This window comes from Patella vulgata, chromosome 3 (genome assembly GCF_932274485.2).
Source record: "Patella vulgata chromosome 3, xgPatVulg1.2, whole genome shotgun sequence".
In the NCBI taxonomy this organism is placed as follows: Eukaryota; Metazoa; Mollusca; class Gastropoda; family Patellidae; genus Patella; species Patella vulgata.
In genome coordinates this window covers 65,070,404-65,142,492 of record NC_065881.2, presented here as the reverse complement: position 1 = coordinate 65,142,492, position 72,089 = coordinate 65,070,404, and the positions used below count along the sequence as shown (strand labels likewise).

Below are 72,089 nucleotides of genomic sequence, written 5' to 3'. Positions count from 1 at the left end.
CATTCAATAGTGATTTTCAACCAATTTTAGGCATAAAAATGTAATCATTCCTAGTCACATAAGATATATATGCAATCTAATCATTTAAACATATATTATGCAAAAGCTAAATCTGTCTATTGAAGGTCTTTCTTTAGGCCTGAAATGTTATCTAAATTATTAATTAGACATTAATTAACTTATCCAGACCATAATCAACTCTCGATGGCATCCCTAGCCTGCGATCTTTAGTAGATTATGAGCAAATTAACTGCATAACTTTCCTTCACGATTTAACGATTAAGTGGATAATCGAGACTATGCTGTTTATCGTACTGACTTTAGTAGTGATGATCGAGACTAGGCGGAAATTTCAATCGCTTATTTTTCGGTTCATAGTGGATCAATTTCAATGAAATTTTCAGCAAATTGCCTTTACATTATCTAGTTTTTAACTATTATAGCGAGAACTGCCAACTCGTTATCTAATCTCCCATAACGTATCTTTAATGATTGAAATAAAAACGAAGCATTTGATTTTATATTTTCATGGTCCCTGCATCTAATTTCATCTATAGGTTATCTATCAACTAACTCGTCATCATTATTATAGCCAATCAAAAGTAAGACGTTAAACCCCATTTCATTGCATTTCATTTCATTGCTATATACATGTACTAATCATTTTGCATGAGGAACAAGATCCCGTCCGCCCCCCCCCCAAACCCCCCCCCCCCAACAATATTTATATGTGTATGCGAGGGAGGGGGTGGGTGGCAGTCCCTCCCAGTGCCATATAGGGTAATAATATTGGGCTATATGTTTGACACTGAGTAAGCATTATGATTATGATTATAATTTTAAAAACGGCATTGAAACCGCTTGAGTTTTTGCCATTTGCGAGGGGCGCAAAAACTCAAAGCGATGCAAAAACTCAAAACCATAACGCAAATCTCGTCATTGCGTCCCTCTCACTAAGCCCCTAATACCAAGCTACAAATCATCTTCAAGTACTATAATGAAATAATTTCTTCACTTTTTAATCGGCACTGCTTCGTTAAATTTACATCTTGCAGATGTCTTTAATTATCTTCGTGTTTTTGTAATGGTTCATTTTCGTCGGTAATTTTTTTTAAGTAGACTGTATTTTTGTTATCGATCGCCCACATGTTGACCTTTCTATGAACCTTTGCGTTGTGACATATTTTTATGCCGTCAGTTAAGCCCACCCCCACGGAGTTCTTTTATTAAATTATTATTCTAAGTACAGGGTAGCTAATCTACGGCCAATAACACCCTAAATCCGAATTTCATACACGTGTACAAAATATTGGATGGATAAAAACAATTTGCTTTGTGAAAATTCAGGAAAGCATAAACGATATATGTTGTGGACAAATTATTTATATATGGCTTATTACTTACGGTTTATTAGTTATGTATGTGACCACCGACTTGTCACGTTAATTTTTTCTCCCCCCCAAAAAACTACACAATCCTTTCAAATGACATATTAACATTATAATCCTTAAGTGACATTTAGCGATTGAGTACAGAAAAAATCACAACACAATTTATATGGAAAACAATGGCTCGTTTCGTTTTTTGTTTTTTGTTGTTTTTTTTATATAACGATAAGAGAATACTTGTCGAAACGCCTTGCATGTGTATAAACCAGTGATTGTTTCTATATAAATTGTGTTGTGTTTTTCATATTTATATTGCTTGTATTTTAGCGTTGTTTCTCCGTCTGATATGAGAGAGAAAGAGAAATGGGGTTTAACGTCCACTCGACACAAACTAGGTAATTTCGGGACTAACACGTGGTTCAATTTTATTTCAATAATCCGCTTGCACGTAGAGTCTTTAGCAGTGGGGGGAAACCGGAGGACGCGGAGAAAACCCACGAAGTTGGACAGGCGACCCTACTCCTTGTCACGTACAACCGGGGAATCGAAACCACTCCAGTTGACTCAATGGCAGACCTTATGATACAGCGCGCACGTGCTAACCATTCGCCCCCCCCCCCCCACACACACCGCACCGTCTGATATTCCAACAATAAAAAATCTTTGTGTTGGTAGCAGATAGGCTGATGCAGGCAAGATAAACTCACTTTGTCACATAAGGAGGAATTTTGCATTTTATATTCAGCAGCACTGGGTCATTCGAAATTGTAATTGATTTTTTAAAAGCTTCGAAGGTAGAGGTTGGCATGAAACTGAATAGAACATTCAAATAGTAACAATATTATTTTCCGGCATGGTTTCCCCTTGTCAGTGGTGCAGGACGGGGGGGGGGGCAAAATTTCCCTCATGGCACAATGTATATATATATATATATATATGTCGTATGCCCGTCTTTATTAGCCCAGTTGGAGCAGAACAGTAGGACGTTAAATCCCAATTCATTTTATTTCATTTCCTTGTCAGTTTGCGCGACATCATAGTTTTATACTGCCTTTGGACACGTTTGTAGACATAATGTATTATCTCACACTATAATTAATGGGGTTACACACTCTACCTCGACTCAGGTGTCAATACTGCGTTTTAGTGTTCAATAAATGATCCATAACCAATTAACATGGAAATATATTTTCGAGCATAGAAGCGTTTACATTAGGTTGAATATGTTACACAATTTAAGACAACAATTAAAGCAAGGTTCAATATTATTGCTGAAAATAACATCGATTGTTTCTATTTCATTTGTCAAAATATTCAACTAGATTTCAGAAGTGGAAATTTGACCCGAAGGCTGAAATGTAGAAAATATAATATATCAATATCATCACGTAATATCAAAAAAACAACCAAAATATTTGTACATTCCGATTGAACTTCAAATCAAACTAAATAGAAAAAAACCCTACATTATACCGATCTTTGACGAGTTTACAGCATCACACAGATTAATCAAATAGAAACCTAGAAGGCGAACCAATAGTAATAAAAGTACTATCAAATCAACTTGAAAGTTACAGAACGCGTGTTTACTCCCACGCATAAAATCGTTTCCCTGCTGGGAAAAGGTTATTCTCAAATGGCTTTTAAAATGTTTAATTTCTTTCTCTGTCACTTCAGTAGTTTGTCACTGGGGTGAAAACATGCCACGATGCCGAGTTCAAGTCGTTAAAGAATTTGAGCAGGCGACACGACAGGTAATAATTTACACAGCTGTTTCGGTTTAACACACGCAGTTTTATACCTCGCTGCTCTTGATAGCTTAGCAACTTTGTGGAACACCCCCCTGGTTAAGTAAATGCCATGAAAATTGTCAACGTTTACGACTGAAGTTGTCGGTAATAACAAACACGTTAGATGTGGTAAATTATTTAATGCACCATTATATACAACTCTTCAAGCTTGACATCATCTCGACATGTCTTTATCTTGTTGCCTGGTGAAATCCCCAATTAAATTACATTTGAGAAAATCGTCTTTATTATGATTTCATTAATAACAGATTTATCAATAATGGATGGCTGATCTTATGATCATGTCAAATGATGGTCAATAACATCAATGATATGATAACAAATTCTTAAAAAAAAAACCTGGGACGACAAAAGTTTTTAACATCCTTGGGCATCAATGGATCTGTAAACGGATACATCTTTTTGATTTGGGTCCCAAATGAATGTCAGTTTCACTGGATTGTCAATCTATAGACAAAGCTGGTGAAATGAAACTAAATTCGTAAATAAGCAGGCTTCCATGTTATTCCTATCCTATGACTAATCTAATATCCAGATCAATCCAATTGAATACTTTACATTTTCACGGAGGTTTACCTCTTGTAAAGTCTACAGAAGACATTATAGTATAATGTAATAATGCACTGATAAAAATCAAACACCGCATCCCGTCCTTCGGCGCGTGTACATTTTGTAAAACATGTCAATACATTTAGTAAACAAAGACATTCAATATGAACATCAACAAACAAAAACATTAAGTGTGTTTGTTTATGCAGCTAAACACCCATCGTGATAAAGAGTAAACACATAATACATAATTAAAATAATAACAAGATGTTGCAAATGAAAATTATGACTGTCAGCTGATTTATTCCGGTGGCTGAACCAGCAGCATGATGAAGATCGTCAACAATACATACTTTTATTCATGCCAGTTTGACCATTACATGGTAGACGCCCCAACTTTAAAAATCTTTTAAATGAGTAATATTGTTTATAAAGACTGTAATTGTGATCTTTCAGTGACTTATATTTCATTACATTGGTTCGCGGTTGGATTCGGGTTAAATCGGTTCCTTGTAGATGGGGCTATTGGCTTTTCTGTTTTCGTATGAAACCGATTTTATAACAGATTAGAATCTATTTATCAGGTTGTGTCATTCCAATTTTTGTGTTTGTCGTCTACAGGCCTCATTCTTAACGGATCATCTTGAAACTTTGCATATTTATTCCTTATAATGTTTGTGGTGCATGCCCAACCCCCAGGGCAGAGCCACGTCCATTTTCTCTTTGTGTGTCTATGTGTCGCCTACAGACCGCAGTTCTTACAGGATCGCCTTAAAAACTGTTCATACGTATTCCTTATACCCTAAGGACGACCTCTATTATTTCTTGGTGCACGCCCAACACCCTGGGGCAGAGCCACGTTCAATTTTTCTGTCTGTGGGTTGCCTACAGGCCACAATTCTTAATGGATCGTCTTGGAACTTGGCATATGCATTCCTTATAGCCTAAGGGTGGCAGCTATTGATTTAGGTGCATGAACCTAGGTACAATGTATACTTATTCCCTATACCCTACTGATTCTGATGCATGATCCACCCCGCTTGGGCGGTGCCACACGCACTTTTTGTTAATATTTCGTCTGTAAATAATCTACAGGTTGCAATTATTAACAGATTTGCATCCAATTCAGCATGATCCATCAGAGGGTTTTACCTATTTATATTGTTCCATATCCAACCCCCCGGGGCCGAGCCACGCCCAGTTCTTGTGTTTATCGTCTACGGGCTGCAAGTCTGAATGGATCATCTTGGAACTATGCATATTTATTCCTTATACCGTAAAGACAGCAATTATCTATCTTGGTGCACGTCCCGAACCCCCCCCCCCCCGCTTTCCGGAATGTGGGTGTATAATGCAGCGGTACCGATGCTCTTGTTAGGTTAAGTCGCTAGAATTTTGCTCCATGGATTTCTTGGGCATTAATTTTATCTTATGTTAATCAAATTGACCTTTTTATCATTCTCTTGATATCAAACACAATTCCGAGTCTGAAATAAAGGGATGGGGTTAAACTTTATATCAAACAATTATAAGAATCACTCAATAATATATATTTCTATAAACTTTCATCTGTAAAAAAGCACATAATGTTTGTCCAGTCAATTTGTTTATGAAGATTCAACATTATATAAATTGTGAGAACGTCAGAAACCTTAATAAAATGGGAACACTTCTGTCAGGTCGAGAATTTGTATGTATATAATATCCTAACTTTTAAAAAAAAAAACCTTGTCTGAAATAAGAAGGAATATAAGTTAGGCTGATTGATAAGGTGGGGTTTAACGCCCGCTTCCACACAGGTTGGTATCGAAATCAATTACTTGTGGTTGTCAATATTTAATATTTAAAACAAGAGCTTAGAATATCATGGGATGTTTCTAACGGTAACCAATCTGATGACTTGGTGGTTTATGGCAGAAATCCAAGATATTTTTCATTTTCATGTTTTATTTCAGAATAAAAACATTCGATGTATTTAGTTAATGTAATTCCAAGTAGAATTAGTAAACCAAGGCGTGTACAGAACGACCAATATAAACAGTTCTACTAATAATAAACAACAGTTGTATGGAGTAAAAACTCCCATAAACTTATTTTATAGTCAACTAATGGACGGAGGTTAAATTCTTAGATCATGGAATACATCTATTCAAGCATTCCTGTGGCCATTTAACGGTAATTTACCAAAGGTTTAGTCGGCCGGTTACCAAGTTAATAGTTATTGTTAATGTCCAATGGTATTGTCTGAATCCTATAAAAGTCCGTGTTTTTGTGAGTACGAGTGTTCTATCGACTCATATTGTATTACCCCGATGAAATAATCGACCTCCAATTAAATACACTAAAGCGATTAACAGTAGCAAATCCCTTATTGACCATAATCTTGAGACGGGAATATACCCAGTCAGAGAATTGATATTTTCACAGAGTATTAAGGTAATACCTATTGTGTTGGTGTTACACACAAACAATCTTACATCGCAATATATCATAATACTACAGTTTACGTTCAGCGGTCATATGGGGGTTATTAGTCAGACGGATTGTAGGTTATTCAAATTAGTCCGGTGGCTGAAGGGAGGGTGGGGGGGGGGGGGGGGGAGAGTCGCCACTCGAGCTGTGGAGTTATAAGACCAAGTTTTTCTAGACCAGCTGTTTGCATAAATTCCGAATTTGGGTGGTGATCAGGCGTTTGAGGTGGCGTTTTCGAGATATTAGGGGGGGGGGGGGCCAATGTCTACAATTGGGGGAAAATGTAATATAAATGATAATGATGTTATATATTAATAAAACATAAATTTCTAGGACTGTCCATATCTAAATAAGTTTTTATGATGCCCTTGGATAATTGTTTTGATTTATGGAGAGGTGGGTGGGGTGGGTGGGTGTGGGTGTGCGCGTGTGGAATTGGGGGGGGGGGGTCGGGGGTGCATGTATTTTTCTGGACAGATATCATTTTGAATGACGAAATTGGTACTGAACGAAAAAGCTGACGAGAAGCCACTTTTCAGAACAATTTTGAACCAAGTGGTTTCTGTCCACAAAAATACATTTTGCCCCCCCCCCCCCCAAAAAAAAATCCTCCATACCATGGGAATATTATATACACATATTTAGAGTTGTGGAGCGGCATTAGAAAGTATATTTTTTTTACCAGGCTCCTAGAAAATCATCATTTATATATATTAACGTAAACTCATTTCCCGCCAATTTTACCCCACCCCCACCCCTTACACTCTTCCACAGACGCACACCCACAGCTCCCCACCCACCTCCCCACAAATCAAAACAGTTGTCCAAGGGCATCATATACACTTATTTAGAGATGAACAGTTGTCCAAGGGCATCATATACACTTATTTAGAGATGAACAGTCCTAGAAATTATGTTTTATAAATTTGATCATCATTTATGTCAACATTATCACATTTCCCCCAATTGTAGACGCATGATCACCACACAGATTCGGAATCTACCCCCAAAACTAGTCTAGAAAATCTTGGTTTCATAAATTCACAGCTCGAGTGGCGATTCCGCCACTTCAGCCACCGGACTAAATACGGGTACTAATAATTTACAAACCACCACTCTTAGATACAATATCACACCGTGAATGATTACGGCATAAAACTGTTTTTAGTATTTTATAAAATTTAAGATTTTTACAATAAACAGATTACCCGAGGTCGTGTTTTTTTCTCAAGAATAGACCTACGCATTCTAGTTTTGATCATTTATATTCTTAGGTCAATGACTCCATTAGATGGATTCTTCAAGACAAGCATTGATTACTGTGATTGCATGTTTGAGATGATTATTATTGATACACTTCGTTCTGGATTTATTATTCTCACAAAAGTCACAGTGAGAGCGATTTATAATTCGAAACCTATTGATATATGTTTAAGAGAATCTCATAGCTTTGATACAGAAATAAACGGAATTGATTTCTTTTTCGATGTGGGCGTATCTTTAAATATGGATTTAGCGTAAACACATATACGCCGGTCGTTGACCTCACGTTAATTAGCAGCAGGTTATATCAATCAATAATGCTACACATGGAGAAATTTATGGTCGAGTTGTTAGAATCGGCACATCAAAGCAGGATCTTTGTAACAACGGTAAAAATTTGCCACCCTTGAAATAGTTGATGTGTCCCACTGCCTGTTAATGAGGCGAGCCGTAGACTAATTAGTGGAAACTGATTATAGATGGACTCGGTCCAACGCTAATTATTATGACCAGACCTCAGATATTGCGGTGATTAAATTGTCGTTCTAATGTCTGGCAGCCATTTCCACACTTTTCTATAATAAGTCTATCTTTATGCATGTTTAATTTGAAAAGTAAGTAATAATTAAGAGATTAGTATAAATGTGTCTTATCATAAAAAGAGTGCTTTGAACTGCAATATTGGAGCCCAACTCCATTTTCGGAGCCACGGTGGCTCAGTGGGTAAGGCATTGGATTCAATAACCAGAAGATCTCGGGTTAGACCCGGTGTTGACCGAGAATGTTTATCGGAATTTTCTAGCCTGGGTTCTCATTTCATACTCGTAAAGGAAGCCATGGCGGTTAATATAAATCGAAGGGTACCGTAAACACCACTGTCGGGGCAAAATTCCCCTTCCTTATAACGTATCCCCGTCCTCATTATACCCGTTGGTGCAGAAACGTAGAGTATTACTTTAAGCCCCATTTCATCTGAACTCCTATCACAAACTTTTCGTCCAGTTGTCGATTGGGGAATAAGCATTGCTATTTTTTTTAAAAATGATTTATCTTGTGTTCCCCAAATATTCAATTAAAGACTACAGAAAATGTTAGATCTATGCATGTTCACAAGTAGACTTTATATCTGGTTGATGGCCGTTAGATGTTACGACATGTTTGGTAACATCTGATGGGGGCGTATGGTTATAGATCATGACATCCAGACGTTTGGTTTAGTTACAGAACTGGTTATAGATGATCGCCGGTAGAAAAGTCGAACATAAATCTACATTCGGGAATTATAGGGGAGTTACAAACGAGTTATAAATATAAAGATTAAATTTCTACCCTGGGTCGAAATTGCCCTTATTATAATAGATTTCTATGGTCGCATTTGGTTAAGCAGGTTCATATTTTCTGTTTATATACAACTTAAATAAGTAGTGTTAGGTGTTGTATTAGATTAGACTAATCCCATTTTAATATTATCACGAAATTTGATACATAATAATCACGCGGAGTGCATAATCAGTTGAAATTTAAAAACAATATCGAATATCATATTTCAAAAATAATGGCTTAATTATAAAGATTGTTTCATATTATGATTTATAAGAGGACATTGTGTTAGTTATGTTGATTACCATCAGCTTGGCTTGTGTTAGATATTGATGTTTTATCATCGTCGGGAGTTTATAATCTGTGATATATAGTGACACGATAATCCCATGTTAATGTGTCTATACGTACAGTAGTGATATTATGTCAATGATTTCGTTTAATTACTTATAATAGATTAGCCCAGGACTGTTAATTGAAATACCTGTCAGATGCCTTAATACAATATGAAGTGTTTTGATTTGTAACATTTATTTTACCGAATAGATGTGAACAAGGTGATTGTTTTCCTCTGTACATATCTGCATTCATGAACGACAGCCGTTCATTCAGAATGACACGTCTGTATTTACACAGTTTCGTCAAATTTCAAAAACAATTCTTTCTACAGATTGCCTTGATTTTGGACAATATAGTCGGATAAATTCAAAGTGTTACCCCAGGGGCAAGTTCGCCACCTCGTCGAGATAATGAACTGCCTTGACTACGTAAATAACATTATATAATAGAGATACTACGTCAAAGCAATCAAACCCCACGTGTTGTAGTCTTAAGGTTCATTTGTTTTTTTAAAAACTAAGCCTGTTATTCAACACTCTACTAAACCGGTATATATACAAATTGTATACAAACAACTTAAACATAATTGACACAGTTTTAATATATACAGGTTATAAGTTCAGGTTAAAACTGACTACTACCTCGCTCAACTCTACTCTTTGTCTCCTTCTTACCAAAAACTCATCGCCAGCCAGCTTGGACAAAAAAGTGGAGATATTTTGTAATTGTCCACTCAGCATCAAAACCCGACCCACATTTAGTATTTCTTTTTATACGCCCACATTGAAATGAGGTCGTATATTGTCGTCGTCCCGTCTGTCTGTCCGGCGTACACAATTGCTTGTTGACGCTCTAGAGGCTAAAGTTAACATCCGAGGGACTTTAATTTCTACAGTGTGTGTAAGGTCATGAGACGAAGAATCCTATTGATTTTCACCGATTTCCGGTAATTGCTGCCAGAGTTATGACCCTTGATAATTTAAAAATTCTTGTGGACGCTCTAGAGGCTAAAGTTAATCTCCGATTGACTTTAAATTTATACACTGTGTTTAAGGTCATGAGACGAAGACGTCTATTGATTTTCAACGATTTCCAATAATTACTGACAGCGTTATGGCCATTGATCACTTTGAAATATTTTGTGCACGCTCTAGACGCTAAAGTTAATATTCGATCGGCTTTAAATTTATACACAGTGTTTAGGGTCATGAGACAAAGAAGCTTATTGTTTTTCAACGATTTTCGATAATTACTGCCAGAGTTATGGCCCTTGATCACTTTGAAATATCTTGTGAACGCTCTAGATGCTAAAGGTAATATCCGTTTGACTTAAAATTTATAACACAGTGTTTAAGGTCGTGAGATGAAGAGGCCTGTCAATTTTCAACGATTTCCAATGATTATGGTAATTGATATTAAATGTTTTGTATGCTAAATGTTAGAATAGGGCAGAACTAGAAGCCAAATGGGTTGTTACTCGTAATCAGATTTTAGTGTGTTGTAAATGTTTTCATTTCTGACAAATATATATATATATATATATATATATATATATATATATATATATATATGTGTGTGTGCGACAACCCTTGCGTACTCCCTGTACGACTTAGCTGCTGTATGTTTCGTTGCCTGGCCAATCCATCTTTTATTTTATTAATATGGTACCAATATCTAAGCTGAGCGCTGTTTTGTCGTTGAGACAAATCCCTGATCGTACATGTATCTGATTTAGAATCATCCAAAATGTCTTCAAGATCAAGAAGACTTCTATAATCATTTCCGATCAATGTCCAGGATATTCTTGATGATTCTAATTTTAGCTGCAATCTAGCATGATGAATCCATAGAGGCTTTTGATTTGACAAACTGAACATCCACCATATCGGCAATAACAGGCGTATTACGTGGAAGATTGAATGTGGCCGTCTGGAAAATGCAACCATCGAGATAAAACGCGCCAAATTGATCATTTTCGCGTGTGCTTCTTTCGGAGCCTTCTGCGGGCTTGTTTTCGGCGTAATAGAAATGGCGATAAGAGAGCACTAATAATACTGAAGTTAAATATGATAAACGTATTGTTGACTGAACAAAGACTTCAACGAGTTCATTTTGAACCATTATCTCGACGTGTTGCCTACCACCTGCCCCGACATATGTCCAATAGAGTGTTAAAATCCCCCATTCTTTCCTCCAGTCCTTTATTTGATCGTTTGTCATGTCGTTATGCCGTGAACGATTACCGAATGAATGAAATAAATACATTCCAGCATTGATAAATCAGCAGATAAAGCTACTTCTATTTTCTAATATCAAGCCAGCTGAAAATTTTGCGAGTTGGGGGCTAATCGCAAATGCCTTCAGATTTCCCAAGTTGCTTTTTTATACAATTTAGACCCCTACCCCCTTTAAACAGCTGTCTAGCCCATAGCGATTGTAATACTTAGAAAAAAAATGAATTAAAGCATCTGTCTGAAATTTTTTTTATTTATTTGATATTATACAGCCGTATCATTCACATATCTCGAAATCCTATTTTCTGAATTAACGCCTACTGGTATACCTTTAAAGTCAAATTATATCGATATTGGAATGAAATGAATGAAGGGGTAATGGAGACGGACATTATTACGTCATGGTATGGGGGACATTTTAAAGGACATCAATGGAATTCCGTCAAGGTTCTTTTACGTGCACGCCATACGGGACCTCGGTTTATCGCCCCACCGAACCTATTGAAATGGAAGAACGGATAGACAACGGAAGAAATATCTTTCGAGTTGCAGTTACGTTTCAAAATACATGTACTATGTGCTTTTTATGAACACTGCACAAAACGTATATGACAATACAGAAACAAGCGGCAAGAGGTTTTTCTTCTATCTGGGACAATACGAAGCCAAAGTTGCCCAGATTTTATGAAAGAACGATGTTCTCCCGAAATTTGGAGAGAGAGAGAAATAGGGTTTAGCGTCTACTCGACACAATCTAGGTCATTTTGGGACTAACACATGGTTCAATTTTATTTCAATAATTCGCTTGCGCGTAGGGGTCTTTAACAGTGGGAGGAAACCGGAGGACCCGGAGAAAACCCACGATGTTGGACAGGCGACCCTACTCCTTGGGGACAGTGGCGCTACTACCCACTCCTATTTCGAATTCCAGAGAGAGGGAGTGAAATGGGTTTTAACGCCCACTCGACACAATCTAGGTCATTTCGGAACAAACACATGGTTCATTTTTATTTCAATAATTCGCTTGCGCGTAGGGTTCTTTAGCAGTGGGAGGAAACCGGAGGACCCGGAGAAAACCCACGATGTTGGACAGGCGACCCTACTCCTTGTCACGTACAACCGGGGATTCGAAATCCCGCCAGTTGACTCAATGACAGACCGTATGATACAGCGCGCGCGTGCGAACCATTCGGCCATCCAACACCCCCCCCCCCCCAAATTTGGAATATTAACAAGTATAGTATATAAAATAAATGTAGTTAGGAGGCACAAGGTAATTAACATCTGGAAAGTTTTCAATAGATTTAATAAACCACAACAAAAAAACGAATATAATATACAATATTTCACGCTAAAGAAAATAACATGTGGTGTTTTTATGCGAACTTCATGTAATGACCGATGGCATGTGTTTAGTTAATACAAAATAAATTGTGTAAATAGTTGCTAATGTAAAGCTATGGTTCATGTTCTAAAATTCAGAAATTATATTACTGTCGACATCACGGGGTGTCATGGCCGCCACCTCGAGAACCGATGGAAAACAAATAGAGTATTTAAATAAGTTAATTTGGGCAATTTAGGTGCTTAGGTCAAGTTCCATAGAGGTTAATCTTATTACTCAATATGTAAATTTAGACTACTGGCCATTAGTTAATCGTAACCCCATTAACTCCAAAACAACTCGACTAATTTATCATTGCTGTGCATCGTAACGTGGTTGACCCCTATGACATTTAACGGTGTTTAGGATCAGTTTACAAATAATATATAGATACATAGACGTTAAGCCCCCCACTCCCCTTAATCTTCTTTTAAATGAAAAATAAACATTATGATATTAATAATTCAATTCCAAAATCACGTTGTCATATGTTTATACATGTACAGTAAGATATGAATGTCGAAATAAACCCAGGCTATAAAAAAATAGATATAAATTGTCCGTCAATATTACAGGACCCCTGAGAACACTCCCCCCCCCCCCCTTGTTGCTTAGAGCTAGTTACGGCCCTGAATAAACCTAACAGAACGACGCAAATATGAAAATTTTGCCTTTTGCGTACCAGATGCAAGAAATAATCTTTGAATGGCATTTAGAGATTGAAAATAATATAACACAACACAGTTCTATGGATAACAATCACTATATTATAATTATATACAGACGATGCAAGAAAGTACACCGGGGATTGAATTGTTAACTTGTTCAAGGATCAACTTTACAGTATCTTATGTAGGGTCCAGTGGCATTCGCCCATGATAATAGGGTGTTTTCCCTCTCCCAGAAACGGACAACACATGACCATCAATGAAAATAATGTTTGGTGGAATTATTGTGAAGGGAAGCACGTTAAGGTGTCATTTAAAGACCTAACTGCATTTCAGAATCAATGAAAGAAATATTTCGATTGGGCTCCTCCTTGTGGTGAGTTAGCTAAACGCCTTCTTGACAGTATCCACCCTTTATTTATAAATTCGTTTCTCTCCAAAAGATTAAATCGAAATAAATCATCACCGCATGACTTAAAAGCGTCCACAGCATTGTGGTTGTTGCATAATCATCTACCAAGATTCTAAGAATATAATTTTAATATGTAATCTTTACGGGTCTGAGCAGTGGTTAACTTTATTGTATGGTGATATATTAACCTTTTACAGTAACTATATAGCTCATGGCCACCAATGACTTTAATAACGACCTTGCCATGGGCTGACCAAATTACAATGAAGCCCTGTGTTCTCTATTTACCACTAAGCTTAAGGTAGCTCTCTGTTATCGCTTCTAACATGTTGGAGATTTATTAGTTAAATCTCTCTGTGTTCAAATATTAAATAAACATGTCTTAAAGATATCCCAAGAGTTGATTGCAAGGTTAACTTGTTGTTTCATACTAACATCTGTCCGTCTCCCATCTTTGACAGGAGAAAGTGTCTACTTCATCAGGTGATAATGATAAAATGGTCGACTAGAATCAAATTCTCCACCTGGCTTTGAACTTTAACAAAGACTCACTGGTTATATAAATCCCCCAAAATGTGTTCCTTTTGACTTACTCCACATAAAGCCTACATATTTTACCCACAACCAGGCTTTGGCTTCTAAACAGTATGATGTCCCCAAATGAACAAATTGTTCTGACACTCTGGAAAGATTTAAAAGTTCATTGCCTTATATGGTAAAATGGCCAATTTAGCAAAATAGGAGCCACAGTGGCTCAGTAAGAAGAAACTGGCTGACTAACCAGGAGGTTTGTGATTTGCCAATAAAGTTCCGCAGGATTTCCCTTTGTCAGTAATGCAGGACGGAGAGCTTGGCAAGGAAAAGGGCTAGTCATTTGGATGGGATTAAAAATTAATTTGGTACAGTATGCACGTAAAAGAACCCTTGACAATTGGAACTCAATTGCTGTCCAGGTAAAATTTTTCCTCATAGCGCACGGTTTTGCAAATTCTCATCTTAATTAGCCCAGTTGGCCCAGAAAAGTATTTCGACCATTCAGTCTTAAAAATAATCTCAAACAAATGGTGATCCACTTTTATAGCCAGTCAAAACCAGTAAATAAAATCTCAAATTTAGACAATAAAATGTAAGAAAGGTTGCCACTCTAAAAAAAAAAACATTCATACACAACAAACACTCCCTTTAATAATTATATCATTTTATTCCTCAAAATGAGAAGTTTGAACAAATAAAATTAATTTGTCATATGTACACAAACATGTCTAGGTTTCTACAATTCGACCAGACACTTTCATCTGATCATAAGATACAACAACAAAATAGTCTATAGGTTGTTCATAGACAGATGCTGATAGAACAACCTATATTGAATAATGGTCAAATTTATAACCATCTTAATACATGTCTATCAATCTATAGGGTCAGTGTTTTAACACAGTCTACAACAAAAACTTACATCGCTTGTACATGGAATTCCCACAAAATAATAATAATATGTTAAATAATATAATAGATAATAAATGAAAACAACTTTAATGGCTTTTTATAATCTTTCACGTTTTAACAGAAGCCATTTATCTCTCTTTTTATTTAATAATTTAGCACTTGAAGCGTTACACGGAAAGCAACCAAACCCTAAACAAAGTTTGACATCACAGAGAACAAGACTTTTGAAATCAGTGATTAATAAAAACACCTTTCTTGATGAACACACTCCATTATTTGTAATAAACATGTATGTAATAAATAATTCATAACAATATTTCCAACAATTTTTTTTTTCATACATGGTACAATGTGTATTTCTAAATGAATTCCAATTGTGTGGAGTTTAGTTGTAATGCTTGTCCATGTAACAACTTGTGACATTGCCTGTCTATCACAGACACATCATGTTTGATCTTGTAACATTAGCACCTTGTTTATAAAATCATCTAAGTTTTAATAATTCAGTGAATGTTGCTTTCAGTTTCTACATCTACAAATATATATACATATGAAATAATTTCCATATTTCTGATACATGCTTCTAAATTTTGCCCTATTTTTAAGTGTAAATATAGTAATAACAGTAGTTATTATCATTAATATTTCTTTTAGAAAAAGAAAGTTAACTTGGAAGGATGGTTAAAATTTCACACCAGAACTTCTTAGTTTATATATCATTATTCATAGAAATTAGATTAAGAATAATCTAGACTTTTGATACATGTATATCAAAACAAATTTACATTGTATACCCTGTATAATTAACAGTATGATGTTGATTGGAGACAACCCATTTAAACAGCAGATTCTAAAACTTCTAATAATAGTATGCAATAAAAATTTAGTTAATTAAAAGCAATAAAAATCTTTAACAATAATGTGTCAATTAAATAAAATTGAATGTTTCCTTATTAAAAGATTAATTTTCAATTTAAAAATAAGAGCTACAACACTCATTGTGCATTCTTGAAAAGTTAACAATATGTTTACTTGATATCCATAATAAGTAATTAAGTAATCTTCATTAAAAGATACTTCATGGGAAAGTATGAATCTAAAACTATGCGTTAACATAATAATGTTAATAAACTGACAGTAATCATGCCATTATTAAATATATAATTTAAGTACATCAAATGTTTTAATGTTTAGAAGTTACAATATCTAAACCATGGTCTAGGTTAACAAATAAAATCACCAACAGATAAATAGATTAAATAATGGAGGAAATATATTAATTAATTTTAATAATAACTAACGACAGGGAAGTGTCTTCTCTTCTGTCTAACACTGGATTGGAAGAAGGAAATAAAGAGGCTAACTGTAGTAGTAAGCCTATAGATGTGTACATGAAGTTTATCATTCTTTGTGGTTTTGCAGTGTCATTGAGGTTCAAGTTGCATACATGTACATAAAAAATACAATTATTTTAATATACTGTATTATTTGAACTTTTTTTTTTACTGATGAGAGAGTACAATTGTCTTCTGTCGAACATACATGTATTCAGGTTTTATCCATTACATGGTTTTACTGATAAAATTACATTAGTTACTGTATATGTATGTGGTTCACTGGTTGTGTACTAATTATTATACTTATATAGAAATAACTAGATGTAATCAACATCTGGCAGTGATTGACATATTCTCCACACTGCCTATAATCAGCATAATAACATGTACTCACCACTAATCCATGAAAAATACTTTACTCCATGTACACACACATTGATATTACCACCACAGACTAGCTATTTTCATAGGATTCATGCCGAGTTTTATCAAATAAAAAAGATTTCATAATCTACATGTAAGCCTATATGACCAAGCAAACATCATAAATTCAAATAAAGTGCTAAGTCTGCAGGAAAAGTAATACACCTGCTATAAATCTGAGCAGAAAACCCAACCCTTCTGTGATGGCATTTCAACTGGTTTAGAAATCAGCTCATTATTAAGAAACTTTTGATAGAATTATGGAATAACTTGTTTCTTGCATACCCCTTTCAAATTACAAGTTTCATACAATACTGGACAGCTTTACTACTGCTTTATTTTAAAACTTTTTTTCTGAATTAATAGTAGTACTGTACTCACATATTTACATAAAATAGATAGTACTATAACTATTGTTCAGATCCTGAAATATTTTCATCAGTTTAACTGATAATTGGCACATTTGTTTTGTTTTCTTTTTACAAATTTGATCATAGTCCAATATATATCACATTTTAATTAATTGTTTTAGAATAATTCATTCATTGCACATATCATTCAAGGATTGATAAACCCTTTTGTATGCAGGCTTATGTTTTCTCAGAACTTAAGTTACATACCACAATAATGAAATTATAAGATTTCATTTAATAGCAATGTGCTTGAATTACAAATTCAACTTCGCGTATTTACAATTCAAAATCCAAAATATCTTTTAGAATTTTTCTCTTAATAAAATATATGTTTGATAGCTACCATAGAATTTTTGTATGGGTGAGTTATGTTTAAATTAATAATTTAGGGAACATTATCAGCACACTCAAACACATTCATAACGCACAACTCTTTTACTGGTGATCTTGGACCAACACCACACTTTTCATAATTCCTATACAAATAAATACCGGTAGATAAATATATGGAAATAAATAAATTCCCAATTTGTGAGATTACAATCTGTGACAATGTTCCCCAAAAAATCCTGGTAATAGGATAGATTACAAGATTTTAAAGATTAGCTCATGTTTTGGTTAGTGACAGGTAATTGAAGGATACATGTAGGTTAGAATAGAATACAGTTTGAATCTTTTTTTTTCTTTTTTTTTTCCATGTACACGCTACCTTACACATGCAATATGTTATTTACTGCTGTAATCATATTTATATATTCCTAGACATCTTGTCACATGACTGCCAATTCCTTGGCAAATAAAACACAACATAAAAAATAAAAATTCTAGTTTACCAATGGCTGCCAACTGATTTTCGTATTGGATCTCATATTCTTTCATTATCAGATAATAAAACTCACGATGTACATGTATTAACCGTAACTGGTGAGCTGTTATAACTATACATACATAACCAAAATATCACATGGCAATAATACGGCAATTCCATACAGAAAGATATTAACCAGTCGACTGTTGGACTAATGTAATAGAATTATATATATCCATGTATGTATTACTCAGCATATCCTCTTCAACAGATCTGACTTTTTTTTTTACGCATTTAATATAGTATTTTTTTGTTTTTTTTGAAAATTTTCTTTCTATATTTTCATCACCATATATAAGTAACGCCCACCATTATGCTACACAACGGCACTAGAATGAATGGACGTATTCAACTGGTATCAGAGAGTATCAGAACAATTTGAATCATCCATATTGTAACTAAAATTGTTGTTATCTAATCCACAGCCATCACTGCCGCCACTGAGAATGCTGCTATGATCATCGGTATCACTAGGGGAGCTATTATAGCCCAAAATATCGACTTCATCTGCAAAAATAAAAAAGAGAATAATAACTAAAAAATCAGAAGACAGTAAGCATCAATTGAAAATAGAATTAAGTGGCATTAGAGATAATGTCTTTTCAAATGTAACCTCAAGTTTATTTACAATCTATGAAATAAATATTGGTTACAGGCATCCACTATTTTAGTGAGAGTGAGATAATTGAAGGGAGATAACTCACCAGATTCTGAAGTTGAGGTAGTTGAATTTGTAGACGTACTACATTCACTAATACTACGTTCCTGTCTTACCCTGTACTGACCCGCAGTAAGGGATTCCAGTTTGCGCTGTAAATGGCGCCTCTCTCGACGCAAATTTTCTTTTTGGCTTGTTTGCTTTTTTTCTTTATCTTCTAATATCTGGAAAATATCAGATGTTTAACATGTATTAATTATTATAGCATTGAGATTTTGAAACAAAATCTGAAAAGTTTGACCCCAAAATAATGAAGAATTAAAATATAGTAATCCATGTCTTTCTCAAATATCACAAATACTGAAATAGTCCAGCAATCTCATCCAAATCATTTGTGCAGCTCCAAAAGAGTTCATATGATGATTTAGTTTGGTGGGCCTCTATACTGATAGTTTAGGCAAACTACAACTTGCATTGTAGTGTTTATTATGTCGCAAAAGATGTCACTAACGAAACCTTGCCTTACCTAAAATTATGTTATGAAGAAAAAAATGATATTAAATTCCAAGTTTACATGGCAATTACCTTAATAAAGCCTTTGGCTTTTGTTAAGAGACCTAATGTGGTATGCCTGGAGGTATCCTGGCCTAATGGCACTATACTCTTTAATTGTTCTAAGCAATGTCTTAACTGTGCTCTCCTGAAATATGCAATAAAATTCACATGTAAAATACATTAGGTTTCAAGTCTAAAAAGGATTACTTAAAACACTTTATGTCAATAAACTGTATTATTGTCGAAGTAAAAATTTCAGAACAGGTGGAAATTTAGTGTGTTTAGTGAATGAAATAAATTCCCAGAACAACCAGATATTTATTACATTAATTCTTTTAAACTTTCCACAATAGTAATATTATCTACCCTCACAAGCCACCATCATGGTGTGTTCATTCTGTATGAAATCAAACACGATACATGTATGTTCTAAATTCTATTCAATGCATGTTTCATTTAAATCTTTTTTCTAAAGAGCTAGTTTGCGGAGTTTCCAAGTAGAACACATAATGAGCATAGAGAAAGGATTATTAGGGCAGACATTAAGTACTTCAATCATTAAGTGGATAGCCATCTGTATCATTAATACAATTATAATACTGCAGATTCATCTCATAGATTTATACTTCTATTTTTTAAGCTAAAAAAAAGCCCATCCACATCCATTTTGTATAGATATTGAGGGGAGTAAATGACCTAGATTGTTACAAGATAAAGGTGAATGAATTCAAGGCCTGCTGCAGCCCTATGATTAGATAAAAGCTCTGTGAATACTCCACAGTCTAATAGAAAAATCAATAGACTAGAATATCAATCATGTGAACACTTTCCTCCAATAATGAATAGCTTGTCACAAGTATAACTAATGAAATCGACCGACAAAGGACCGAGCTCTATCTTTTGCTTTATTCTTAAACAAAGGTAATTTAAAATGGAAAGTTTTCAGAACATTTATCTAAAATTCATTGCAGCATTTAAACCAGCTTCGGGGACACTGTTAGATAAAAATAAATGCATCTTGGCAATTGAAACCACCAAGGTCAATGTAAATGTTTCCCAAACAACTAACTAACTAAAGCATGATATGTACATGCAGTACATGATTCAACATCGGGATAATATGATGAAATAGTGGCCCTACAGCCGGTACACGTGAGATACACATGGCACGGCTCTGTGGGCTCACAATCACAACATAACACACTTTGACTAGTGACTACACACAATCAATGAGTTTACACATTGATCTAAATTTCTAAGCTTAAGCACTTGCTCACGGTAGTTTGAATCGAAATTTGCTTTATTATTATTGGAAAATATTAGTAGTTTTCTCGACAGGTTAATCTGTTTCAGTTTGACCTAGAAAAATCTATTAATATCTACCCTACAATCCCAGCATACATTGCTCAATGGCCTCAGTGCAGATAAAGCTTCCATACTAATAATAATCTTTCAAGTTTTTGCTGTTCGGTGTAATATGTCTTTTTTTTTTATCCATTCCAGATTACTGCTAAAGAACATAGCAAATTGTCAACATTTGCTAGCTTCCATTGGGCTCTTAACCAAATAAATCTTTCATCAAATTCTGTGCCCTTCTGTCACTTTACCCAAATCAAATGTTTGTAAACACAGAAAAGGCTGACCTACATTCTTAGATATTTAACACTTGATCACAATGCCTGGTAGAAACTCAGATTTTTGAAATATAAACAGATGGGTTGCATTTTCTTCAGTTCACAACAAGGTTACTTATTACAGCTCAAATGTCTGCACTAATTATTTCCATGATCAGAAAAAAATAATTTCCCACAAAAATGAGTAATTCTTAGTTCACTGCAAAATGAATCTGTCAAATCCTGTGGTATGCCAGTTTTCTTTAAATAACCTTATTATTTGTTTGGATTCTGCTAAAATTTCCTTTTTTCCAAACAACACAAATTAAAGAAACATTCAAAATTAAAAAAACACATGTAGTTAGAACTAGTATTCAGTAAAAACAATGTCTTACCTATTTTTCTCCAATTCATTATGTGTTGACCTGCAATCAGAAGACAAATATAGCATTAATCTACGTTCACAAGATTAATTGGATAATCCCATTAAATATGTATCATACTATATAGCATACCGCAATAAACAACAGTCACAATAAAATTTAATAGTAATGTCACAAAAGGAAAAAACTATGTCTACACACATGGCCAATGTTTCAATGGCATGTAGTAATGAAACATAAACAGGGGACACAGTTCCATGGTATACAATTAATGTTTATCACTTAATGAATACAATGACTGAGCAGTGAGCAACGTTTCGACTAGGATATCCTATTCGTATTGATTGCGGGTTAGCCATTTGCAGGAATAAAAATAAACTACAGTTGGCTTACACTAATAATAGAATTATGTTGACAAGAGTGCTTGTCAATTTTTTACTTCCTAATGTATATTTCATGTCTTTTTACAACATTTAAGTGGTGCAGGCCTACACTTGGTTTGCATACCAGTCTTCCATGTTTGATTTATTTTAAGTTTTCATGTACAATGTATAAAAGCATGAGAAATAGGAAATTTAAAAATCCTGGATCACTACGTACTGCTTGATATTTAAGCCTACACCGACTTTTGGTTTGGCACAAACCAAATATCTTAATTCTTGATTATATTTGATTATTTATTGCATTGAAGATAGAATACAAATGAAATGAAATGAAATGGGGTTTAACATGATAGAATACAAAACTCTGTCAATAATAGAAAGGGTTTGCAGGTTTTGAAACACGACATTTTTTGTTTTTATTTTTTTTAGCCTAGACAACAGTATTATTAGGCACTCATTTACTTTCACTGTTTGCCTGGTGTTAATTTTCCGATCAAGAATACTCGCTCATGGCAACTATTCAGAGAAGCAGAAAACATTGTCACATGACATAACAATATTGATAAAAGGATTTTAAAAATGACGTGATCGTAATGTCATTACTCTTGGTTAACTCTACTAATGATTTTGTATATAAGTTTTGTTCACAATTCAAAAGCACAAACAAAATTCTTCGTTGACAAGAAATCGACAGTTACCGTTGGCGCACGCGCCAAAACACATGCAAATAGGTTACTATGTTGCATTGTTCGCTTGTTTGTCGATCTATTCACGAGCTTAGCTCCACTACTAGCACTCGTAACAAAAGTAAAGACATCCTATATTATTCTTCTTAAAATGATTATGCATCCACACATTGAAAATAACCTAATCACATCAGAAATGTCAGATTCATTTGGACAGTCAAAACGCGGCAACAACCTGTCAAACTACTACATTGATCATACCGATCAGTCATGTGGCATTCGTTGAAATTACCGCCTAGAATCATACTCATAGTTTGACAATGATCTTGATATTACCGTTTGTCGTAATCTAGTTTCAAAAAATATATTTCTAAAAATATTTATCATTTCCATTATAACTTGTGTGCTCCACATTGTGAACATCCACATAACCGTGGAGAAATGCTGGTGAATAATCAGCTCTCGCCCAGCCTTGGATGAAAACAACAAATATGGCGGACTCCAGCTTGCCGCATGACTCCTGTCATAACGGAACAAAATTTTTCAACCTTGGCTTTTCTGATGAGAATATCCAAACAATATTGGATGAAAGTTGTTTATGGCAATCTAAAGGATAAATATATACCAAAATTAAAATTTCTGGTGCCAAAAAACCCTCAAAATCAGCCGAGGTAACATGACAGCGAGCAGGCGGGTAAATCAGCTGACAGCTGACCTCATCGTTGCAAAATAAATACCAACAAATTTCTGCAAAGTAGAATGTAGCATACCTATTTCCCTGTGCTTTCTTCCCCTTCGTTCGTTTCTTTGAATATAGATCGGGCATAGGTAAAGTTGATGCATAGCCATGTTCGGCCTCTGAAATGACCAAGAAAATACCTCATGAAAAGCACATTGAGAACTGTCAGTGTCAAAATGGAGCCGATGCAACGTGGCAAAACCGAACAAAATATCGTGTTTTAAGTACAAAATATTTACCTCTTTCTCTTCTTTCAATAAAATCTGCAGCTTGTAGTAATTGTGCAATACTCTGCATTATTAAAATTGGTTGCAAATACCAAAAAATGTGGGAGATTTAATGAAATTAATCCACTCTAACGTTGCCTCCCCGATTGTTTTGGCCCTAAATAAACGCACGTTGAGGCAAGACTAACGCAAGCTTTCGTTTGTTTACCTTCTATTTGAATAATGCAATATAACGAAGCAGCTGATTGGTTGATGACGTCAATTTATATTAATATTAATGTAGGAAGCCATTGGCCAATGAAAAAGTCGAAAAGCAGTAACCACGTGAGTGAGCCACCACGCCTAGAATGTGTTGATATCTCATGACCTCGTGACGATATGCTTTTTAGCACGTTGATATGTGTAGTGGTACTTGTGTTTATGACAATTGCAATGTTATTTCGAGTTGGTCGCTAGTTAATATATTGTTTAAAATGGTTTAATTCGCGATGTAAATGGCAAGATTTTGAGTTTGAGAGAGCGATTCTAAAAGTAGATCACTATTTGTGGGTCGAATCGACCTCAGTGGTTTGTAAACACACATTTTTTCTCTTCTGTTGCGCAGGGTTTATTGGGACACGTTGAATGTGAAGGCCGTTTGCTTCTTCACTGCTGATCTTCGCGAAAATGCAATGAGCAATATGGGAAATGGCCATAGAGGATTGCGGGCTATTGTCATATTAATGCAACGTGATGGGAACGTTAACATTCGAATTCATCTTAATGGAAAGAAAACATATCTAGTTAAAACTGTCAGTGGTAGTCAATATCGAGTGACAAGACATGACACGGGCGTTATCAAATGAATTTTCGTCTCTATTCTGCAGCTTGTAGTTGTTGGTTGTACGCTCCAATTATTTTATTACATGAACAATTTTGCTCAAATTTCAGATTGGATTATTTTGATTTATATACATAACAGGCCCGTTTATTTGTCAGCGCGCGGAATCTAGACTTTACAGCTAATTTTATCTGGGGACTTGTTTATTAAGATATTTATTTGAAATGACAACTTATTATAATGTAGAATCTCGACTAGATTCGCTATAGGTCATAAACTCAACGTGCACGTCAAATAAATAAATTTTATGTCAAGCTGCTGGCCTATTTTTAGCAAAAGACTGAAGTAAGTTTCATTTCACTTGACACGTTAATGTCATATGACATTAAATAAATACGAGCGGTTAAAGTACACTATACATACTATTTATATACTCTAGATGACCGGTTTGAATTGTCCAAGCTCACTTGTCACTAATAGTGTGTCAAGGGTGTGGTTCATGATTTTCGAGTCTCTTTTAAAATAGGTCAAAACTGTTGATCTAAAATGTTATTCAATATAACGCCTCTTCAAGAATAAACCCAAAATACCACCAACATCCACGTATCGAAGGCACCACCCACCCGGCACCCATTTACACATACGAGGCTTCAACCCGTGGCAAAACATACCCCCCCCCCCCCCCTAAAAAGCCTCCCCATATAAACCATGTGTGGGAGACATAAATATCTTGGAAGCCGTTATGTCAGTACAGTTGCGTTTCAATTGTTCCTTGGATATTCCCATTTCCGTGATCAGCCAAGTTGTGATCGGCTTGCTTTTCCATACTGGTATTATTCGCAGGTGTATAGAAATGGGTGCATATCTATTGTTGGAGTTTAGGGGTGTTTACGTGTATCGTGATATAAACAAGCTAACCAACAGCCGTCCAAAATCAAATCGTTAATCATTAATAAAGTGCTTGTGCAAATGCATTTATTAAACTCCCACAAGTGAAGGTATATGTCTACATAGGTACCGTTATACTATTTTACGTCTGCGCACGTTATAACTATAAATAAACATGCTTGGTCAGCCCGCATATTTACAATTGTAAGTATGTATACACCTTTTGAAAGGTGAGTCATGTTATTTGTGTCGCTTACGAAATATAGAAAGATAGATAATCTAATCTCTTGCCATGCGGCTTGTCAGGTATATATTGCTGACGAAATCATATCTGACTACTATTTATACATATAGTATAATTATTACAACGACCCACTGATTAAAAGATAGGTTGCCAGGCAACGAACATACTCCCACAGTGGCTAAATCGTCCGTTTTTCGGTAATGAAACATTTATAATACACTAAAATCGGATTAAGAGTAACAACTCATTAAGTAATTATCAGAAAATCATTAGAATTTCTTTGGTCCATGCTAACGCTTAGTATACAAAACATTTAATATCATGGATTTAGCTTTTCAAATTATCAAAATTCATTGAAAATCAATATACATACTTATTCGTCTCAAAATCCTAAACTATGTGTATCAATCTAATGTCAATCGAAACGATTATAGATAGGCGTAAAATCAGTCAGATGATAACTATGGCCTCTAGAGCGTCCACAGGATTTTTCAACGTGATCAATGGCCATAACTCTGGCAGTAATTATCAGGAATCTTGGAAAATCAGTAGGATTCTTCGTCTCATGACAGTAAACACTGTGTATAAATTTAAAGTCAATCGGATATTAACTTAATCACTTTGAAAGATCCCTTGGTCGCTCTGGGGGCTAAAGATAATATCCGATTGACTTTAAATTTATACACAGTGTTTAAGGTCATTAGACGAAGGCCCCTATATATTATCAAGGATTTCCAATAATTACTGCCAGAGTTATGGCCCTTGATTACTTCGACAAATCTTGCGGATGGTGTACAGGCCAAAGGAATCATTCGATTGATTTTAGAGTGATACACATAATTTAAGGTCTTCGGGTGAACAAGTATATTGATTTTCAATGATATTTGATAACTTGAACAGCCAAATCCATGATATTAAATGTTTTGTATACTAAACGTTAGCATGGGACAGAATTAGAAGCCAAACAAATTCTAATGATTTTCTGATAATTACTTAATGACTTGTTTACTCTTAATCAGATTTTAGTGTTTCATAAAATGTTACATTACCGACAAAAGAAAAATTATGCCACAACTCTTTTTGACTGCCGGACGATTTAGCTGCTGCTGGCGTATGTTTCGTTGTTTGGCAACCTATCTTTTGTTTTCCTCTGGTTTGAGAGATTTAAGATTCATGTTGTGTTTCGTATTGGGCTAATTTTAATATTTTTTACCCCGTGTACAATGTATGACATACCAATAAAACAAACCTTCTTCTTCTATTTTCCATTGGGGGGTTGGATAGCTGAATGGTTAGCGTGCGCGCTGTATCATAAAGTCTGTCATTGAGTCGACTGGCGTGGTTTCGAATCCCCGGTTGTACGTGACAAGGAGTAGGGTCGCCTATCCAACCTCGTGGGTTTTCTCCGGGTCCTCCGGTTTCCTACCACTGCTAAAGACCCCTATGCGCAAGCGAATTATTGAAATAAAATTAAACCATATATTAGTCCCGAAATGACCTAGTTGTGTCGAGTGGACGTTAAACCCCATTCTCTCTCTCTCTCTCTCTCTCCCTCTATTTTGCATTGGGTCATTTAGACGTATGTTCTCAGTAGGTCAAGTAGGCCTTCGGTTAGGTTATTAATAGTGGTCAGCAGTGACCACCTCATAGTGTTTCTCAACAAATATTGATTTGTACAAAGGTTTCCCGGAAGAGCAAGTGACATTACGTAAAAGAACAGTGTACTTATTCTCCCACGACGAAGACCCATTACTCGATCTTTTCTCAGAAATGGTTCTACATCGAAAATGATAAATAATGACATGACAATAAGTTGATATTTATGTACGATGACAGTTGGATTCGGAAATAGTGCCCGCAGGGAATATTATACCCACTTTTGATTTGTAGGATTCTATTTTAGTATATTCAAAAGATATTTTATGTAGGCAGTCATAGTCATGCTTATAGGATTTTTTTTTATTTTGTTGTCGTAATTTATGATTTGAATAAGAATAACGTACTAAATTATGCGTACCTATTATCTATTGTAAAGTCTATATTTAGATATACGTAGGTTAAATTATAATTAGCCACGTCACCAGACAGACGGATATGATGCACTTCTTTGCAGTAAACGTGAACTTAGTTGAGTTTCACGTGATGTGACCGTATATGGCCATCATATAGCGGTGTCTCTATTTATATTGCTTATAAACGCTATAGAAACGTTTCAAGGTGTATATGAAATAAACTTTTTGTTGTTTTATTTCACCTTCACACAACTCACCTTTGAATAGACTGTCGTCGTGTTCTTCTTATAGTATATACCCCGCGGTTTCTACTTTTTCTATTTTAAAATATCCTTGTGACTTTCAAGGAAATGTAATGTAACCTGTATACCCTCTCAGTTGTTTATAACATTTATCATAATTTAAATAAATCATCAACCACCCACCAAGTCTGGGAAGAAAAACGAATGACTGTGAAGGAGACCTGACATAACTAATTTTCAAAATATTAAAGCGATATTGTATGTCTGTGATACCTCTCGGGTGGAAGGGTTTAACGGCCTACTTTTCTGTACCATGAACCGGGCTAATGAAAACGACTATACCTCACGAGGTATAAAGTTAAAACGGACAATGGAATTACAGTCTCGGGTTTTCGTCCCATCGGAACGACTAGACGTAGTTCAATCTTAGTCAACACCAGGATCTAACTCGCGACCTCCTGATTAATGAGCCAAATTATCACACAAATGACGGATGGCTAAACCGACCTGTTAGTTTTGTTTAACTGCGACTCAAATGATAGAAATATACGAGTTAGTCCCAACTTAAATCTATTCGTGTTGATTGATCTTTAATCTCCAGTTTCATTGTAATATATGTCAAACATTTGAGCTTGGATTTTAATAAAAATGTTAATTAATGCACTTTTAAATAAATGACTTGCACACCATTAAGTTTATGATTAACTTGATTAAGTATCTAAAGAAATTGACGCAGAAAGATTGGTGTACATTGATTATTTTTTGTTTTCATTTCGGTTAAACAGAATACAGAAGAATGAATAATTCATCTTCGTGAAGTATGTACGACCATTGGTTTGCACGCATGACCTTACAATAACAAGCCAAATGATTGACAGTTCGGCCTGGGTGACGGCATGATAAGACTTTTCCGCTTGAAAAAGTGAAATGAAGTGGTCAGCAGGCGGTTGACCTATCACTCGTAGATAACTAGTGATAAGTACTTCTCAAATACTTATCTTTGAAGGGGATGAAGACAGATATGCACCACAAAAAGACGGCTAAAATAAGACCCCAACAATCTCATCATTAGTTGAAATCTACACCCGTATACTCTCAACCACAAGTGCATATTTCATCTCAATTAACATACTGGTCAATCATAACGTGCTGTTAATATAGCTAACCTGCAGTGAATTAAGATCAGTTGGAAACATACCAATATAAATATCCTTATGATATATGACAGATAAAGTGCTCATAGCAAATAGGAAATGCCTACATAATAAATGTCTTAAGCTTACACAATTTAATCATATTGAGAGAGAGAGAGAGAGAGAGAGAGAGAGAGAGAGAGATTTTGCCAGAAATAAATTGAGTTTATTACGTGTCTTTCGAATCGGATGAACGGTGAAAATGTTAACGTCAGAGATATATATGACTTTACAACGTTATCACGTAGTTTACCAACCCGGACATAATTTGGAGTTGTGAAAGAAACCAGAAAATGTCAATAATCCAAAATGGCTCTCGTAAAATTGTTTTAGCTTATACAAGGTTCCCACTTTCGTTCGATGCATTGTGATGTGTTTGTCTCTATGGAGTCCACGAACTGCTACGCGCAGATACGTTCGGATACGTTTCGATACGATCAACATGAATGCTACGACTGACCTCAATATATGATAAGATCTTGTAGGATCAGCACGATAACCCCGCGATTAAAACCACGATTTCAATCGTAGCGCAAATCTTGATAGTGGGAACCCAGCATTACATAACATTCGTAATTAAACGTGACAGACTGCCAAAATACCATAGGTTTGTAGTGTATTTTTTCCAAGTATTTTCAAATGTATATCATACCATTGCTACAGTTATGCTTTTGCAAAGTGTCTGATTATACTTATAGACCAGTCGGGGTAGAAAATAGGACTTTAAACCCCATTTCAATTCTGATTATAGTTATCTTCCACACTGTCTGGTTCTTGCGCCATCTAGCGGTTAACACGATTAACATTTATACACATTAAGAATTACAAAGTTTGTCGGCTGTGTACCATTATCAACGAATCATGGTCACTGTTTTGTGCCCAACTCGCAGGCAACCGATAGTCGGCAAACCATCGGGGATGATCAATTCTATTTCCAAATGCACGCTTTTATAACGGAGATTGTTTAAACCTGTGATGTAGGGCTCTGTGTTAATTTTGTACGGGTGAATGCTTAAATAATGATGGGCATGAAGGCATCGAACCATCGCTAAGTCTTGTGTACACGGGCCTCAATAGAAGTACGTAATGTGCCACAAATATTGAAATTTAAAAAGTATATTCACAAATTCGACCAATTTGATAACATATGTTCTGGTATATAATAATATAAAGGATGTTATGCAAAAAGTTGTCGAACCATTCACCTATTTCCCCTGGCAAAACTCGGCTAATCTCTCGCTTTTAGTCTTATAACATCATGAATTATGTAATTTAGAAATGTATGATTCTTACGGGTTTATGTACATTACCAAATGTCAATAACCTGAGATGAATTAGTCTACGATTAATCTAACCGTCGATTTTACCACTGGATCAATTTACAGTCGTGTCAAAGAATTTTTACCTCGTCAATTTCTTTGTTCCCTGTATATATGTAATATAAATTTCAATATATTGATATAGTATGAAAGTGTTTAAACGCACAATATGCTTAGTGTAATTACACAGTGGCTATGTCAAGTTATGAAAATCGAAAATAAAAGTTTACATTACTGAGTGTGAAATGTATTAAGGTTAAGGTTTCCATCGAAGTATATTTTTTATTTATTATGAGCGGGAAAGACCCCTGTTAGATTGGGGATGGATCTTTAACGTGAACTCTTCAACAAATATTTACACAGGGCTCTAAATTCATTATTCTGATCTTTGACATTATGGAATATTCCCAACACAGAGTAATCAGTACAGTATAGGCAATGTTAAAGTGAAATCAAGATGTCAGTTTCGTGAACCATATAAGGCAAAGACAAGTGGTATTAAGTGTTTTGAAACGTTCGTGTACGTTATCTGGCGAAACTTCTATTCATGGGGACGTGACTAGAATAGCACTTTAACGCTTAATATGTAGAATTATATATATATAACATATATTCGATTATAACTAGAGTTTTAGTGGTATTTTAGTGATTGAGTAACTTTTTAATATAGAAACAACCACTGGCTTTATTATATAAGAACGACATTTCGACAAGTATCTCCGTATTGTTATCATTGTGCTTGATAAGAGGATACTTGTTCAAATGTACTATTATAAAAACAGCTATTGTTTCACATATAAATATGTTCTGTTAATTAGAGATATTGAAATTCAGAAAATGTAAATAAAAAATGGAGATGATTTGTTAATTATAAAGACCTTTGTAATCTTAGAGAAATAAGCATTGTTTATAATATATGGTTTATATGAGGATCACCACATTAACATCAGCTTATTTCCTTCATAAGAGATATATTCGTAGTTGAGTTTATTGACATAAGGAGGAATTAAACAAAGATTGCATTATATTATCTAAAACCGACTATACGCTCCTATTTTGTACCCATCCTTAATTCATTTGTACGGCCAGTCCTAATTAAACATAGTTCCATTTAATTATTGCATTTGACGTAATAGTTACACGGACGGGATTGCACTGAGATACGATATAGTTCGACCTTTCAACCATATTGCTGTCTTTAAACACGTTTTTGATATCTTGATCATAATTAAGTGGTAGTAGCATTATCACCAAGGTTAGCGTGATACATGTGTATTCACCTGTTAATATGATCTTATGTAATAATAAGCAATACTGTATAACAACACCACCAAATAGCGGTGATTTGCCCTTTCAGAGTTTGTATAGAACTAATTGCGGTTTGTATGGTTGACCACAGATCTGGAGTTGAAAGATCGATAGAGTTTATGATAAGCGGGATTTGTGGCAGCTAGGGTAGGATTACTAAAACAAAACACCACCAAGGCATAAGTTATATTTACAAAACAATAAACAGGTTTATTGCGTATACTCAATTTAATACGCTTTTGAAAATATTTGTTCGTTCGTTTACGGATTGTCATGACAACAGAGTTGGTAACCCCAGTTTTGCTCGTTACGCTGACTACACCCCCCCCCCCGCCATCCTACATTTTAATTTCGTTTACATGGGACTGCTTTTTAAACACATTTCAACGTTTTTGTAACAGTTAGGGAAATACTTGTAAAATGAAATTGTCACATTCATTGCCAGAAAACCGCAAAATTCTGGAAAAATGTCCATTTCGACCAGGACAACTAATCTGCTGGTGGATATATGTTATGGCAGACCTGTTCTTTATGGAAGATTAATCGGTTTATCATTCAAGAATAATAAGTTGACCAAATCAACACATTACAGTCGAAATACAGTACGCCAGGGTAAAGGGGTGGAAGTGGCATGGGGTTGGGGGTTACAGCGTTAATAGGCGATAACTAGCTCTGAGAATAACGAATTAACTTTCAAACGTAACCCCCACGTACGATTCGGTTGATGATTCCGTTCAGCTACCGAATTTTTCTGTCTGATTGTTTCTATATAATTTGCACATCATCGCTTCGTCAATCATTGAAGAAAATGTGAATCATCTGGAGTATTTACTGGGAGCTGAACCAGTTTAATTGAATTTTTTTAAAGAGTGTCCGTCGTCTTGAGGCGAAAATACGCCAGGGCGAAATGATGTGGCTGTGATTGATTGGCTAATGAATTATTCGGCCGCAAATATTTATCGAAGCAAATTGGTAGGGATTCCATTATCCTGAAGCGAATTGACAGCAAGGTGAAATATTACAGCAACAGGGTTATAAGTTACACGAGCCATAACGTTTATCATTTGAATGGACGCAAGGTCATCATTATCTCAGGTCAAATGTTTAGATAATGCACGTTTATAGTCCAAATACAATTTTTCGTAATCCATTGAATAATTAAAATTTCTTAAGTGGCCAAACTTAAACTGAGAGTCCCAGATTTACCAAGACACAAGCATAAAAATGTAGAGCAAACGACACAGTGGTTTGTCTGAAAGTTTCAGCTCAAAATAATGAGTGGTTTGGAAAAGAACAAAATCTGATTTGCGTAACTTTGTTATGCAACTCATGGAATTCTACTAACTACTGAATTGTATGACTTGGTAATCGCTACGATCACTATGTAAGCTAGAGACATAGCTCACCAGACAGTTTAAGATAGCGTGGTACTTGGGGACCTCTCGTAAATATGGAAACTGATAGGTTGTATTTCCACGAAAAGATACCACACAGATTGAGGTAGTTATACAGCACCAGAATAAGGAATCTTCAACGCAGAATTAACCTCTTGAATTCCCTAAAATTTTTCTGAGATCGCTCTTTATAAAGACAGAATTTTAGAATTCCCCTTGATTAATATGAATAATTGGACCAATGACCACATTTTTGCAACAAAGTGAGGGGGACGGGGTTAAATTTCGGGACAAAAATAATATAGTATAAATAGATCTTAATTTACTTATTCGTTTGCACGCGAGTGGACTACGCGAAAGAAAACTCCAGCGGTCATTGACAGGTAAAAAAGGGCGTGTCTTTAATCGATACCATGCAATTAACCACCGAATCGTGTTTAAAAAACCCCAATCCATTTTAGGCCGGCAGGTCAAAGGTCGACAGCGTGGACGTCCCTTGTCCGTCGTTAACCCTTTGATACGTACACAGTTTGGTTAGATAGTATTGATTCGTGTTTATTTAAATCCAGGATAACTTACAAGGGATATAACATGTCATTTATGTTGTTTATGTTGTGCTGTCGGTGGTGCGGAACGGAGGGCCCGACAAGAACATCTGTCTAGTCATTCGGATAGGACGAAAAACCTTCCACCATAGCACACTGCATGGTGTATAATATGCCTATCTCCATTTGCCCACTCGGTACAGACAATTAGGACGTTAGATCCCATTTTATTTCAGTTCAATTAAATGTTGTGCATATTTAGATGTGTTGAAATGAAGTTGTCCCGTCGCATCGTTGCCTCGCGCTAGATTCGCAATTCAAATATTGCTTACTTGTTTACCTCAACAGCTTGATAAATAAATTACAACCATCATTGTTCCATGTAATGGGTTTCAGCAAAATAAGATAAATGTTTAACATATTGATAGCATTTTAAAGCCGCAATGTAACAGGCGACCTATAATCATTTCACTACGGGTATATGTATATTTAAGCACTTAAATGTAGTGACGTAGCTAGAATGTGAGTAGTGTTTTCGTATAAAAGGGAAATTATATTGGGCGTCTTGCATTTTTCTACTGTACCGATAAAAAAACACCCTTTTTTAAACGCAGTAGTCCATGACCCCCAACCGCCCACCAAAACACACAAAAAACATAGCAACAAAAAACAAAAACAACTGATTAAATGTGCCCTAACGATTAACTTGACATCGATGTTCTTGGAGAATAAAAGAACCTTCAGATGTTGACTGATAATTAGAAAAAAAAAGAAAAAAGCGATATACTGAAAACAAGGGAAAGTAATAGGAACTTGATCGCATGGAACCAATGTTGATCGATGTTAAGAAGATTATTGTTGTGTTGTGTGATGTCTGAAAGGTGTGACGTATATTTGCAGTGTAATTTGGAATATATACAAGTTTGTCATAATTATACCTAAATTCTGGTCGATATAAGGTCATTCATTGATTATTATGCATCTGAAATTATATCGGCTTACTGTGACAACAACATTAACTGCTCTTAAATAATTCAATTTTCATTATCAATACCGGTATATCTATAAACCACGACACTGTATGTACGTTAAGCTCATAAAATGGTATTTCAATCAGAAAGTCAATAATACAATTCTATAAAAGTTCTGCTCTGCTTAGTTTGTCATTTGGGTTTGTCAAGCAAGGCTGACCACAAACCGCACTTATCTTGTCTTTGGCAGACGAGGTTTAAGGTCACTTCTGGTGCGTAACTTCAGCTTTATGAAAGTGTAAAGGTTTATTTTCCACACAGTGTCCATAGTCGTAGGAGCTGGGGGTGGCTTGGGGTGCAGTTGTTTTTGTGCAACATACAAAGTTACCATAATTTCCATTGATTTGATATTGATTTATCTATTTAGATCGATTGTAGAATCCGCACTGGTCTCTATCTCGGATGGGACGAAAAACCGATGTCCCTTGCAAACGTTGGCATGATTGTAAAATATCCATTAGCAGTTGGAATTTGAAATAAGAGTAGTCAGTATTGCCGCTGACCGGATAAAATTTCGCACTTAGCACACTACATGACATGTGCCCGTCTTCATTAGCCCAGTTAGTACAAAAAAGTAGGACGTAAAAACCCATCTCATCCCTAACCCTAACCTTAACCCTCGTTTTCTACGGTGTGTAAAGCCAAGGTAATGTCAGCGAAAGCATCTTTCTGGTCGTGTTGAATTAATAAAGTTATATTCTACGTGTAATACGTGAATTGACACGTCTGTACTCATGTGAACTGTACCTGATGTCCTGATGTATAGGCGGATATAGTTGTTTGGGTATCCCTGACTAATCCTGTATTGAACTGACGTATATTAAATCCACATAACATATCCAATCGATGAGTCGTTAAGTTTATCTATTGCATAATATAAGCTATGTGACAACCGGCATTGTAATAATTAAAAGTCGAATGGTTTAAAAAATGTTGATGTAATTTAAAATGCGTTTCGCACATGCTCTTTCTCGATTAAAGTAATCCCCACAAAACTGAGTTAGAAATCGAGGAAGAAATTTGTGAACTAGCCTAGATACCGCAACAACGTCATTTTTGGAGAATGTGGTGATGTGATATGTCCAATGGAAAACATTTGTTCTTTTTTTCGATTGGATACCAGAATGTATTATATGGATAAATACTAGTAATTGTTTTCTTTCCCATGATTTCCTGTCAAATTTTTCTTTCTCTTCCCATCCGACGCTTTCTGCATGGCACTTTGTGTTGACTTTTTATTCTAGAACTAAAGAAGAGTCTTCGAATTTACATGTTCTGCCATGATTTGGTAATATTCGCGTGGGAAGGTAAAAATACATCAATTAGAAACATCATCCATAGATGGATGTTTTTGACCTGGCGATATAGAAAACAACAAAGATCGTCACCCACTTCCATATGTTGTACACATAATAGGCACTTTGTCGTTTTAAGGATGGGAACGTTTTAAAAAAAAAGGTGATATAGGCAAAGAAATGACATGGATTTAATATTGGATTCAGTAAGCAGTTAAGGCCCGTGGTTTTAAAAAGTAAATTTAAGGCTGAACTAGACAACACTAAGCAAATGTTCTATTGTCGACATAATATTTGGAACCATGCGTCTATAGTGCGGTAATTATTAAACTATATCCAGTATCATGTATTGTTGAAGATTGGTATAACGTTTGTTTGATAAGAAACGATTAATTGAAACGTGCGTTATTGCACGTAGCATATATTTACTGGTTATTGATAATCATTTAAACCTGTATAGAAAATAGCCCTGTGGCAATTGACCACATATTGTATTTTTACTCATAATAACGTTTCCATGTCAACTATAAATTAAGCAAAAATACCAATATTCCAATTTTCGTTATCACATTATTAATGCATTCGCCATAATTTCATGTCATTTGCTTTATTTAAATAAAATAGATAGATGTATATACAATGTGTTACACATTTTAAAAATGGGGGATCACGTGGCTAAGTGGGTAAGACGCTGGCTCGCTGCATTGGCCGATAAAGTTCATCCAGATTTTCCGGCGTGGTTTCCCCTTGTCAGTGATGCAGGACGGAGGGCCTGACAAGGACAGCTGTCTAGTCGTTCGGATGTTACGATAAACCGAGGTCCCGTGTACATATTGGTGTGCACGTAAAAGATCCCTTGGAAGTTGGAATTCGATATAAGAGTAGGCCGTAGCGCCGCTGCCCGGGCAAAATTTCCCTCATAGCACACTGTATGACGTACGCCCGTCTTCATTAGCCCAGTTTAGGAGCAGAACAGTAGGACGTTAAACCCCATTTCATTTCATTTCATTTCATAAAAATGGATGCCACGGTGGGTGTCTCGGTGAGTAAGGTGCGCTAACCTGGAGACCCCGTGTTGGAACCTGGTGTTAGCTGAGAAAGTTCATCAGAATTTTTCCGGCGTACCCCCCCCCCCCCCCCTTGTCAGTGGTGTAGGATGGGACGAAACACCGAGGTCGAGGTCGGTGTGCACGTAAAAGAACCCCGGACAGTTGGAATTTGATATACGAATATAGGCCGTAGCGCAGCTGTCCAGTCACATTTCGCCCTAAGCACATATCATGGCGAATCCTAGTCTTGATTAGTTCAGTAGGTGCAGACAACTAAAGCGTTAAACCCATTTCATATCATTGTACAAAGGTGCACTGTGAAAAATACATAGCTAAATTGAGCAATATCTGTATAATAAAACATCAGCTCATGATTTTGTTAACCCAGTTTGAGCAAAAATGTGAGACAGTAAACCCCATTTCATTTCAGTCATTCGGTTTCCTAATATATTAGAAGTCAATAACAACATTTCGATGCCAGTCCTATTAGATGTCTCCGTGTATGTAAAGTATTAACATAATTGTAGTAAATATACATTAATTATTGTCATATATTGTTAACAGGAATATCAGCCAAACGTTAAAACTGGATGCACACTAATGAAAATTTATGTACGCATGTTTCCTGTAGATAGCTATCAATAACGTATGGTTATAAATACATTTTTAAAGGGACGGGATACTAGAATTAATGTTAAACACAGAGCACAAAATTATCGAAAGTGCTCTTACCAAAAAAAGTACATCGACGCCAACAGATTAGTAAACTTAAGATTTTTTAGTTTGGTAAATGTAAATAGATAAACAGGAATTCGCCCGCTTCAAAACCCCTTCCTTGTGGATTTAACATCTTGTATTATCCACTGAAAACGGGATGGATTATTCCGGGAAAATCACTTTAGACATCCCCACCCCATACACACGATTGGAGGTTTAATACAAGAAGATGAATAAATATACACCCCTGTAAGGCGTTTCAGTTGCACCCCAGCCGCTTTGTCTGTTATTGGCCACTGACTTCATACACAAGGCAGAACATGTTTCCTCCTTTCTGATACCACTTTCCATCGAGTCATTCCTCATTCGAGGAATCGTTGTTATTCTGTTTAAGAATGCCTTTCAAGGGCACATCACGCAATATATGACAGTAAAATAATTGACGTTACGTATTGGACAAAATGCCAAATCTACTGAACAAACTAGGCCTATACAAAATCCAAATGGTATAGTGGTATTTTGTTATACAAATACTATAACTAAACGTAAAGATCAAGCAGAAGGCAACTACCCCCCCCCCCCCCTTGCTATTGGGCAATAATGTCAATTACTGACTGTTAATAGTACTTCAGGCATGTAGCTATGTACTGCTAAGTTTTCCTTGTTTAATTAAATCCAATGTCTTATCAATATACTGTCCTTGAATGGTCTGAATCACTCGAAACAGCCATTATTTATAATTGACTGCTGTACACCATTCATAATAGATCACGATTAAAGTATCAAAAACCTGATTTTGTTTAGAAGCCAGTCAAATCTATATAATACAACTATAAGGCTATAATAAATATTATATAGGTGCCCATTATACTGGTCTGCATTATTGATTGCCCGGCCTTTCATTCACCCAGTTTGTATAAGAATTAATAGCAGAGCGGAGTACCGCACTATACTTTTAGTATTATAGTTCTAGATTGAGTAATTATTGAACGTTAAAGGGTTAAGTCTCTAGACATAACAATCAGTCTAATGACTTAGTAAAACTCTAGTGATTGAAATGATAGTCTTACAGTTTACGGTTAAACAAACATTATCTTCACACGACATGATTTCAGACATAGTTTTCCTACTTATTTTAGCTTCACGTAATGAAAGTACAGACACATTTCATAGTTGTATCATTATTATCATTAGTATCGAAGGTGATTAGTTGATGGGAACACTTTGGCAACAACAGTCCTACTTGAGTTTATGTGTCTGGTGAACTAAGTTCACCTTTAGCTCTGGTTAGGTGCCTTGGTTTTTAAAATATTTAGTTCCGAGGGCTTTCTCGCCTAGATATTTATGTTGTTCATAGATTGTTATTTCACTGTATCAGCTTTTGAATTAATAAACACAATAATGAGGTTACTATATATAGACACCATATAGTCGTACACGGATCAATAGCTTGGCCTTGGAATTCAAAGTTATTGGTTGACTGCCTTGTCTCGAGAAGCCAGCCTCAATTAACCCCCTTTCGAACACAACGAATGTTTGTTTGGCTTTTTGTAATATAAACCCCATAGGTTTGTTTTTATATCCTATTTTTATGCCTTTAATTTGTACAATACCTTCGAAATAAATAATGTTTGAACTATTTGTATTTTTGGCAACTGGTTGACTGGCTGTTCGAGTATACAGTTTTCGCAAATCTCTCTATATTTGACACCGTATATATGCACTATATTGTCCAGACTATACTTCGTTTAAATCGTAGCGGAGGTAATTAAAGCTGGATTGATCGGGATTATATACACCAAGGTCCAACCACAAACCAACTTTCGGTTGAAAACCATTTGTCCAAAATGAAAAACATAAAATTCGAACCACATTTCAGTTCACAACAGTACATTTAACACTATGGAACTGAAATAGTTGAACAAATTTATCCGCCCTCCCCCCATCCTCCCATCGGGTCTTCACTGTCTAATATATGCGTGTATTTATTTCACTTGCGTCTGTATGCTTGTGTCTGAACTTATTAATAGAAATTATCTGCCTAAACATTATGTATCTATTACGCGGATCGTTTCATCATATTTTGAATAGCGACAACTGGAAAAATTGCAACGTATTCATATCCCCTTACTGATACTATACTAATGTGATCGTTTATGTTTATTTTTTTCTTCGTGTTCGGGAAAAGTTAGAACTTTAAAATCTAAACGAAAATGAAACGTAAGCAATTATAAATAATACACGTAGGGACTATATACAATCTACCACTTCGCGTACATTGGGCAGTAATACAAGTACATTATATAATTATAGCGAACGTGTTCAAATATAATCCAATTAACACACTACAAACCGACAACTCACTACATTCGTGGCGCTCTAACTTATATAATTACCTAAAGAATGTGTTAAAGTGATCATAAGTGAAAAGTCAATATTTTTTACCGATCCAGCTTTCTTTCCCAATCCTTGCACCTGAAACAGGACAATTAAAACGGAAACTAAATTAAAACTACCATCAATCATTTACATGCTATAATTAACACATTAGCTCACAACAACTATTGACACTGGTACTTGACTATACGTTCATGAACATTACCATTCTTACTTGAATGTATAGATCAACCAAATAGATTTCACCTCAAAGCGAAAGCTTGCAACCAGTATATTAAGTCTACTACAACAGCTGAGTAGTTTATATTTAAGCATGAATTGGTATTCGGTAATTTTAGATGTTCGCAATTTTATATTTTTTTAAAATTCTTTTGTAAAACCCAGAGACAAAAGATATGCCGAACTTTCGATCTTTAATTGATTTCAATGTGTTAAAAATTTATATTTTTATATGTATTTTAAAAAGCAGAGATAAAGGATATGCCGAACTTCCGACCTTCAACATTGACAGACCTGACCATAGGGCTAGCTTCTACTTAATACGATATATTATTCCTATTTACAGCTACCTAAGCTGTACCCAAGTAGCCAAAGTGGGAGATATGTTGAACTTCCGGTCCGCCATCAAGTTGCAAAGACCAAAGACGTACGAGTTCTTTTTTTTGTGTGTGTGAACCGGAAGCTATAACCTATGTACGAACCTTAAGAATGGGAACTGTGGTGTGTTTATTGTAAAATACTGGAATGTATTTCACACAGTGGTTGTAGATAGTAAAATAAAATCGTGTTGAAAAACACAGAATATACATTCTATTCTTAACAACAATAAACAAACACGCTAATTAATGTGGGGGGGGGGTAGATATGGCAAAGGTTTCACATTAATATACACATGGCGATCGTTAGCTATTTTTTGGCATGATCTTTCTTTCACCTTAATTATAAATGGTATATTTATGCCCGTGTCATTCCTCTTTGGCGGCTTTGTTCATTTATTATAGCCATTTCCATTATATCCAGTTCGTGCAATATAACAAGCCTACCCTAATGTAAGTTCACAAAGTACGAAACTAGTTGAATAATAAAGCCTTTATCTCTGTATATAACAGTATAGTGATATCCATGTAGGGTAAACAACAAATCTACATATAAATATAATATTAAAATATATGACAATGTAATTAAGTTCGCATAAAAAAATATCATTTCCAAAAGTAAATAGGTTAACGACACTATATTTTTAGTTGATTTATTTTTTTCAAAATGTAAATGAAATGGGTTATCTATTTTGTGTAATCATTAATCAAATAGTTATTAATATGTCATAAATGTAGGCAATACTGTTTTTAAATAACTAATCCGTCAATCCGACGACTTTGATCCACGTGAAACCATTTTAAAGCAAATATATCATTCCCAGATTACTGCAGCGACAGGGCTAATAAAGACGGACAAGCACCATGCAGTGTACCAGGGCTGGGGTAATGGTAATGGAATGTAATCATGAGGACAGTGTGCTATATGGGGACAGTGGCGCTACTACCCACTCCTATGTCGAATTCCAGAGAGAGAGAGAGAGAGAGAGAGAGATGGGGTTTAACGTCCACTCGACACAAACTAGGTCATTTCGGGACAACACATTTTTCAATTTTATTTCAATAATTCGCTTGCGCGTAGGGGTCTTTAGCAGTGGGAGGAAACCGGAGGACCCGGAGAAAACCCACGAGGTTGGACAGGCGACCGTACTCCTTGTCACGTACAACCGGGGAATCGAAACCCCGCCAGTTGACTCAATGACAGACCGTATGATACAGCGCGCGCGTGCTAACCATTCGGCCACCCAACCCCCATTTCGAATTCCAACTGCCAAGGTTTTTTTTTATGCACGCCTAAACACTATTTGACCTACTGACACGCGGCAGCCAGGTCGGCCATTACCGGGAGCGAACCCGATACTCCTTTGCTAGCGAACCAGCGTCTTACTCACGGAGCCACTGCGACTCCCAAACCCAGATTTATTAAATCCGACCCGGCATAATAAAGTACAATGATCTCTAGAAGAAGAAGAAACTTTATTGCATAAAAAAAACCTTACAAGGTTATGTGCATGTATGAATAAAAAGAAACAAAATATATACATAAAATATACACACATGTACATCATTATACAGAGATAGAAAACTTACAGAGACATAAACGAATGGTATATATACAAAAGCTCCTAAACATTTTAAAATTTCTACATTTTTATCTTAAATTGGTGTAAATCATCAATTTATCAATGATAAACTATAATTTGTTTTTGGTTTAAGTTGAAATAACATAGAAAGAAAGATTCTGTTAACCGGACAACTTCCGAAGGAAATTCCTGTAGTGTAGGCAACATTAACGCTAGGAAAACAAAGATTTCATGATGTTGACTTGTAATCTATGTGTCTAGACTTATTTTAATATCCAAACTCTGCCGTAAAAGACATTTCCGACCCGAAAACAATAATTCAATAATAAATAATATATATCATTTTGGACTTTTGATTAGATATATTATACAATATCAGGATTTAAAATAAAACCGAACAGAACAAGAGAAAAAGCCAGACTATCTGACAACTTGAAAATGTGGCCTTCATGTGTTACGAAACGTCGTTATTAAATAACAGAGAAGTAGTTATATTCATTTAAAATACAGATGTGACGCCATCCTTTGATATTGGCGTACCATTATTTCCAGTAATGTACGGGCAACTTGCCAATCGTACATTATCAATACTAGATGAAATATTGGACTCGCATGACGTATTTCATTGAAAAGCACGTGCGGGATAGTGTCTGTATTTGAAGTTGCTTAATGGTCTGTGCTAAAGACGTAATAAATTGAAACAACACTCGGCTAACGCCTCGTGCAGTATCAATATATTACTTAATGTGTCGCCCTCGACCATTAAACCATACATATACATATATACATTGTGTTGTGTTTTGTTACGAATAGTTAACCGTATATCTAGATGTCATTTAAACAATTTGCATCTCGCTGACATCAATAGTTAATGTACTAAAAGTTTATACAGATAGTGTCACTATTGATTGACGTTTGAAATATTTAAAGCGATATCCATCTTTTTATCTATTAAAAATGTATAAGTTTGTTTAAAGGTGCAACTCATCAATAATTTATCGATACGGTCTCTGATTTCGCATGTTTATTAATTGATATACACACGTTTGAAGATGCATTATGTAAGAGCTAAATCTTCCTAATGCAGGTCGTTCTTTTGGTTTCAAATGTTACAGAAAAAACCCTATTATTTAGACATGTATTCACATGTCAGAGAGGGAGAGAGAGAGAGAAATGTGGTTTAACGTCCACTCGACACAAACTAGGTCATTTCGGGACTAACACACGGTTCAATTTTATTTCAATTTTTTTCTTGCGCGTAGGGGTCTTAAGCGGTTGGAGGAAACCGGAGGACCCGGAGTCAAAACCCACGAGGTTGGACAGGCGACCCTACTCCTTGTCACGTACAACCGGGGAATCGAAACAACCAGTTGACTCAGTGACAGACCGTATGATACAGCGCGCACGTGCTACCCCCCCCCCATTCAACTCTTTAGCCCATTGTTATATTCAAACCATTTCGCTCAGAATAAAGTAGTTTGAAAGAAATTTCCAATATATTCATTTATCATAATTTTTTTTTCTCTAATAGTAAGAATAGTTAGCTCTTTATCTCAATTTTACATAATGCATTTTTAACTAAACAAATCAAGCTCCAAATTAAAAGCGAAAATTGTTGGATTGTTTGAGCTCAAAATACTGAGTCGTTCAGAAATGATCGGCAATATGGTCGAGGGCGTTGTTTCTGTAGAGGGGTCACTGATGATGTCTTTAAAGAGCCTTTCACACAGAACTGCCCAGCTTACATCTTGTACGACACAAATGTCACTGATAAAATGTATGAAATCCCCCATTATGACCACTTGCAAATACCGCCCTAGGTTACAAACGATCCAGACAGACCGACACTATTACGTTATGTCCTACTAAGTATACAATTAATGCGACATTTCACAGAACTACAGTTTGTGTTCTTTTGAAAGCATGTAATTTGGAACCGGAGTTGGCGGTTGCCATATTTGATTTTCAGGATAGAACTGGATATAATTTACAACGCAAAGCGAAAGGCACAGTATCCAAATGAATCAAACATTTTGTCATTGTCGTCTCGAAATCTTTCCCTTTACCAAAGATCAAGGGATTCATAACTATGCCGTCGGCGTAATGTCCCTTTTTAGTCGGCCATAGTGGTACTGGAGAATGTTGTCGATAGACTATAGACGTCATTGTTAATCTAACAGATATGTGAGTGACATAACCCATTCTAGCCACAACTATTTCCTACCCAACTAGTAAACGATGTCCACCATAATCTAACGAGGCAGTCGTGTCAAAATCAAGTATAGGGCATACACTATGTCCAGAATAGTTGAAATACGAACCACCCAAACCTGATTGAAATGTACATTGACGTCTCAGGAATAATGTGCCAAATAATTACTTATTGTTAGCGGCAATACAACGTATAAACAATTTAGTCAGAAAATTGATAAGTACAAGTTCGTATTAATGTCGATAACTATAGTGCCTAGCTTGGCATATACATTGCATTGAGTTTTAAGGTTCAACGGCCTTCTGGATTAAGACTATAATAATCCCAACTGACTTTATTGTTAAATTCATGACATATCTTGGTTTATCATTTTTTTTTTTAACATTCTGATGATCACAATCTTTATAACAAAAAGGAGTCCAACATCAAATCATCTGATAGAAATATTGATGGTGGTTCAACTCCTCGCTTTTTTTCGGGCTGGTCAAAGCTGTGGCGTCATTTTAGTATGCAACTTCAGTCTAAATTCCGTCCAAAACCCCGAACTTCTCAACGAAATAAAAACCAACTCGCTAATCTCATAAGATGGCCGACTATAAGACTACACATGGCCATTTTGTAATAGTATCTGAAGGAACCGGAGAGATTAATCATTCTACGTATATCGATTCCAAACAGTGGATATTATTTTTCTATATTTTGATAGAAAACATGAAGCGAATGTTTTGTCTATAATTGTTAGTTTCCTGATGTTTATCATAAATCAAATTTTCTTTTGCTATCCTTTCTAAAGAAACTCATTTTCTCTCTATTAACCGGAAGTTGATACTACGCCATTGATCAATAAATTGGACCTGACGTTACATGACTGCAAAAACCTAAATTTAATATAAAAGTTAAAATAAATCAAAAAATAGGTGAAATCAAATTTAATTTATTTTCACACGTAGACAAAGACCAGAGATTTGTAGTAAGATAAGAGGAGAGATGCCATGATTAGAACTTGACTTAATGATTATAAATAAAAATCTTCAATATTTAATTTGGCAACAAGCCACAAGAAAGATGTTTTTGTATCCGAGAACATATTCGCCAGATTAAAATAGATTCAAAAATTATGTACAGATTAAATTAGATTCAAAAATTATGTACATGTATATAATTTTCATTCGAAGTTAGCCATATTTAACTTCAGTAACCAATTTCCCATCTTTTCTGATGGATATTGGGATGCAGTTATTTTCCCCGCTTCTGGCAAATCCTGGCCTGGCACCTCCACTGCCATGTAATCTTAGCCATAGTTCCAGAAAAAAGTCATTCGAGGTCACTGTCACGGTTAGATCTGAATTTTCCAGTTCTACGAGTTATGATAATTCATACACAGAAAATCCAGTCATGGGTATATTGCCACTTTAAATGCATATCATTTTATTTCACTATTTGACCCGATGTACTAAACAATAAATATTTTATAGCTGATATATGGCGATATGCGAGTATCTTGTATCTTAACAACGCTGACTTATAAAGATATTTTTATTAAATGCTAATTTGGTATTAAATTTCAATCAGAACCATTATCTTTAATATAAAAAATATAAGTTGTGAAGTATTTATTTGCATTACTTACAAAACAACACATCAGATCAGATGAAAGATTAACTACATAATAAATCAAATTTCAAGGTCATTTTATACCCATATAGTTCGAGTATCATGTTTTGCTCGTTAGTTTTTGTGTATATTTATAAAAGCCTATAGGGGTACAGTCGTAATTTTAATATCATCATACATCGCTGTTTATATACCTAGAAGTGGGTAACACTCGAAGAAACTGTAAATTAGAGCAACTGGTGGTCATTTGCATATTTTCATGCTAAATACGGGGATCACGTGGCTAAGTGGGCAAGACACTAGCTCGCTAGCCTAGAGGTCGGGTGTTCGATCCCTGCATTGGCCGAGAAAGTTCATCCAGATTTTCCGGCGTGGTTCTCCCTTGTCAGTGATGCAGGACGGAGGGGCTGACAAGGAAAGCTGTCTAGTCGTTCGGATGGGACGAAAAACCGAGGTCCCGTGTACACATTGGCGTGCACGTAAAAGATCCCTTGGCAGTTGGAATTCGATATAAGAGTAGGCCGTAGTGCCGCTGCCCGGGCAAAATTTCCCTCATAGCACACTGTATGGCGTATGCCCGTCTTCATTAGCCCAGGTTAGGAGCAGAACAGTAGGACGTTAAACCCCATTTCATTTCATGCTAAAGACACCCCAATTCATATTTAATTAAGAAATCAAAACCAAAATATCAACGGTAGATTATAAATCGGTTAGAATTCAATCGACACAGCAGAAGAATTTACCCAGAACTTATAGATGACACTGGCTTGTTTATATAATTTGCAGAGGATGCTAATTGTTGCGTTATTTTCAATTCATACTGAATAGATTTGATATTCCTTTTAGAGACTCGGACGGCCGAATGGTTCGCACGCGCGCGCTGTATCATACGCTATGTCATTGAGTCAACTGGCGGGGTTTCGATTCCCCAGTTGTACGTGACAAGGAGTAGGTTCGCCTGTCCAACCTCGTGGGTTTTCTCCGGTTTCCTCCCACTGCTAAAGACTCCTACACGCAAGCGAGTTATTGAAAGAAAATTGAACCATGTGTTAGTCCCGAAATGACCTAGTTTGTGTCGAGTGGACGTTAAACCCCATTTCTCTCTCTCTCTCTCTCCCCCTCTCTCTCTCGCGTGCGCTCTCTCTCTCTCTCGCTCTCCCTTAGAGACCCAACTTTCATAATATTGCAGTTTGAGAAATATTCAGAATCCCTTAAATATAAATCAACTTCATTGGCATAGAAACATAGCTCCACCTCTCTACATTGGCGTATTAGGTTATTATATTACAATCGGAATCATAATATAACATGATCTGCAAATATGTACACGGTCGTTTAGTTCCAGTGGGAATTACAGGATATTAAGGTTAATTAAGTTTCGTGGGGGCGGGGTGTTATTACCCTTTCCACGATTCCACTACTTGTTCTTTCTCGAACACCTGACAATAATCTTAATATTATGTATTAAAGATTTACATACTTGCTTTATCCTGAAATACTATATTAACAATTGTGTAGAGTGGTTGGTAATTTATAGAATTACATTATATCGTATAATTTGTAAGAATGCCAAGAATGAAACCATTTCCCTAGCCGCTCTTTAATCCTTCGGGAATTATCAAATTGCCAATTAAAGACCATTCCAAGGAAGTATCCAACTTGTATTCTAGTAACACTAAAATCAAAATGTAATTTCAGACGAAAAATATCCATACTTATAATGACGAAAAGGGGGTGGGGGTATTGATTCTTTGATGGATAAATAGAACATTACAGCGATCTGTCTACACTGGTCGAAACCCAGCGACCCGTGGCCTAATAAGCGAAAGAAAGTCTGATAAAATCTGGTTGAAGATTGTGGCACGTGTGTGTATATATAGTAAGATGAACCATATGTCTGATATTAAAGGTCTGATGATAAGACCACGTTTATTACCATTACCAATAACAAACTTAGATTGATGAGTGCTGCACAAACAGTTGTATACGTAGTGTATTTATAATGTTTAAACTGTAGAGATGTGATTTCACTAACCCTTATGTTCATCATATATAAATCCTCGCGGTACTTATTACATAGGTTTATTAGTTATAGGTATTATAACTTATTTTCCACGTGTTCTGTATTTACCCAATATCCGTATTTATGATGGATGGCTACTACATTTTCAAGGGCACTTAAATAAACTATAAACTTCATCACTCCTGAAGGATTCTCAATAACAATTTTTACTATCAAGGGTTCTAAATAAAGCTCGTTACTATTATTTATAGCCGGCAATGCTGGGTTAGCAATAAAAAAGAATCCTGCTTATTTAGGACACTAGTTAAACATTTTAACATTAATTCGAAATCTTTATCAATTGCTGAAAAAAGAAAGAAAAATTTATGTTTGAACTAGTGAACCAGGAACCGGATATGACGTCATCGCAGCCATCCGGGAATTGTATCGTTATATCAAAAATCGAAATACTTTAATTGACGGAGAATTTTCCAAAGACCAAGCATGCAAATTTTCGTGTCGATCATACTGGTTTAAAAGCAAAGATAAGTTAAGAGAACAATCGAAGGGTGGGGAAGGGGGTGTATTTGAAATTACCAAATGCTGCTATCAATCTGTCGACCCTTTCTAATAGTAAGTGCAGGAGAACCCCACTATACACAAAAAAACAAGACAAACCTGCGGACAAGACAAACTACATAGACATTGCGCCAAATAGACTGCAAATAAAGTTTTAACTGAAAAATACGTCGTTAGCGCTGATAATCTAAAACCACGCTGCCTCGCATTTAAAGTTATCGTGGAATAAAGTTTTCTCGCAGGTATAATGTAATGGTTACAGCGAAAGTTTACCTAATTTAACTTGGCAGCATCATTTTTAAAAAAAAAAAATGCAGGCAATGCAATAACTGTCCTTATCCTGTGTATTACCCTGGTATTCCTTTTTTTAAAAAATAAGTCTTTTAACTTATATAATGTATAAATACACAACGTCTGAATCACCTTTTACTTCACACGGGACGATACTATCATTATTTATTTGAAATTCGAGAATTTGAGAGAGCCGAACTTGACAGAATGTGAATTATTGGCTCTAAAATAATTAGCTATGTTTACCGATTTATATAGTTCCGGCTGGATGAATCACGTGAGAATAATTACCCACTACACCGTACAGAATCCTATTTGGGGTTTTATTTCATGCCTTTTATCGTACCTCGAGTAATGGGGTGTATAGCGATAATACTTATATTAATGGTATTATAATGACAAATATATGGCGATTGTGCTAATTGAGCACAATGAAATTAAACTTCCGAAAACATATTTATTAAAGCTATTACTCGTTCTTATTTTTCCATTAGTGATCATCACAACCATTCCACTTGTGAGTGTAATTGCTTTTTCTCTTTTTTTGGCGTTATTAGCTCAGAATAAGATAAATCATTTTCTAAAAGCACTTCTTTCCACTTGTAATAATAATCATATATAATTTCCGAAATGTTTCGGGTAGCGTTCAGTAGACGTTAAACTCCGTTCTCTCTCAGTTGTACACCATTTATTTCCGTTATGACGCAATCCCCGGCGCTAATGCGGATGTAATGAAATGGGGTTTAACGTCCTACTTTTCTGTACCAACCGGTTTAACAAAGACGGCGATGTGTCAAACAGTGTGCTAAGAGAAACCCTTTTCTCGCACACCAGCGACGGCCTACTCTTATTTCCAATTCCAGCTGTCAAGGGTTCTTTTACGTGCACGCAAACGTAGACATGGTATCTCTTTTTTTTTTATCCAATCCGCACCACACCGGAAATCCCGACAAACTCACCGAATACAAAGCCCTTTTGGTATAATTGAAATAATTTCGTACAAAAATTAAATAAATAGAGTTTCACGTCTTTGCAATATCTGTCCTGTGAGTGAGCATTAACGAATCGTGAAATGTGTGTCCTCTCGACCCAAAGTAGGTCATTTCGGGACTAACCAATGGTTCAATTTTATTTCAATAATTCGCTTTCGCGTAGGGGTCTTTAGCAGTGGAAGGAAACCGGAGCACCCGGAGAAAACCCACGAGGATGGACAGGCGACCCCACCCCTTGTCATGTACAATGAATAACCAGTTGAATCAATGTTAGACATTATGATGCAACGCGCACGCGCTAACCATTCGACCCCCCCCCATGCCAGATATATTATGGTGAGGTAATTATGAGATAAACGTGGGTGTAATATCTTAGTTCTATAGAAGATAATATATATATATTTTTTAGGAACAGAGCTGAACTCATTTAATCCGGTTGTATTAGGACAGATATATTATTATGTTCACTTATGTGAGGTTGGAACATATCAAAGATTTTTTCCTGGAAATTAAATGACGTTGTTATATCCCGACCTGTCTGCATCTAGATGGACGTTTTGATGGCTTCAACACGTACGTTAAACTCACATAATTATCTTCAGGATGGTAGACACAGCCAATGTTTACAAACTCATTATTTTCTCAACAGTGACTGCCTGTCTTTCAAGTTGCATTAACAAAATTACATACATATAATATTCTAAAACATAGTAGAATGTCATCTTACATCCGGCATTGTCCCGTCGTGCCGGAAGTGTGTCAAGGAGTTGGACATTCTCCTGGGACCCGTTACGTATATGTGTCTTAATTTTATTGGGCTGATTATGATAGAGTTCATCTGGGTTTTTTTAACTATGAACTTTTTGGATACATTTCACGGATATTTTCTCTGTAAAGTTTTTACAGTTGTTTTGGGACAATAACATTGTAAATAATCCGAGACATACATTAATCTTCGAACGGGACCCCCAAAACAAAACGCAAGCAGACAGATGAACTTTATAACCCATTGGTTGTTAATTTCCATGGTATCCGGTTGGTGACAGTGGTGGAAAGTCGATTGATAGTGGGGGGGGGGGGGACAATATGAGATCAATTTTATATCCACAGTCAAATACCCAGGTTTTTTTTTTGATAGATTAGATATGCGAAACCAGTTTTGGAGATAAACAACTTTTGACGTGGCTGATAACAAAGTAATAAGTAACATAAATACTTAAAGAGTCTCAAATATTTCCGACAAATAATTAGTTTTAAAAACCATGGAGATAAAAAAAACCAAACCGAATTACAGTCAAATATTCACAACTTATGTATCTGTGCATTGAAGACTTGGAAATGTTAACGACATGGACTATTTGTCATTTGCTGAAAAGCTACTGTCAAGATAAAAGTGTTTTTTCACTTGATAGGAGAGAGGGGAAAGAGAGAGAGAAATGGGTTTAACGTCCACTAGACACAAACTAGGTCATTTCCGGTCTAACACATGGTTCGATTTTATTTCAATAATTCCCTTGCGCGTAGGGGTCTTTAGCAATGGGAGAAAACCGGAAGACCCGGAGAAAACCCACGAAGCCGGACAGGCGACCCTACTCCTTGTCACGTACAACCGGAGTATCGAAACCACGCCAGTTGAGTCAATGACAGACCTTACGATACAGCGCGCATGTGCTAACCATTCGGCCATCCAACCCCCTCACTCTATAGGGAAAAGTGTAACTTTATCATGTAGGCAATTAAAACCATGTTTACGAAATACAAATTGTACCTGTTTTTTTTTTGTTTTTTTCTTAACATTAGATTTTAATAATATCATGTAATCATCCGTGCCCCGAACTTTTGCTCCATTGAACGCAATATCGATCGTTATTGTTGATATAGTACTATGAAAGGACGTATTATTGATTAATTTCAATGTACACCTGATTCTAGCATAATTTATTAATAAAACCAATAATCTTCTATATACATAGCACAAATTTACCCTTGATTAAAATATACATATTGATTTACCTGTGTATTATTATTTATTGCTTGGGTATACACAATGAAATAAATTAGTCCTCGAGTTCTTTATAGTATGAAATTCTTAATAACATTCACCGCATGGTCATAAATTATGAACCAAAATAGATTTGTTTTTTTTATTTACAAATATATTTCAACAGAGATGTAAATCCGAATATTTATATTTAATAATTTCTTGTGTTTTCCTCGATAATATATATTATTATATAATATTCTAATATGTGTTAAGATACGTTATCCCATATTTATCAACCATAGATTACTTAACAGCAAAATAATTCTTAATACTTGTAAATAAATTGTTGGCAATGCATACGGGCGAAATGGGTAAGGTCTGTCCTGGAGTCAAGTGGTGTGATTTCGATTCCCCGTTTGCACGTGACAAGTAGTAGGGTCGCCTGTCCAAGCTCGTGGGTGTTCTCTGGGTCTTCCAGCTTCCTCTCACAAACTCCGCACCAGCGAATTATTGAAATAAAGGTGGCTAAGTGGGTACGGTGGCTCGCTTTCCTGAAGGTCGGGTGTTCGATCACTGCATTGGCCGAGAAAGTTCAACCAGATTTTCCTACGTGGTTCCCCCTTGTCAGTGATGGAGGACGGAGGACCTGACAAGGACAGGTGTCTAGTCGTTCGGACGAAAAACCGAGGTCCCGTGTACACATTGCATGCACGTAAAAGATCCCTTGACAGTTTGAATTCGATATAAGAGTAGGCCCTAGTGCCGCTGTCCTAGCAAAATTTCCCTCATATAGCACACTGTATGATGTATGCCCATCTTCATTAGCCCAGTTCGGAGCAGAACAGTAGGACGTTAAACCCCATTTCATTTCATTTATTGAAATAAAATTGATTCATATGTTAGTCCCAAAATGACCTACTTTGTGTCGAGTGGACATTAAACCTTAATTCTCTATTCAAAACCGAGACAATAATGCGCCGCGTAATCCTAAATGCAAGATGACTTACTTTTCGATAACACGCGACACTGCTTTTGATTCCAGTTCACAGCTGATAAATATTTCGAGATACTTCACCCCGCTCTTATTTACTAATAGAAGTTCATGAAGGAGAATGACCCCAATTGATAATGTCAGTGCAGCAGCAGCATCTGACACTTTACACATTAAACGTTTAAATCTATTTAAAAACGTCACCCTAATCGACCTGGTTGTTTGTTTAGCTCTATAAGTTATTAAAACTCTTTCCCCTTTCTAATCGTTTCATTGTAAATCAGTACTTTTGTTTCGATTTACATCGGTTGATGAATAGTTAAAATGGTTAATCAATAATTCTACACGACAGAACATTTTGTTCGACATACACGTACTTCACGGTATGGAATGTATGACAGGGCTTGATTAAAGTACTGTCCACCCAAACAGTTAGGTCGTCTGAAGACTAACATATTTTCTAATTTTGTTTGGCGCACAATACGAGCGAGTATTTTGAAAACCCAGTATCGCTTCCGTCTGCTATTCGTCAATTTCCGATTGCCAGTTGTTCGTTAAAGATGCCTTCCCCGTGTACATACTGGGTGATTTGATGATATATTTCAACTCTCAAAATCTTGTATTCGCGAAGATATAAAATATCTATTTTTAGAAGCTATGTTTATCGCGTAACTTGATTGAGGGAGGGCCCATTTTCAGAATGTATTTGTCGTTACTTACCGACTATTTACCACACATATTGAAGTCTAAGTAAATTCTTGGATTATCTTCTGCTAACTTCTCTTTCCGCCGCTTATAAACAGAGTCTGTTGTACGTTTAACCCCGTTCCGTGTATATCAAATTTGCCATACTTTTATTGGAAATAACTACCCTATAAATTCTTTGGCTGGAATGTATCTTTAACGTATTCATCAATATGTACACTGGTGAGAGAGAGAGAGAGAGAGAGAGAGAGAGAGAGAGAAATGGGGTTTAACGTCCACTTGACACAAACTAGGTCATTTCGGGACTAACATATGGTTCAATTGCGAATTATTGAAATAAATTGAAAGATATGTTAGTCCCGAAATGACCTAGTTTGTGTCGAGTGGACATAAACCCATCTCCCTCTCTCTCTCTCTCCCTCTCTCTCTCTCAAACGACCAGTAAACGTCAGTCATCGCCGGCTTATACAACCAATGCTTGTTATCTATAAGTTCGTGGTTCAGTCTCGTTTTGATTTTGTAACATTGCGCTATGGCTATTTATATCTTTATTGAGAAACAAGTAAGAGCTTCCAATTAAATATGCACTATATAATTGGGATTTGTAGACCATGCCAATCATATTGATATATAAATATAGACTTCAAACTGTGCGCAGTGTTTTAAGGTGCGTCTAGTGCTATTGGGTTCTTTCCAGATATTATAATTTGATATTATAATTTGTCTATGTCAGTCGAAGATTGTTTGTTGTATTATAAGACTGACGTTACTGATGTTTGATTATCAATTGAAATAAAATGGGATTTTTCTTAACAGCAATACATTATCCACGGATATGGGACAATCCAACATCTGTATTAAACAGTCAGTGGACTTCCTAAACGGGGGTGGGGTATACGAATACTCAGTACCCTGATGATCATGGGCGTGGATTTAGGGGGCGGGGGAATTTAGAATCGGAAGGGGGGGGGCGAATAGGTCTCTGCGCCCCGCTCCCCCCATGATTTTGATCGCCAGGACAGATTTTCCACATGATGGTGGGCTTGTTTCTACGTATCTGGAACTGATACTTGGACTTGGAACAAGAATTGCCATTCTTCAAGCGCCAGTTTTCTGCCAAATCTATTTCACTTGTGCACGAAGCGTTCATCATTATGTCACCTGAAGTGAGGCAGATGTTCCCTTCTGTCGAAGCTCTTCTCATATCACACTGCGAAACCCTGCTAGTTCCTGCTCAGCTGAGCGATCCTTCAGCACTCTGTGCGGTATCAAAACTTCGCTGCGCAACACCATGACGTAAAACCGACTGAACCACTTGATAGCGTGTGCGGTGCATAATGACCTCCTTCATGTCGCCAAGATATTCAAAGAGAACAGTCCGGATCGTAGAACGAACGTCTTTGGACGATTCACTTAACTTCATGAACAATTAATATTTATGCAGCTTTGATGTAGGTAGTCAATTTTTCCATATTGTCGTCATATTACCCCTAGTTACAGCCTTCATCGAAATAACACTGGTTCAGTAAACTGTTCGTAATTATTTATTTCGTTTGGTAATGGAATGTTCCAGGTTCCAGGGTTCGTCCGCCCCCCCCCCCCCCCTAAAAAAAAAAGTTATGACAGATCAACGTCCTTGCTGATGATGAAGTGGTATCAGGTGTTCCAGAAAACAAATATATCGTGCTTCACAAAAGACACTCGCCAGCACTATAATATTAATACGTATAGGTCTATATATTTCAATCCGATAGTCAGCTACATGGGATTAAAATTTCTGTTGAGCAAGAAGATTCGTTTTTATGTCCCTGGCCATATCTACCAAATAACGTATTGACCCTAATCACTCGACCATTAAAATCCAATTCGAATAATTATTTTTTTTTGTCATTCAAATAAAATTCATAAAATACCAAAGCCTAGCTATAAAATGAATAAAAGGGAAGTGGCTTTAAATAAACGCTACACCTGATGAGACATAAAACTATTTCTTTCATCTTTAATCTCCAGTGGTCAGTTGGTCAGCGAGAGATTATAGTTAATACGTCTTATTAAAACCAATAAAAGCCCTACATCAAACATGTGGTCGTGTGTATGGACATTCTTTCGTCTGTATATAATAGCCCAGACCCGTTCTTACAACTATTAAAATTCCCCAGGCATACCATACGCTCACCTTATAAGCTAGATCTCGGACATTTGCTATAGCCAGCCGCGGGATAGAAACATTAGAAAGATATTTGGTGAAACCCTATCGCATGTTTTAAATACGATACTTTACGGCTGTTACCGGCAGCTTTCCATACTTATAGTTTATGATTATATATTTGCCACATGTTCATTGATTTATTGAAAAACACTTTCATAAATAACGGGTAGCACAGTTCGTAAATGAAAGCATGGTCCACAACAAATAAATACTACTGAGAGAGAGAGAGAGAGAGAGAGAGAGAGAGAGAGATGGAGTTTAACGCCCACTCGACACAAACTAGGTCATTTCGGGACTAACATATGTTTTTTTTTAAAATTTTATTTCAATAATTCGCTTGCGCGTAGGGGTCTTTAGCAGTGGGAGGAAACCGGAGGACCCGGAGAAAACCCACGAAGTTGGACAGGCGACCCTACTCCTTGTCACGTACAATCGGGGATTCGAAACCACGCCAGTTGACTCAATGACAGTCTTTATGATACAGCACGCACGTGCTAACCATTCGGCCACCCAACCCCTCTAAATACTACTGAACTATCCTCCTGCTATAATAATGCAAAGAGTAGCCTATCGGTTTTTAAAAAAAGCCCAAAAAAACCCAACACCGATACAGTCTGAATCCCCGGGTTACACTAAAGCTAAAGAAATGAAATGAAATGGGTTTTAACATCTTACATTCCTGCACCGACTGGGCTGATAAAGGCAGTAGTGCCATGCTATGGGGGAAATTTAGCCCGGACAGCGACACAACGGCCTACTTTTCCAACTGTCAAGGGTTCTTTTACGTGCAAGCCAATGTGTACACGGGACCTCGGTTTTGCGCCCCACCCGAACGACTAGGCACTGTCCTTACCATACCCTCTGCACCACTGACAGAGGAACTTTTTCGGCCAACCCCGCGAGCCAGCATCTTACTTACTAAGCACAATACTGGTTGTGAGCATTATCATACAGCTTGTTAATAATACAATGAGTTAACACCGGTAGAAACCATAACAACACAGATTAACGATGCTATTTGGTTTTAAAATTAAGAGCACAATTTTCCATCCAAGTTAATTATGTTTTCATTCCTTTACTTAATCTATGAACAAGTTAAAAATCAGCCTACAGTAAATCAAATTACCAATGAATTCTATCCTGTTCTGACGTCGATAGTAGTGCTCTGAATACATTTAGCACCTGAACGTGTATGGAATGTAGGTAACCGTTCTGAAACGAAATGAAAATGAAATGAAATAAGGTTTAACGTTGTATTTTTCTTCTGGAGACGTGCATACGCCATGCAGTCTGCTTGGAGGGAAATATTGTTGGTCCGGACAGTCGCACTACGGCCTATCGCCAAACTGAATTCCAACTGCCAATGGTACTTTTACGTACACCCGAATGTGTACATGGAACCTGCACGTAAAAGATCCCTTGGCAGTTGGGATTCGATATGAGTAGGTCATAGTGCCACTGTCCGGGCAAAATGTCCCCCTAGAACACTGTATGACGTATGCCCGTTTTCATTAGCCCATTCGGAGCAAAACAGTAGGACGTTAAACCCCATTTCATGTCATTTCATTTCACCTCTGACATCAGCCGTTATCGTATAGCGAATAGCCTTTTCGTTAATTTTTCCCATGGAATTAGGAGGAAACACCACTGTCCTGACAAAATAATTTCCCTACACAGCACATTGCATGGGGAATATGCCCGTCTTTATTACGTTAATCCCCACTTCATTTCATTTCAGACGAAAGGCAAGCTCTTATCACATTAAGAATGAGCATAAACTCCTCCTAGAATGGGGGGGGGGGGGTAGACGGTGGATGACCGAATGGTTAGAGCGTGCGCGTTGCATCATAAGGTCTGTCATTGAGTCAATTGGCGTGATTTCGATTCCCCGGTTGTACGTGACAAGGAGTGGGGTCGCCTGTCCAGCCTAGTGGGTTTTCCTCGGGTCCTCCGGTTTCATCCCAAGCGAATTTTCGAAATAAATCGAACCATGTGTTAGTCCCGAAATGACCTAGTTTGTGTCGAGTGGACGTTACCTCTCTCTCCCTCCTCTCTCTCTCTCTCTCTCGCGCTCTCTCTCTCTCTCTCTCTCTCTCTCTCTCTCTTATAGGTTGCTCTTTGATGTAACTCAAGCATCGGTCATACGTTTTAACGTTTTATTTTATACTAGCATAGATTGTGATCAGATTATATTATCCCAAGTAGAAAAGCACAACTTATCGTTGTCAGTGGTTTTATAATGTTACAGTGGTGCAGTAACCCAACAAATAAGCAGGCAATCCAAAATGTCAAAGGGTGTGGGAAAAATCATAGCAACGACATAAAATAAACCATTTTTTGACGAAGTAATAGAAAGCACAAAATGTCCAGACGGCTAGATAACTGTCAAATACTTGATAATCGGAGAAGTACCTGTAGTACCGGAGCATACCATGCCTCGTTCATGATTATTGTCACTTTCATCGCATTTTTAATAAATTATATTTTTTTTTTAACTTCGACATTCACCATATTTCTACATGTAGTGCAATATAATAAACTGACCCATTAAAGCCCATTTATTTATTTTTCTATAAGACTGCATCTTATCTGTGGGATTTATGAAGCTGTTATAAACGAAATAAAATCGATTTTCAACAAATATACATGGCGAATATATTTACAGGCATTAAAAAGCTATAAAAACAGCTGTTGGTAGAAGTTTTATTATCCTTTTTATTAAATATATAGAATTTACTCCGTATAAAATGGAAACAGTTTATCATATTAAACAATTTTTAAATTACATGTAAAACCAATCGAAGCGAAAGGAATTTGACAAGAACAAAACTTTGTGACTTTTTTTATTCGTTCTAACAATTACTATCAAATGAAATGCAATAGGGTATAACGTCTTGCATTTCTACTATGACTATCATCTATTATTTCCAAAGTGCAGTAAAAAAAAAAAATAAGTAACAATGACATCTCTTAATTTTACAAATCTAGCATTTGGCAGAAACATATTTTATTTTGATGGTGTAAATTTACGGTTTGGATGGAACCGTTTGGGTTTTTTTCGGTTGTTTACTCCACTACTTTTTGGTGTGCGGACTTTGCGTTTGATGTCATTATTGTGAAAGCAACCAGAAAGCAAGTGCGCGGATTTGCTTATTCGACCCCAAATCAACCTACCCGTTAATTCGGAAAATGCTGAGAGATGATTTGAAAGGCTTTGATCATCAAGAAATTTACTTTGCTGTCTAATTACGGTCGGTTGTACATCATGCTGTAGTCACAGGCCACGGCGCACTTTTCCCGAAATTGTCTTTTGATGCGATGTTAATGGAGTGGCCAATCCAATAAAACGAAACGAAATTTAATTAGATTACCAATTCCAAACATACCGTGACTTCTTTTCCAGGTATCCATCACGCAGCATCACGTTGAACAATGATACGGTATTACACCAACGTAACAGAATCCAATATAATGGAATGTTATCATTTAATACAAAACTCCACATGCCAATATTACAATAATTACATCGCAACAAAGTCAATGATATCCACACAAAACTCTCAGATGTCTATAAATTTGGCTATCACGAAAGGACGTTTTCAGCAAGGATTTGTATGTGGGTCTGTACATGTGACATGTTAGTTTCTGTTGTCCTGAATATTTCATCGGATGTAACACATTTGTTTACCCCTTGTCCTGAATCAGTTGATCTGCTGCCTGAAATACGTTTATTCATAGATTGTCCCGAATCAGTTGATCTGTTGTTTGACGTTATGACTCATTTAGTTAAACAGTATGAACTATCTGAAACGTTTGATATATGGCATTATATGGATATATGGTATGGTAGGAAAGGCTTAATATATGGTATGGTACGAAAGGCTTAATATATGGTATGGTATGAAATGTTTGATGTATGGTATAATATGGGAAGTTTGATATGGTATTATATGAAACGTTTAAAGTAGCTAAGTCTCTAACTCAATATTATACAAAGTCTTACACGTTGAAAATACGAATTATTTGTCAATTCAAATCAACATTGATGTTGTGATCTTACCAGGAAAAGGCAGGCTTCTGATATCCAATATTTAAGTCAAAATAAATATTTTACCATTGGTACACGAATCGTGTACCATAGTGCGTTTTAGCGTCATTAGCAACAAGTGACCAGAAAGAACGAGGCTAGACATATTCAACTGGAGAGCCTGCTGAATAGACTGGAATAACCAGACGCTAGAAATTGCTATAGGGTTGAGACAAGTGCCTTATTTCGCTGGGCATAACTGGTTTGAAATTAGAGTAAAAACGGAAACAACTGAATGTAAATAAGTTTATATACAATCAGATTACATTATTATATGCTTTGCGACCCATTTGGGTCAATTTCTAGGTGCCAAGTATTAGCGATTTAGCTCCTTTAATATATGGTTGGTACAATCTGATTAAAATACAAATCTATATTTCGTTTCGTTTTTTTTTATACTTTCGATTGCCTCCACTACATGTAGATCTGACCGGTTATAGTGGGAGGTCGCGTCATGGGTCATACGAGCGACTTTTGACCCCATCGCGTCTGACATTTGATTTACCAATCACCGTTGGTGTTTCTAGTGGGATATCCACAGTTCCGTGCACCGCACACCAGGAACTCGCCGCAACAGACGACTTCATTGGCTAATCCCTCACATCAACTCGAACACGAGTTATATAACAACTCTTCCAGATGCTGGTTTAGTAAAGTCATGTAAAACGAAATTTTGAACTATAAAAACGAAACTAAATAGGATCTGTGTTTTAATCAGACTGGATATGGTATGAAACGTTTGATATAATGATATGGTACGAAATATTTGATATATAGTATTGTATGAAACGTTTAATATATGGTATAATATGAAACGTTTGATATATGGTCTGGTACGATATATGGTATTGTATGAAACGTTTGATATATGGTCTGGTACGATATATGGTATTGTATGAAACGTTTGATATATGGTATGGTACGATATATAGTATTTTATGAAACGTTTGATATATGGTATGGTACGATATATGGTATAATATGAAACGTTTGATATATGGTATGGTACGATATATGGTATGGTACGAAACATTTGATATATGAAAGGCAGGGTTTTATATATGGTTTAAAATGTTTGATATATGGTATGGAATATTTGATATACGTTTGTTATATGGTATATAATATTTTATATGTATGAAATGGTTTGAAATAATTGATATTTGGTATAAAACTTTTGGTATATGGTATAAAACGTTTGATATATTGTACAAAACGTGTGATATTATAATCTTGAAATATCTATATTTTACAGTATAAACGGTCGAAAAAAAATTAATCTGTGTTGATTGGACAGTGCAAAAGACTAAAAGGACAGGTGTAATTTTTATACACCAAAATTTCAGTGTGAGCCTATATGCTGTAACCCAGTTGGCTTGTCGGTTTTAAAGGTTTTTCAAGTTTGGGGTGACACGTGTTTCCCCCCCCCCTCCCCGCCCTCTACCCCTCTCTCACTCGGATGATTTTCTAACTTGAGAAAAGATAGAGATTATATTACTTGAAGGCATGATAATTATTAAATTTGGTCAACATTCAAGTTGCCCTTTCGGATATGACTGTCTTTTTTCGAGACAAAGCTACTGCGTAGGGGTATTTTACGTTGATGTCGTTCGATGTATCATAAATGTACAAATTATGCAATATAATTGTTACTAATACCTGCAATAGTACATGGCCTAAATATAAATACGTCGCTCTTAAATAAAACTCAGTCATACTTTTAAGAGAAGAGAGGGTCATATCCTGTGCGGATACCCACCAAACCTTGTGAAACAACTGAACAAGTAGCCTTTTTTCGAGCATTCTTTCTAACGGTAGGTCCTTATATTATATTCATGTATTATCTTTAGACAGAAGTCAAACATTATCTACTCCTTCATGTAAAATATGATAACAAATCAGGTCATACATGCTTGTCGTCTTTATTCGTGTGACGCCATTATAGTTAACATACATGGTGGAGTGTCGTATATGAACCATGTAGGTACTATTGTTTTGTATTAACTATCTAAAAGATAATGAATTTTCAACTTTCAAATAAGATTAGATTTAGAGGGCCATATATCAAAAGATGAGGTTCAGAAATCAAGACATTTCCAAATTTCAAAACAATATTTTCATCGCCTTATAATTATCAACATCACCGCAAGTTTCTGTGGTTTGTTATCGTGAGTTTTTATCGTGTGTTGTTGACTAGTATATTCTTCAATTAACCAGACTTATTAATAAACTTTAAAATTATAAAATAAGTTATTGAATAATAAGATCGTGACTGAGGGACACGACACATGTGTGATATGGGTGAGATCTATTTCTTAAGGCTACCTCCAGATTTGGTCAAAGGTCATTCTTTTTTTTAGCTTGTTCTCTGTCCATTTCTTGCAAAATGTGGGCGTAATTTACATAGCAAACGCTTATTATTTGATAGCGCTAACCCTAACCCTGGTCCTGGTCCTAGCCCCAACCCTTACCCAAACCCTAACCCACAATCTCGTCAACAATCACGTGACCTAACCTTATTTACATCTCAGCGACATTGACAAAATCTGAAGGTGGCCTTAAGATAAGAAATATATCTAGTCGTGTGATATATCTAGACGGGTCAGAGGTTAAGGTGGTATATCTGTTTGAATTAATGTAAAATGAAATGGGGATTAACGTCCTACTGAATTAATGTAAAAAAATTAACTGATACACAATAAATAAAATGAAATGGGGTTTAACGTCCTAATCATATAGATTAGATTCAATAATAATTTACTGTAGAAATCAACGACCCATGACATTAATTCAACTAAATACATCATATATTTTTACTCATCGTAACAAAATGCGTTGTGATGTCATACACATCTTTTTTCAACGAAATTTCCGACACGCTGAACAGTAACAAAAGAGTCGCAAAAAAAAATCATCATGCAGTTGTCTCATCTTTTCAACGTTTTTCGTAGAATATCGACTATTACTGACCTCGTTGACTACGTACGTCATAAATTGATGGGTAAACTGGTGTTTAAATTTAAACTATAAGATGTGTTTAAACACCTTATTCAAGTTTAACGTAATTTTATCGGACGGCTTAAATCGGTAGACATTTTGTTTAAGGAAATTTGTTTTTCATTTAGCCATTTCAAGTAGTTTTAATTGTTCCATTTGTTGTACAATGATCGATAATAATAATACTATTAAAATCAAAATAGATAAAAAGTTAGGACTTCGAATTTTGTCTAATGGTTTGGATTGTTCGTACTTGGTTTTATTTTATTTCAATAAAATGCTAGGGAACTATTAAAAGAAAAATAACTAAATTTTTAAGTTAAAAACCAAATTTGAAGACAGAAAGTAAATTTGCCTCACTAGCAAGTTGTTTTGCTTGCGAAATTAAAGTCTAAACCAGCTATAAAACTTCCATGCAGTGGTCTTCATAGTTCAAATATTGTTGTGCTTTGGTATTCTAAAGTAGTTCATACACGAGGCAGAATATTACACTCTCTCGATAACAAGCGATACCACTTTTCATGCAGTTCGGAGGTTTTCATAATACAGTTTATGTTGTACCTCTATGTATTTTAAATTATTTCCCTTCTCTATTCTGCAGGTCATCTATCGTACCTTACTGATGATGATGTCTGCAAGATTCTCTTCGTTTATGGTGGTAGTGTGGGTTATTAGTCAGAAATCAGCATTGGGTACAGAACCATTCAAACTTAACATCAACCCCTGTCCCACTGAATGCACCTGCAATGGAAATAAGGCAATTCAAATTAAATGTCAAGTTAACATCAGCCATTTTGATATAACTAGCACAATTGGGTCATTTATTACGTCACTTCCTGATAAAGAACTTGTTAACAATTCGATAGATATTCGCTGTCATGACAACCAGATTGTTACCTGGAACAATACTTCAAGTTTTCAAAACGTTCGTTCATTGAGAATTGAAAACTGTGCTATTGATACACAAGGTAGTGTGCTTGTTTTCCTTTCTACTTTCAAGATCAATGACATTTTATTCAAAAAGGTCAACAATGGATTCATCAACCAAATAAATTTAAGAAATTTAAAGACAATGACATCACTCTCCATCGAAAACTGTAATCTTACCAGTGTACCAGAACTAGTTTTACCGAATAACACTTCAAAATTAAGTCAGTTAAGTTTTAGCCACAACAAGATACATACCCTAGACTGTTCGTTTTTTAAAGGCTATCGGTGTTTTGTTGAGCCGTGTGTTCTTGACTTTAGTTTTAATCGGCTGGAAAGTATACCACGCTGCGCATGTGAGACCCCAACTATGTTATATACCATGAAAATAATGGACAACCAGCTATCGGACGTAAGTGGTTTCCATTGTTTAAAACAACAGCACATAAACTTAGATGACAATTCTTTAGAGGAGCTTCCCTCTTTCGAATATGGCGGTACTATAACTGTTAATGCTAACTTTAACCAGCTCAAATCCATAAGGCGGGAAACTTTTAAAAACTTACGAATGTGTCGCCTGGTTGATTTATCTTATAACATTATTGATTGGATTGAGCGGGATGCATTTCGAGGAATGACTCAACTAATGACTCTAATTTTAACTAACAATAAGTTAAAAGAGTTTGAAGTTATGCATGCGCCAGTTGGTTCCATGTGGAATCTCCACATATCATTAAAAAACAACCAGTTGGAATACCCACCTTACAGGAAAAGTAATTATGAACCGCCACAACTGTTCAAAACCAGAGCGAGCAGAAATCCTTTTATATGTGACTGTACCGTAAAAATGTTAAATGATCGTTTAAAAGAGGAGGCGGATATCCCCACACCGGCATCTGACCCTTTTACAACTACCTATAGTAAACTATCTCAGATATTTATTGATGCTTGGTCCTATAAGTGCAGCTCCCCTAAAGTCCTGATCAATCGACTGTTAACAAAAGTGAACATGAGCTCCGAGTGCCCAATTGTAAAGAATTGTCCCTTTGATTGTGTTTGTACCAAATATTTGTCTACGACTACAACGTTAGTGGATTGTTCTTCACGGGCTTTAACACAATTACCACAACATATGCCATATAATTCAATAGCCATCGATCTCAATAATAATTCTCTAACTTCACTGGATGTAAGAAACTATCTAATCAGAACTACAGGTCTTAATGTTAGCCATAACCAAATATCCGCTTTGGATCCAGGAATCGTGCCACTTCTGGTAAACGTGACCTATCTAGATTTGAGAAATAATCAGTTATCGAACTTACCTCGTTCCTTCGAGGACACTTTGTTTGACAACTCGACATCGATATTCCTCTCTGGCAATGCCTGGAAGTGTTCCTGTGAGAACGTTTGGATGAGCCAATGGCTAAATAAGAATAACAATTCCGTATCCGATGGTAGTTCGCTCCAATGTTTGAATGACGCTAATAAGACGTATAAATTTCACGACTTGAATCCAGATATACTTAAGTGTAGTTTCAAAACAAGTCTTGCTATTCTGGCCATAATATTGGGAACTGTCGCTTTCATTGTTGTAGCGATTTCCTTTGTTGTCTACAAGTTTCGATATGAAACCCGAGTTCTGTTCTACACGCGTCTTAAAGTTCATTTCGTTTCAGAAGATGTGGCAAATAAACAATTCGACGCTTTTATTTCGTATAGTGAACATGACAGAGAATTTGTAAAAACGGTTGTCAATAAACTAGAAAATGAACTACCCTTGAAATACAAGATCTGCATACACGACCGAGATTTTACTGTTGGTACACCAATAGCCGAAAATATATCTGCGGCAATAAACAAAAGCAACGTCGTTATCTTCGTTGTATCCAGTCATTTCAGTGAGAGCGATTGGTGTTCTTTTGAATTCCAAACATCTTACCAGACGATGCTTCAGCACAAAAGTCCCAAATTAGTTGTAATTAAAGTGGATGAATTAGATGAAGATAAGCTAGATAACGATTTGAGAGCATATTTTCGTACCAAATATTTCATTGATAAAAACGAGCGTCTTTTTTGGGACAAATTGATATATTATCTGCCTCCATATTAACGTCGCACAGAATATTTTGTGGTCAAAGGTATAGCTATATTTTTAAAATTCACATGTTTAACTATTCTTCTCAAAACGATTTTATGAGAATGATACCTATCTTTGATACTCCATAATCAGAACAACCACTGTCTTACCGTATCTACACTCTCGATCTGTTTAACACAACTTATTTCCCAATGATTTCTTCTCTAATATTACTGCAGATTTTTCTACTAGAAAGGCATACTAAGGTAATATCAGGGTGTGAAATGACAAGGAATGACCAATGGTCAAATTGATCTTGATCGCCAGTTTATCAGTAGACTAGACTACTTTGGTCTTAGGGGTGCAGGAACTAGAAGCCAATCAAATTTTAACTTATATCTTAGCTGAAATTGGTTTTCAGTGATCTGAGTATCTTATTGTTTAATGAGTATTTTAATAATGAAGTCTTGAGGGTAAACACAAGCGCAACCCAAGATTGAAGATTGACGGTTAAAATCACTCACATAACGTCACATCCGCGTTGCTTGCCAGTTAATTAAAAAAATAAACAACTTGAATTGCAGGCTGGACAAGGTTGAATGAAATATGCAATATCTGTATGAGTGTGTTTGTCTTTCAACAAACTCACCGTTATAGTCCCAGTGAGAACATAATATAGCAATAACAAATACAAATGCATGTGGAAATAATTAATATTATTTGTGTTATTTTGTCAAATACACTTACACATTACAAACTCATTTTTTTTTTAGTTCAGGTAACGGGCTTTGAGATGTCCAGAAAATGGAACCCAGAAACAGACATCAAGTTGTGGTGGATGTGTCTCGTCATCTCCCTACTTTTTACAACGACATTTGCATTTTGTCCATCAGATTGCGAGTGTGGCAAGGGAAGTGATCTTCCGCCGTTAATACAACCATATTTTTACCCAAAACGCCACATCCTGTGTAATTTTACGGATGTGAACTTTGACCTGACCAAAAATCTGAACTTGGCAACACAAACTATTAACGATTCGGCATTGCTGGACATTAAAGTTTTATGCCACGGCGACTCCTCGATAAACTGGACTGATGCAAAGTTTCTGAAACACGCATTCGCCTTGCAGATGTTCAATTGTGCTATAGCCAATAACGGCACCATACAGTTCCCATTGGAAACCCCCCTTCGACTTTTATTGTTTAAAAAAATGCGATCTGAAGACATCGATCAGATAAACTTTAGAGGGTTAACATCACTAAATTTGTTTACTATTGTCAACAGTAATTTGAACAAAGTGCCCGTGCTTCCCTTCGCGCCAAGACTACTCAGTATGATTTTTACAGACAACAAAATAGAGAATTTGGAATGTGATTGGTTTGAGCAGAGACCTTGTCTATCTTGCGTCATAGATCTTAGTGATAACGTGATTCGGTCTTTACCACGTTGTGCAACTTCAAACAGCACAATGTCGAATGGATTAACCTTAATCCTTTCGAGAAATAACATTACTGACATGGGTAACATTGGTGATAGGCATATCGGTAACCTAGACCTCTCTCAGAATGATATAACCGAACTTTCGTCCTTTACTTATCGACTGCTTATTGTCTTAAATATTAGTAATAACAAACTCAAATTAATTAAACAAATTAGTTTCCCTAATATGATGCTGATGACGCTTGATCTTAGTTTTAACCAGATAGAAACAATAGAAACATCAAGCTTCTCCAATCTCCATAATCTGAAGCTGCTACTTCTCAACGGTAACCGATTATTGCAGTTTGAGGAAGTTCTCACTCCGTTCGCAGTACCATACACTGAGATAAATCTTAAGGGAAACCTGCTGAGATATCCACCATTGGAGCAACATGGTTTCCAAGGCAGTCCTAAGTTGAGAATATCTGCATCTAATAATTCCTTTTTCTGTGATTGTAATTTGAAAGAGTTTCAGATCATAAGCAAAACCCCGGGGGGAGACATTTTTGTGGACAAAGATAAGATGACATGCGGCCAACCAGAAAGATTAACCGGCCAGCTTCTCCTGGATGTTGATTTGTCAGATAGCTGTCCTGTTATAGAATCATGTCCGTTATATTGTGAATGCGATTATCAAACTTCATCCGCTATCACTTCCATCAACTGTTCTCAACAAAATCTCTCCACATTACCAAAGAACATGCCAAATGGTCAACTATCTCTAAACCTCTCAGGCAATAGTATAGAGGTATTAGAAGAACGTGGGTACTTCCGCAGATTGGTGTTATTAGATCTTCGTTCTAATCAGATCCACCGTATCACCAGCACCGGATTAACTCTCTTATCGGATGTGAAGAGTTTGTTACTTCAGGAAAATTATATTTCTCAGCTGCCTAAAACTATAATCGATGTGCCTTTTAAATATGACACCGCGATATACCTGTTTGACAATCCATGGCAATGTACGTGCCATTTGCTTTGGTTTCCCGAATGGCTAAAAAAATCTAATTCTTCTGTAAGTGATAAGGCGAATCTCACATGTATTCAGCTTTCTCCGCTGCAGCATGTCATTGATGTAACAGGCGAGCAGTTAAACTGCGATGTTCGTTCTCTCCCGGCGTACTTCAACTACGTCATTTCCTTCAGTTTTATTATCCTTGTAGTCATTGTAGTCGTTGTCGTTGTAGCTAAATATAGGTTGGCTGTTAAAGTTTTACTCTATAGGAGACTCCACATTCAAATGTTTGGTCCGGGGCCACTTCCTGGGGGTGTCGAAAATATTCAAAAAGACTACGATGTCTGTATATCGTACAGTGAAGATGCTCTAAAATGGACAAAAGAAACGTTACTCCATCGTTTAGAAAAAATAGAAAATCCCCCGTACAGAGTTTTGGTACCTGATCGAGACTTCCTTGCTGGTGAGTCAATCCTTGATAACGTTGCTATGGCTATTGAAAAAAGTTGCAGCTCGCTTTTCGTTTTTACTCAGGCATTCGCCAACTCGGAAATGGGACTGTTTCATTTCCACCAAGCCTACGCCCACATGCTGAAAGAGAGAAACATTCGTATAATAATTATAATGAAAGATAAATTGAACATGGAAGAACTTAGTGATGATCTCAAGGCATATTTTAAAACCCATACTTACATTGACATAAACGATAGGTTGTTTTGGGATAAACTGCTTTATGTTTTACCCAAACCACAGTCAATAGACATGAATAATCTCAACGAACATATCGAAGTCATGGACAACGCCAACCTAGTTTGATTACGTTAACAAACCATTTTGTACCAATACTATTGTAATGGTGTTTATTAAGGATATTACCACTGATGGTGAAACGATGCAAGAGATTTGTTGTGATCATATTTATACGACCACAATGTCCGTCGACCCGTCGTCTATAATTTCTTATGAACACCCAGCAGAAGACGGGACCCAAGTTATCACCGGTTTTGCTTGAGAAATCTATCTTGTTTTAAGTGTATCTGTTACTTATTGTTCAATCTCTTTAAAGGACACATACATTACATTTCAACAATTACTTCTAGAGTAAATGTCCCTGTTCACCTTGTAATAACGTGTTGATCTGCTTAACATTCCAACAATTTATGTCAATTACTGCTAGAGTTATGGCCCTTGTTCGTTTAGCTCTAATGACAACGGTTATTATTGTATCTATTAGTGAAACGAAGAATCATTTTCAATTTGAACAATTAACGTCAATTACTTAAATATGTGTTCTTTATTCCATTATTTCGATGGGTTTGCACCAATTTTTGATAACTACTTATAGAATTTTTGCCCTTGATTATATCATACCATCGAATCAACCCTACAATGGTATTATACAGTATGTTATAGTCAGTCTTTTCATAGTAACTAAAATATGCCTTGCAAAATCAAATTAGAAATGGAATTGGGATTTTTTGGGTAAAGCTCCATTTAGTATTTATGGACTTTGTACTTGATTCACGTCTAGTATTTATAGACTTTTTACTTGATCTGCATTTAGTATTTATGGACATTGATTCACATAATTTAGTATTTATGGACTTTGTATTTGATTAACATTTAGTTTTATAAACATTGTACTTAATTCGCATTTAGTATTAATGGAATTTGCACTTGATTCACATTTAGTATTTATGGAACTTATACGTGATTCACATTTAGTATTCATGGACTTTGTACTTGATTCACATTTAATATTTATGGATTTTGTACTTGATTTACATTTAGCATTTATAGACTTTGTACTTGATTCACATTTAATTTTTATGGATTTTGTACTGGATTTACATTTAGCATTTATGGACTTTGTACTTGATTCACATTTAGTATTTATGGACTTTGTATTTGATCCACTTTTAATATTTATAGATCGATGGTGTTCAGCCTGGAACAGTATTGTATAAAGCTGTGCCCGGTTTTAAGACTAAAATCAAAGTAACATTTATTACCCATATTACATATTTGCACTATATAATATATACTCATCATTGATTTTAACACATCAAATACTTTTTAAACAATCTTATTAAAATGACAGTCGTTTGACAGTTTTATTGCATTAAACATTTATTTTAATATCTATGTATCACGAGATTATTATTTTGTACTGTGTCTATATTTTGTATATTTTGTGTCTATATTTTGTATATTTTGTGTCTATATTTTGTGTCTTTTTGTTTATTATTATGTATTTCAAGAGAAAAGTTTCAGAATAATATACATTCTCCTGTATGTGCCACTGTGGTTTAATGTTAATGGATACGATATTAGATTTTTCGACCTTTGGTGTAGCGAGCGCGCTTTGGTTCATAAGGCCTGCCATTGAGTTAAGTGCCGTAGTTTTGATGCCACGCTTGTGTGTGACAAGGCGTTAGGTCGTCTGCCTAACCGTGCGGATTTTCTCCGGGTTATCGGATTTCTTCCCAATACTAAAGACCCTTACGCGCAAACGAAATATTCAAAGAGAATTGTATCACATGGTAGTCCCGAAATGACCTAGTTTGAGTTCCTCCACAATGTTGACATTTTGAAACCAACATTATTGCAAAAGACAATTGGGGGTTAAGCCTAATGCGATATATTATGTTTGTCCTATAATCTACAGCATACAGGCGTTTAGGCGTTGTCTTGGAAATAGAGATTATTATTTTTGTTTTAGCTCAATATATCGTTTATTAGGTTTATTTTTAGTTTCCAACCTCGTGAGGTTTTTTTCGGGGTCCTCCGGTTTCCTCCCACTGCTAAAGACCCATGCTCGGAAGCGAATTATTGAAATAAAATTGAACCATATATTAGTGCCCGAAATAACCTAGTTTGTGTCGAGTGGACGTTACCGCTCTCTCTCTCTCGCTCTCTCTCTCTCTCTTTCGTTTTGCTTCAATCGTACCTGAAAGTTGACCTTTGATGCATTGAATGAGTACTGTGGTTGTCTTCAAAAACAAATTAATTTGATATAGATATAATGCCCTGCCAGTGAATGTAACAGCTCAATCAAACTTTCACTGTGGACGTTTAACACAAACTGCTATTATACGTAAACGGTTCATTCACAGTGGGAATTCGAATAAGTCGAGTTGGCAGATTCAGCGTCACTGTTCGGGTAAAGTTCTCGCATAGCATTGTACGCTTAAAATGTCCCAAGTCTTGCGCAAACAGAGGTTATATTAAATTCCACTCCTTTCTATGATGGTCAGGGAGGGCTGGATGACAAAGTCTGTCAATGAGACGCGTGAGGTGGTTTCGATTCCACTTGTACGTGACAAGGAGTAGAGTCGCCTGCCTAGCCCCGTGGGTTTTCTCCGGTTTAGTCCCAGTGCTATAGACCCCTACGAGCAATTGAATTATTGAAATAAACACCATTTTTCCCCCCATCATGTTCTGTATTGCAGTAAAGAGACCATCTCCCTGTCGTGTGGATATTATATTTCCATTCATTTAAGTGTAAATAAAGTTGACTTATTAATACGCTGACCTCTTCATATCTAACAATGACTTGTGTCTGTGTCACATACAGTGCCGTATTAATAGTAATACTTAAGGAAAGAAACAAAGTCCACTCGGAAACAACAGACCGGATAAGCCGGAAAAATAGCTAGTGTACATGAATAGCCTGGAGTGAGAATATAGCGTTACTGTTCTTTTATATATAGTCACACTCACGTGGCGCTTAGAACAAAAGTAGGTGGTATATGATATAGGGCACGTTTAAAGGGCGTAC

At 36.0% G+C, this 72,089-nt stretch overlaps 3 protein-coding genes across 3 annotated transcripts; 2 read left to right on the top strand and 1 right to left on the bottom strand.

Moving 5' to 3' along the window:
- Nucleotides 1-15,021: 15,021 nt before the first annotated feature.
- On the bottom strand, nt 15,022-23,786 carry LOC126814501 (max dimerization protein 1). Its single transcript, XM_050539677.2, has 6 exons — nt 23,584-23,786; nt 23,376-23,463; nt 21,549-21,578; nt 19,571-19,685; nt 19,032-19,209; nt 15,022-18,834 (listed from the first exon to the last, which is right to left on the bottom strand). Exons 1-6 carry the CDS (start codon nt 23,639-23,641, stop codon nt 18,686-18,688), a joined length of 618 nt encoding a protein of 205 aa, XP_050395634.1. The 5' UTR covers nt 23,642-23,786; the 3' UTR covers nt 15,022-18,685.
- Nucleotides 23,787-63,489: 39,703 nt separating this feature from the next.
- Nucleotides 63,490-66,785, top strand: LOC126815360 (protein toll). The gene is made up of 2 exons (XM_050540950.2): nt 63,490-65,935; nt 66,648-66,785. Exon 1 carries the CDS (start codon nt 63,490-63,492, stop codon nt 65,905-65,907), a length of 2,418 nt encoding a protein of 805 aa, XP_050396907.1. The 3' UTR covers nt 65,908-65,935; nt 66,648-66,785.
- Nucleotides 66,668-70,931, top strand: LOC126815359 (slit homolog 1 protein-like). The gene has a single exon (XM_050540949.2). It carries the CDS (start codon nt 66,668-66,670, stop codon nt 69,122-69,124), a length of 2,457 nt encoding a protein of 818 aa, XP_050396906.1. The 3' UTR covers nt 69,125-70,931.
- Nucleotides 70,932-72,089: the final 1,158 nt, after the last annotated feature.

Coding starts and splice junctions, on each gene's coding strand:
- LOC126815359 (XM_050540949.2), top strand. CDS start 66,668: ATGTCCAGAAAATGGAACCCAGAAACAGACATCAAGTTGTGGTGGATG.
- LOC126815360 (XM_050540950.2), top strand. CDS start 63,490: ATGATGATGTCTGCAAGATTCTCTTCGTTTATGGTGGTAGTGTGGGTT.
- LOC126814501 (XM_050539677.2), bottom strand. CDS start 23,641: ATGCAGAGTATTGCACAATTACTACAAGCTGCAGATTTTATTGAAAGA. Junction 23,464..23,583: donor TATTGAAAGAAGAGAAAGAG/GTAAATATTTTG, acceptor TGGTCATTTCAG/AGGCCGAACATGGCTATGCA. Junction 18,835..19,031: donor TACCTCAACTTCAGAATCTG/GTGAGTTATCTC, acceptor TTATTTTTGCAG/ATGAAGTCGATATTTTGGGC.